General features: G+C 37.2%; 3 protein-coding genes across 4 annotated transcripts; 2 read left to right on the top strand and 1 right to left on the bottom strand.

Annotated features, from left to right (window-relative positions):
* Window positions 1-3,755: 3,755 nt before the first annotated feature.
* On the bottom strand, window positions 3,756-7,655 carry LOC149190962 (uncharacterized). Its single transcript, XM_089413480.1, has 8 exons — window positions 6,872-7,655; window positions 6,161-6,782; window positions 5,857-6,056; window positions 5,529-5,776; window positions 4,481-5,440; window positions 4,309-4,389; window positions 4,135-4,221; window positions 3,756-3,954 (listed from the first exon to the last, which is right to left on the bottom strand). The coding sequence occupies exons 1-7, from the start codon at window positions 7,135-7,137 to the stop codon at window positions 4,136-4,138; spliced, it is 2,463 nt and encodes an 820-aa protein (XP_089269606.1). The 5' UTR covers window positions 7,138-7,655; the 3' UTR covers window positions 3,756-3,954; window position 4,135.
* A 285-nt stretch (window positions 7,656-7,940) lies between these two features.
* On the top strand, window positions 7,941-9,594 carry LOC149190963 (glutamate dehydrogenase B-like). Of its 2 annotated transcripts, none has more exons than XM_089413481.1 (4): window positions 7,941-8,336; window positions 8,516-8,591; window positions 8,690-8,791; window positions 9,086-9,594. In XM_089413481.1, exons 1-4 carry the CDS (start codon window positions 8,095-8,097, stop codon window positions 9,269-9,271), a joined length of 606 nt encoding a protein of 201 aa, XP_089269607.1. In that variant the 5' UTR covers window positions 7,941-8,094; the 3' UTR covers window positions 9,272-9,594. The 2 variants fall into 2 exon arrangements, with proteins under 2 accessions (XP_089269607.1, XP_089269608.1); XM_089413482.1 differs by having other exon boundaries at window positions 7,960-8,336; window positions 8,705-8,791.
* Window positions 9,595-21,663: 12,069 nt separating this feature from the next.
* Window positions 21,664-24,147, top strand: LOC149190964 (putative pectinesterase 15). Its single transcript, XM_089410628.1, has 5 exons — window positions 21,664-22,025; window positions 22,135-22,306; window positions 23,300-23,503; window positions 23,598-23,848; window positions 23,961-24,147. The coding sequence occupies exons 1-5, from the start codon at window positions 21,664-21,666 to the stop codon at window positions 24,145-24,147; spliced, it is 1,176 nt and encodes a 391-aa protein (XP_089266754.1).
* Window positions 24,148-72,089: the final 47,942 nt, after the last annotated feature.

Here is a 72,089-nt window from a genome sequence, read left to right on the forward strand (position 1 = left end):
TAATTATGATTTTATGTACCATGTGGCAGATCTTTTTTTGTTATGCTCAAGATATGTAAATAGTGTTTCAAAAATTAATATGAAGGTCCAAGATGGCTGCAGAGAGCACCAGAGGGGCTACGAGTCCACTATTGGGAAGGAAAACAGGGGACCCATTCCATCTTTCCAAGCTCCTACCTTTCTTGATTTGTTATATAAACTTCACTCACCATCTTTGACTTAGAATCCAATCATTGACTGCATGGAGTGGTTGGTGAGGAAGTCTACCTCACATAGTTTTGAAAGCATGGGGCTGGGTACAACCATTAAGGAGAAGTACAAGAAACCCTATTGTCATGAAAATTTGAACCTTCTCCATTTCCATGCACAATCTTTCATTCTAATTCAGATGGACTCATTGATTCATTCTTCTCATGTTCCAGCATGATTGAAGTTCTGAAAAATGCATTCCCATGCTTATGGAACATGTCTAGCAGAGGGAGTGATATTATAATAAAAGTTCAAATAAAACATAAAGTTTGGGCATTAACATTTGAATCAATTTCATGTTGGTTGATGGTTGGCACAGCTTGGTTGCGTGCCATCTTGGGGTGATGGAGGTTGTGGGTTCAGATCCTGCTGCTCTGAAAGAGAATGGGAAATAGTCACATGCATTATCGGACAAAGAATACTGTCAATTTTTGTTTACGATGGGAAGAATCAGAGCAGCTAGATTCCAAACAATTGGTTTAGGCTTAACTGACTCTTTTCTTGGTTTATTAGTGAACCATCTCTCAAGGGATGGTGAGAAAGATTCTATTAGAAATATTCTTGTTATTGCTCTGACTCACATCCACCAAAAAGTAGAGCCAGCTCTAATAGCTCCAAATTAATTAGATAGATTGATCAGTATTCAAATACTTGTTATCCCACAAATACAAAAGGAATTTCCTATTCTTTTATGTAGCCAAGGGTTCTACTTGGAAAAAGAGTTGTCCTGTCCCGATGAATTTGGATCTAGAACCATACGTTCTGATGCAGGAGATCTAGCAGCACTGGCCAATGAAGCCTTAATAATTAGTATTACCTGAAAGAAATCGGTTATAGACACTAATACAATTCGATCAGCTAACTGCATTCCCATGCTTTAGATCGATATACAAATCTGTAAGTGACAAAATCCAGCAACAGAGAGCGCTTTGTGGACCTGTGAAAAGAGATGGATGGTTTTAGAGGAGCATAAAGGCTGGATAGCTAATGAAACACCAATTTTCCTTGTAAATTGCTGCTCTGTGGGTGCCATAGAGGCAAGGTGTAATGCTGCCAGAAGGTAGACAGCATGATGGGCTATTACTGCCAACACCGAGAGTACTAGAATGGAGAATACTCTCAAGGAGCTGTTTAGTAGAGAAGGGAGATGTCTTCCTTCTCCTTGCACTGTGGGAGAATATTCCCAAGGGACTGTTGAGTAGAAAAGGGAGATGCCTTCCTTGTGCTGCGTGGGAAGTGGATAAGAATGCCATGATTGTTTCATAGCTCAATGATTACTCGGAGTTTTTAGTTGTAAGTAGTTTCATTGATCCTAAGAGCAATTGAGATGGGGGAGTGACTTCTGAATCTGCAGGAGTTTCCTTCACTGAAGTGGCCTCTTAGCTCAGAATGGGGGTGGCATTTGCAGTGGAACATATGTTTGAGTGAAAAGTGCTCATACACAGCCAGTTTCTTATACCATCTCAGTGAAAAGTTAAGTGTTCATTCTCTATTTATAACTTGCAAATTAAGTTAATTTATGCTTATGAATGAAATTCAAAATGGAATCCATGATTTAAATGAGTTTCTGCATGCTTATGAGTTACTGCATACATAGCTTTGTTAATCTGTAATACAGTTCCATCCTCTACTGGTAATGTAATCAAAGTGCAATGGCTGAGACAGAACTAGTATGAAGTGACCATCATATATAACATGTTCTTCAATACAATATGCATGCTAAAAATCAAGTGTTTGGATAAACTCATGAGCAGTTTGGGTTACAAGGTTAATAGGAAAAGAAACAACTTGGCATGGTAAATCCTGGGCACTGCTTCTCAGTCATTTCCAACCACCTTGCCAATCACTTGCAGAATTCACACAAATTTTACAGTCAGATAGAATTTTCTTACTTCATTTAGGGTACATCACCCTTAAGCAAGTATGCCAACTTGTAGGAATGTTGGTGGAATTTGGTGGAATGTTGGTATTGGAAGTGAATCGACACAGCTTCCAATCCGTGATCTGTGATCATGTGGTGATCAATGTTTGGAATTAAGAGTTCTCATTATGAAATACATTTAGGCTTGGTTCAATTGAGATTGGCCATGTAAGAATTTAGGATTTGAAATAAAAGCAGCAAGCCTTTGAACTGATATGGATGTTGTTTCCATAAGACTGTTAACAAGTGTGTGTGTGTGTATTGATAATCAATGTTGATGTTTACTTGTGCGCTAAGAGTAGGACTTCTGCACATGGAGTAAGATTCTATGATGTTGCTTTCCAGTTAGTGAAAGGCTTTTTTATTTTTTGATGTTTAGATGGATGCCATATTTGTTTTATTGTTTCCATTATTTTGGCTGTGCATTCTGAGAAGCACCCCATAGCTGTATCTCTTGTATACCAGCAAGCCAACCAGATGATTACTTGCACGTGTGCCTTGTAGTCCATTGATTGCATTCTGTCTCATCTTACCTACCACAATCATCTGAGAAGATAGATGGTCTTTATCTCAAATTCAGAATATTTTTCAATCCACATTTGGTAACATATATTCCACATAAAGATGTTCTATGATGTTGCTTTCCAGTTAAAGGCTATTTTATTTTTTGATGTTTAAATGGACGCCATATTTGTTTTATTGTTTCCATTTATCTTGGCTGTGCAGTCTGAGAAGCACCCTACAGCTGTATCTTGTATGCCAGGATGCCAACCAGATGATTACTTGCCCATGTGCCTTGTAGTCCATTGATTACATTCTTCATGATCTTGGCACTTGACATTATCATATACTTCAATGCTAAGAGAAGAATTTAGTTCAATCATGATCTTGGCACTTGACCCAGTTCAATGTATATTCTAGTTTGGATCTTGTTAAGGCTAGTGCAAAGGATGATCAAGTTCAGTGCTCTGTGGGATCACAATTCAGAGTACCATTATGATTACAACAAAGCATGTTTTCTGAAGAAGCAAGACTACAAGCCGAGACTTTGTTTGAGCTACAGGACATGCCTGAATCGAGGCTAAGGTTGTATATATGAATCTGAACCGAGCCCTTATGCAAGCTACAATATGACTTGATAAAGGGCTTATATACATTACAGTGTAAAAGATTGTGGAACTGCTTCGCATAATATTAGCAGCTGAAGTTATGTTTGCATACAGTATATGCATATTGATGACACCTAGTGCTCAGAATAAGACATAATTGTCATCCTCACTGTTATCTATTTTATCTCAATTTTCTTTACAGTATATGCTTCTTTCTTAAATATGAACACCATAAATAAAATCAGATTTGTTTTGATCATATAACAGATCTAACATTTGAGAATATATTTGAAGAACAATTTAGATTGATGTCAAAAACAATAATTCATTCCCAAATTGTGGTGTGTATACATCATTGTTACAGCTTAGTCTGCAGTATTAGACCAATTACGTGAGAAAATACAGAAACATTGCAATAAAAAGAACCGACAATTGAATTTGTTGAACAATTACAGAGCCATGTGAATCAACTTGACATTCCATGTCAAAGTTCAAAATTTCATGAAACTTCAGGAGAGTAGTGGCATATAATTGAACTTTTACTTTTGCATTGATGAGAGCTCAAACATTCCTCGGTGCTCATCAGGCACCCATATTTTTAAAATTGCACTGATGAAGGCTCAAACTTTCCTCAAATTTTGCAGGCACCCATGTTCTCAATGTACCTAGAGCCTTCTGAAACAACACAACATTCCATGTCAAAACACAAAGTTTCATGAACTTTCAGAGAACAGATTATGAAAAAGGTATTTTTATAACAACATAACAACGGAAAAACATAAATATACTTATCATATGATAAAGGGCCACCTGACGACGCCATAATAACCTAGCTTATCTATTATTTGTGCATACCTCATTGATTCCCACTAGAGTTGAAGTCCTTCTGTAGATGATCAGTCATGGTTGAAGATGATGCTTCTCCACTTATTCTATAGTTACCTAGAAAAATGTCAAACGTTATCGCAAAGAAATTTTCTAGAGCATCAAGGTATATGTGCACACACAATGAAAGAGTGTCAAATGTACCTGGCATGGAAAGTAAGGTTGGATGGTCTTGCATCTCCCTTTGGTCTTGGGTTATCACCATGGTTGGGGATTGTTGCATTGCTGTAAAAATAAACATACCACATGTTAAAGAATAGTGATGATTAAATACTTAAATCTAAAATCATGACTCTATTCAACACATGAAACTAACCTGGAACCATAGAGACGGCATTATTTGATCGATGACGTCCTCGCTTATTGAGGTATCGAAACTCAAATGGTTCATATTCTGATGGATCAACATTTAAATCAATTTCCAAACCATTGTTTTTTCTGCTGCTTCTTCTTTTCTTTGTGGGGCTAAGGAAACTCTTCTTCCTCTTCAAAGATGGATCAAGAGATTCCAATCCAGGTGTGAAGTCAAAATCAGTAACGTGCAAATTATTGGCTTCATCCAACATTTTTTCAAGCATATCAGTCAATTGGATTGTCTTTGCCAAAGTAGTAGGAGGGTTATCTAAAATGAGATGGGTATAGCTAAACAACTTCTCCCTTGCCAAATGAAGTGCCTCGGCATCTGCGTCAACTTCATTTGTGGCCATAAGAGTAGCATCGACATCTTCATCATGGTTTTGAGGCTCTATATTGATCTCAGGTGGGTCATTGCATATGTTATCCTCTGCATGCTGATGAAGCAATGGATTTGAATTATCCGATTGGAAATACAACCAATTAACCTTTATGGCATGCTTGCAAATGTTTCCACGGATAGACCATGGACATTCACACGTTATAAAATCCTTACGATACCAGGTGACAAGGTATTTTTTATCTCGATCTGTCTGACTTCTCACCCAATAAGCATGTGTTATGTTCTCATGAGGACAACAATCAGTATCCATAATTTTTCTTGCTCGTTCCACTGATGATTCTAGCTGCTTTTCTCTCTTGTAGTTGTTTAGGAATCCTTCTTCTTTTAAGATTTCCTTGAACCGATAACAAGGTTCAACTGTTGTTAGTAGCATATGCAATAACCAATCCATCCTCCGGGCACATTTTTTCCTTCTATCAGATAGAAATGTTGTTTTTAGGTAACAATGGTATGACTCAACAGCATTATTGGTCTCCTGATTTGCATGAGGAAACTCCCGACAACCTTTCACCCACATACCTAATTGCAAATAGAACGATGTCAGTCTCACTCTATCACCTTTATAAAAGAAAAAAATACATATAATATGAAAAAAATGTTTACTTACGAATCTTATCTCCAGTGACCCAATTCTTGTTGAAATAGTCTAAGAACTTCTCTTCATCTGCAAACTTGATAAAAAATTGATTGATTGCATCTTCCACTTCATAATTGAGAGTGTGTTTCATGATGAAACCTAACTCACTGAACATCTCTTTGGCTTTTATGGAACTAGTGGCCAATCGATTGACATTTTTCAACCAAGCCCTCCGTACATGCCAAACGCATAAGATCACATCGCAACCTGTGATCCTCCTGCCATATTCAATGCATTTTAGTGTGATATTTTTAGAAAAAATGCATGTTTGGTTATATCATGACAATGTTAAAGTTACCTCAAGGCACTGATTTCAGCCAGTGCATCATCAACCATGAAAGCATTGACTTTCCAATCAGGACGGGTTTGGAAACACTTGCGCATGAGCTGCTCCAGCCATATTGCAATATCATCTGATGTGTTTCGTGATGCCACGACCCATGCAACAGGCACCCCGCTTTGTTGTTCATCAAATGCCACGAGTGTATACAATTGATACTGTCATTTTCAACATTACATAAATTCAAATACAAGTTATTAATCATTTTGAATGGATACAACTTAAATAAATATATTCAATAAATCATTGGCATCTGACTTACCCCATATTTGTTTGTGTTAAATGTTGAATCCATGGCTATTAAGCTATTGTGCGATAGCTTGACCATTGTCTCCAACATCCACTTTGTTTGAATCCCTATTATAAAAGGGACCTCCACACCATTGGGCTTTTGGTAAAAGAAAAAATCTTCCCGATGCTTTTGATACCAAAGGTTTACACTCATTTCATCCTTTTTGTGAAGTTGATAATTTCCCTTCGCCAACCTATTATAAATGTTTACAATATCTTTCCTGCATAAGAAGAAATCTCTATCTCGAGTTGCCACATCGATGTCAACATGTCTCTTAACGTGGGTTCTATACACTACATCAATAGGCACTCCCAAAAAGAAACAACTCTCTACATATGCAACAATGTCCCTCGAAAGCCTTGGCCTAAGCAAGGCCCTGGTCTCACCTGAAGTGTCACATTGACCATGACAAGCCCAACCTTCCCCATCTACATGTTCATACATATTGAAAGTTAATATTGCTCTATCAGGAATTTCATGCATAACTTTCACAATAAAGTGGCATTGGCAACCCCTCTTCTGCACAAATGAAGTCCTTCGTTTAGCTGAAAGATTTCCTCTTTTGTCCTCTGGGCCAAATGAACAATAATAGCTAAACCAAAAATTTAAATTGTTAGTACATACAAAGAAAGATAACCGTGGTTTCAAAAGATCTAAACAATATATATTTTAAATACTCACATATCATATTGCAATGCAGCAGTAGATCTTTCTTTTGGTTTACCCTTTATTTTTCGTACGAAATTACATGGAGCAATAGGATTTTCTTCCTCTCCTTTTATAAAGTCAGCAACCCGTCGTAACGGGATTACAGCAACACGATCAATACCATTGTTTTTTGTATTTATTTCTGTCCAAACCAAGTCTTTATTAGAGAAAGTCATTTTTCCTTTGAGGTCTTGCACCTCAAGATCCATGATATATTGCCATTTCTTTCGCTTGCCCATTTTGAACTAATCTGGTCAAAGAATATGCAAGGACATCAAAACCAAAATTTCGATCTTAGCAAGTTATTCAACATATATATAAATATAAAACCTCTTTTATGCTTTTTTTGAGGTCTAAAATATCAATCACTCAATGATGACAAAAACAAATAGCACAAAAGGATGCAAAAAATTTGGGATGCAAGCATTTCCTTTAAGATGTTGCTTTTTGCCTCATTCATTTTCAACAAGGCATTCCTTAAAGGAAAGATTCCTTTGACAACATGAACAGATGCAAAGATTTAGTTACAAAACCGTGTTTTCTGCTTACCTAACTCTGAAGCAAAAAAACATAACATAAATATTAAGCAAATGTGAAACAGCAACTCCCGTCTACCAATTTTCAAATATTAAGCAAATGTGAAACAGCAGGACATACTATAACACAGAGACAGAGGAGAAGCGTGGTCTGCAATGAAATTGAAGCTTCCCACCGCAATATTCACGCGAAATTGTTTGAACAACAGAGTGTATGTTTCTCTATTTGAAGGCTGTGCTCTTCTTTTGCCACAAAAATCCTTACATGGCTGTCAGTGAGCCGTCGGTTGCACGATTATTTTTGTTTTATAATATTCAGTTTTCGATATTCTTGGCCAATTGTCCACAAATTCGTGTTTCTTGACCTTATATCCTTTTGCAGAGGACTCTGAAAATATTCCATGAATTAAATTTTAAAAATCTTGGAATAACTTCCGTGATTTGAGCTCATTTTCTAGCGGAAAACTAGTTGAAATTTTGAGATTGAGCCCAATTTATAGTCACTACAATCTTCTTTTCAATAAATTCTGTTTGGATTGGCATCAGGAATGGATCCTATTTGTAGCCATTGTACTTGAAGATTGATAAAGGTGGACCATTGTACCTTTGGACAACAGCCCGGATGGCAATTGTGAGGATACCCCTGATCTCATTGAGGAAATGCGAATGGAAAAGATTTTGTACTCAGAGTTTGAGAAAGGTGGAAAGGTCGTGGCTATAAGTGATATCACAGGTGCATTAAAGAACACCAGTGGTCTTGATATTCCTAGCATAATAAGATATTCAAAGGAAAATGGTAATATTAAGGACTTCACAGAAGCAGAGGCGATTGACCCAGAATGCTTGTTACATGAAGAATGTGATGTACTAATTCCAGCTGCTCTGGGAGGTGTTCTTAACAGGTTAATTTTTATTTAAATTTTGCCTTAAATATAGCAAATATGGAAGACGAGGAAAGACACTTCTATGCCAAATACTTTTGACTGAGTTACTGTTTTAGATGCATGACTGTTGAAGTATATACTATTGCTGCAAGATAGATTTGAAACAGATGTTGAATGAAAGTGGATGTTCATCGCAGGGAAAATGCTAGTGAATTGAGAGCTAAATTCATAGTTGAAGCAGCAAATCATCCCACAGATCCAGAGGCTGATGAGGTAGGCTGGATTCTTATCAAGATGAATTATTTATTTTTTCCTTTTACTATTTCAAAGATACTTAAATTTAGTGTTAGATTAAAATTAAAGGATTTTAGGCTTTTAATGTACAGATTTTATCAAAGAAAGGAGTTGTTATACTGCCAGACATATATGCAAATGCTGGCGGTGTAATTGTCAGCTATTTTGAGTGGGTTCAGGTAACTAAAGATGGGAACAACTTTCTGTTTTCTGACAGTTAATTAGAAGATGATAAAATATTATGTGACTTGGAATAGTTTGGCAGCCTGCATGGTGTTTTTCTTACTCTCCCCACTCAAGGTGAATCTTGGGATAGGTCTTTCTAGGATGAGAAGTATTGCATTCATTCTCTTGCAGTCCTGTTTGATGTAATTCCAAGGACAATTCTGTTTATTTATACTGGTCACACCTCTCTGCTGATGTCACACACAAGAATGTTATTGTGAATTTACTCTGTGTCTCTTTCATTGCAGAATATCCAAGGTTTTAGGTGGGATGAACCTCAAATTAATAATGAACTATGGACATATATGATGAGGGCTTTCACAGACATCAAGGATATGTGTAAAAAACTTGATTGTGATCTACGAATGGGGGCATTCTCACTTGGACTGGAACGTGTGGCTCGTGCAACCAACTTAAGAGGTTGGGAGGTATAAATATTACTCTTCAGAAGTTGATGCCCTTTGTCAAAGGGTGCATGCTATTGAGTTCCTGACAGCAGTCCTTTGGGGAATGCATTTCCTTCATTCATTTGATAGTTGATGCTGTTGAGTTCTTTAGGGTGGTTGGCACTGTAATAATAGAACTTATTTCTTTATTCATTTAAATATGATGTCAACAATTCAGGACTGGCTGCCATTCTAGTGCAGAAAAATTTCCCTCTATTTATATCAATTTCATGCAATTGAGTATGGATGACTGGTTGCCACTGTAGCGGGGAATTTATTTATTTCATTCATTTGAATCCTGTCCATGATTATATTCTGCAAGGTTTTGTCCTTCCACTTTGATTTTGAAGTTATTAAAATCTGTCTGACACTATAACTATCAAAACACAAGCTAGTTCCTCTTTAGGGCGTGATATTTATGGCTGTCCCTGTACTGCAACTTCTATCTTATTGTACAATCTGCGAGCAATTTTGCTTTGTCTGTTTGTTTTATTGTTCACCCATCTTATCATGCTTATGCTTGCTTTCTTGTTTGGAGTTGTGTAATTTTACTAGTATAGCTACCCTTCAGCTTGTCTGCTGTCTACAAAATCGTTCTCTCTATTTTATAGGCCTTATAATTCATTGTTCTTGGATTTAGGCTTTAAGCACAATGCTTAGAAAATGAAGTTTATGTTTGTAGTCAGGAACAAAAATTCCACACAAGGGCTCTCCTATGGACTTACAATGTTGGTTTAGGCGCCTTTAATGAGATTAAGAATGATTTCTTAGAAGGTTAAAATATATCGAATTTGAATCCGTTGATTTCTAATATGTTGGTCAAGGCCCACGCGTAGGCTAAGAGGATCTATGATGCTACTTAAATGTTCAAAGTTATAAACAATTGAATTAGTCCCCTGTATCATTTCCTCAATGATTTGGTGGAACCCAATTGTACTTATCTATATTAAGAAACCATCAGGAAATCTATATTTGGATTGGCATCAGGAATGGATCCTATTTGTAGCCAAGCATTTGGTTCTAAGAATTGGAATCTCATAGGCCTTTCTCTGCAAAGGACCAGTAAAGTCATCCACCATAAGGCTCAGAATCCTATGATAAGCTGGCTACTTTCTGGATGGAAAATCAAATTCCTAGATACAATGAGAAACTTCAGAAATTCAATGTTAACAGATTTTCTCCTTCCAAATTTCCCAAACCACATTTTTAAAAACCTCATCAGGGACTGCGTTTTGGTGGGAGACTCTGAATACCAAAACAAGTTATGAATTAATTTTCCAATGGCAAGATATTTGAAGACTCTTTCAAAAGACAAAATACAAAGGGCTACTGGCAATAAAGTGCATTTCAGCAAACCTCTCTCTACAGAGGAGATCTAAACCCCAAAATCAAAAAAGACCATGAAATATAGCGAGTTTGGCTTAATTAGATGGCTTCCTATATAAAAAGAAAAAAGACCATGAAATATATCCAATTTCGCTAACTTACATGACTCCCACAAATACACGAGCATATATCCTGCTATACAAAGATGACAAGTTGACTGCTTTCTGGATGAAAATTCGAAGACCTAAATACAAAGAGAAACTTCAGAAATTCAATGCCAACAGATTCTCCTTCGTATTTCTAAAACCTTCTCTCAGATTGTGCTCTGCTGGGAGGCTCTGAATACCAAAACAGGTTATGAATTGAGACTCTTGAACCGCTCACTCGGGAGGAGATCTAAACCCCAAATCAAAAAAAGAGCATGAAATGTATATCCAGTTTGGCTAACAAACATGCGATCATTAACGCAAGTTTGACTGAATTAACATGTCGCAGAAATTGGTGGAGATGCTCACTTAAAAGCATTAAAATGACTAATACTCTGATTTTATAACCACAAAAGCCGAAGTTCAAATCACAACAGGGGTATGGGCTTCACAAAAGTAAGAATAACAGAGGGATTGTAATGGTTTTAATTTCATTTTTTAACCAGGATTCGAAAACCTGCGGATTTTGGAAAGAAATTCTGCGGGAGAAAAATCGAACCACAGAAAATAGTCTTAAAGGGATTACCTGCGAGGAGTACGTGGCCGAAGGAGTTCGCAGAGGATCGAAACCACAATGGCGGCAGTAGAATGGCTCCAGAGTAAGGGTAGGGGAGCACAGCGCGCGGGTGTTGAATTCGAATGGAGGGAAAGGAGTAGTCTATGGAAAGATCGCGCATGAAGGAATTACTCCCCGAGCCAGCGCATTCCCTTGTGCAGGAAGGATGTCAGGCGATCGGCGATCTGTCAGGGCGATCGGTCAGGGAATGTCAGGGCGGACCGGGAGGTTGGCGGAGAACGGGAGGAGCGATGGTGGCGGAAGAGGGGGAGATTTCCGGCAGCCGGAGCCGGACGATTTTCCGGCCGGTGCCGGAAAAGGGTCCATTCTACTGCCTCCGTAGACTACTCCATTAATTGGGTTTCACTTTGTTATTTTCGTTAGTGTTCCCCTCCACGCTTAAAAGGATTGTCAAATGAACTCGTTGAAAAGATGTAGATAAAGTAATTTTTGTAGATCAAATTAATTATTAATTTTAGAATTGCTCAAATCAATTCTATTAATTGAGAATGTGAACAAGTGCACATGAATATGATTTTTTATATTAAAATATATATGTAATTTATAATATTTAAATTAGTTTTAATGATGGTAAATAATAATTAGATGGGAAATATTTATTTTGCCATCATGAATTAAATAAATTTTTTATAATGCAATTATTTATTTATTTTTAAAATAAATTTATTTAATGTAATTGTCTTTTGGAAAATATAAGTAACTAAAGTAGTCATATAAATTAAATAGTTGGTAAATGCTTATAAATTTCAATCCTTCATAATTGTCAAAACACTTATTTTATAATATATCTCATATCACTAAAATTAAAAATCATAAAGATTAATTAAATTATAACTGTATTTTAACTTATTATTATTATTAATTATAAAAAGAATTAATATATGAATTAAACATATATACATTTAAAAAAAACAGCTAACAAGATACTTCAATTTTACCATGGAAATTCTTAACCTACAAATAGTCTTTGTTACAATACCATGGTTGATCAATACTAGAAGCTAAATCCCTACTATCCACCTAATAATTTTGAGAGTAATATTAAAATTCTGGAAGCCCTATACCAAAATAGCCATGCCTATTGGTTTAAATATATATAATTAAAAAAATGGAAAAAAAAACTATATATACAAAAAAATTATACTTTCTTTGCTAGAGCAACTAAAGCAATTATAAAAACTAAATAAGAATTTGGATCTAACATTTTGGCATTTGTTCTCCGGTCGAGGTGACACCTATTCGCATTGACAAGGGCATGGATCCCGACCACAACCCCTCCCATGTGTGGCAATAATTGCATAATATTAATTCTCGCATAGGTGAAGTGCCCGCCAACCTACATGCCACTCCATAATGAATACGTTCATGCAGGGGAGCCTTCAAATTATTCACAATGATCTCAATATTTTGGGTTGAGGTCAATGTCACATGGTTCGGGTTCAAGTTCAAGTTCGACAATGATTAAGTTCGGTTTGAGTTCGAATTTTTTGATTAGGTTCGAATGAAGTTCGCCTTTAGGTTCGTCTATATATATATATATCTATAAATTTAAAATGAATTATAGGATAAAAATTAAAATAGTAAGAAATCAACATTAGTAAACATAAAAAATGTTATCACAAACATGGAAACTGCAAGGATAAATTACAAGCTTGAGTTGTGATATGAAGTTATGAGTTTTGATCTATGGACTTGGTCAATGGCTATGAGGTTCGATGAAGTTCGCGAAACCTCAAAAAAAAAAATTAAGGTTCACCAAAATTCGAACCTCAAGGTTAAAGTTCGACGAACCTTGTGACATAGGTTGAGGTTATGCTTTCTATGTTCGCTTTGGGTTTCATCACAATGTTGTTTCCTCTGGTTACTGTGACTTTAGGTTGCAATTTCTCCTTGCTTTGATCCCTATTTGGTGTATTTTTGTTTGAATTTCTTCTCGCCCTCGTCAGAGTTGAGAGTGGGAAGGGCACATGCTTGGGTGGTCTCAAATTCAACCTTCATTATACCAAAACACATCAAAATTTTCTTTGTCTTGCACTTCATTCGTCCTTTGGCATTGGGGATTCTCTATCCAACTCGCTTCTTTCTCTCTTGGCCACCATGACTTGACATAGAACCAAAAGTTGCAAAGGAGATGCAGACACAATAATGCAGGGGGTTTGAGAGATCATTTTAGGGAAGAGGCCTCTACATGAAATTATAAATCCCATATGCCCCATGTGATTTAGTTTGAAATTAACACAGTTGAGGAGGAGGTTAGGCAGGAGAGACATGGTATTCTGGATTTCAAGGTGATAGATGATTTGGCCACCTGGATTCTTGACAATGGGAATATAAGAGGTAGAAAAAATCACTATCTTTTTACTATGGTTTTATATTGGCATGTCGAGATGCTCTTGGGAAAAGTGTTGGTTGACCAACAAGAGATTAGAGACAATATTCTACATAAGTTCGATGAATTGAAGCTGCTATTGATAGATGTTGAAGGAAGGCTTCCTCTCCTCAAGATGGGTTCACCTCTAGGCCCAACAATAATGCCTCACTACAAGGGATAACATTGTCCTATTGACCTACCTCTTTGTCTTCAAAATTACCAAGTTTATTTTATTTTTAGTTATATTTAGGATACTTAGGCTCTTGCTATTTTAGTTCCTGCTTGCTTGATTGGTTTTTCCCATATGCCAGGCAATCACCTTTTTGTTGATACATTGTTGATAAATTCTAGACTCTCACACTCTCAACTGGTTCTCCCATTGTTGGGACAATTCTTATCTTTCTCAGTTGTTTGCTAATACACTTAGTTTATTTTTGGAAGTTACTTGATAAAAAATTACAATGTAGTTTATTTTTGGAAGTTACTTGATAAACAATTACACTATCTTTGGTTTGGTTTCCATAGTGGCAGGACAAATACAAATAACCTTTCAAGGATTTTGTAATTTTGTTACAAAGTAATGGAAACTTTAACCCTTTTTTTTTGCACTTTTAATCAATAATGTTCTTTTGTCTATAATGTTAGGCATGAGACCAAATCAAAGTCAAAGTTGTTAGTGTCCACAGTATTCACAACCCATGGTATTGTGGCCATGGCATTATAATGAATTTTTTTTTATATAGGGGTGTGAGTAAAAAGGAATATTGGTGAGAAGGAAATATTAAGTGAGTGAAATGTAATACGATTTTCATTGTTATAATAAAAATCTACTAAATCCCTTCCCCTTGGTTTTTCCCCAAGTGGGGTTATCACATAAATCTGGTGTTGTGAGCCTAAGTTAAATTTTTTGGTTAATTCTTATTTGAGTGAGTGAAAAAAATAATTTTCAATTTTTTTTTTTTTTTGTCTTTTATTAATAACTGGTATCAAAGTGATATTGTTCTTTTTAATCTTTGGTGTATGCCACGTTATTGTTGGGGAGAGTTATGAGCATGGAGATAACCACATTAAGTGATATGGAGAAATTAAATGAGGCTAATTTTTCCCTATGGAAGGCGTAGATGGAGGACATATTGATTTTAAAGGATCATATTTGCCGATTGAGGGAGTAGCGAAGAAGCCCTCATTGATGATGGACAAATATTGGAATAAGCCTGATAGAAAGGCCATCGCCACAATTCATCCTTGTTTGGCAAATAACATATATTTTAACGTCTCTAGAGAGAAGATGAAAGAAGGGATATGGAAAAGGCAACATGATTTATATGAGAAAAACATGACATCGAACAAAATTTTATTGATGAAGTTGTACAAGATGAGGGAAGGTGCTTTAGTGGCAGAGCATTGGAACGATTTTAATATAATTACAAGTCATTGTATCAAAATTATTTTGGATGATGAGATTAGAGTCATCTTATTATTATGCTATATGCCAGATAGATGGGGGAATTTGATAGTAACTATCAACACTTCAACACCTACAAGGACCCTGAAGTTTGATGATGTTAGTAGTAGTTTAATGAATGAGGAGTTGCGTCACAAATCAATTACAGAAAACCAGGGAGGAGAAGCTCTAACCTTAGCTAATCGTGGAAGGAAAATTGAATGCAATAGACATGGGCATTCAAAATCAAGAACATGAAGACTTACTTGTTTTCATTGTGGAAGGGCAAAACACAAGAAAAATGATTGCTAGTTTTGGAAGAAGGAACAAAAATAGCAAAAGGAACAAAAATCAATAAGGTGAGACCACTATTATAGCTTCTGAAAGTGACGTTTTATTTATAATTTTAGAGAAGAAGCCTATCTATCTACTTATAGAAATATCATTGATTGGGTATTTGACTCTGGGGAATCTTACAGTGTGACCCCACACAATTTTTTTTTTTTTTTGAAGAAGTTGGTCATGTTAGAGTACATTTAGGAAATAATCATTTTTTATAATATTGTTGGAGTGGGAGATGTCTAAATCAAGACAAAGGATGGATAAGGTATCTTGCTGACACATGTTAGGCATGTACTAGAGATGCACATGAGTTTGATCTCTATGGGACGATTGGATGATGAAGGTTGCTCCACAACCTTTGGGAAAGGTGGCTGGAAAATTAATAAAGGTTCATTGGTGTTGGCTAAAAAATGTGAGATAAGAACCTTGTATACAATTAGGAAAACAATAGAGATTTCAGATGTAGCTGCTGTTGCAAAAGAAGAAAACTTAGTGGAGTTATGGCATAAGCGTTTGGGACACATGAGTGAAAAGGGCCTAAAATTTCTTGTTGGTAAAAATCTACTTCCAGGTTTGAAATCCTATGAACTTGATCTTTGTGAGCATTGTATTTATGGTAGGAAAAAAATAGTTTATTTTATGAGAGGTGGCCATGAAAGAAAAACAAATTTGTTAGAATTAATACACTCTGATGTGTTTGGGTTGGTGAATGTTAAGTATTTAGGAGGAGCCTCATATTTTGTTACATTCATAGATGATGCATCCATGACGGTGTGGGCAATGCCCAATGAAAATTAAAGATGAGGTGTTTGAGATATTTCAAAAATTTCATGTTGTTATTGAAAGGGAGACTAATAAATTTCTCAAGTGTTTGAGGATAGATAATGGTGGAGAATATTGCTCCAATGCATTCAAGAATTATTGTAATAAGTTTGGCATTAAACATGAGAAGACTGTGCTTGGTACTCCCCAACAAAATGGTACTGCAGAAAGAATCACACTATTATGGAGAAGGTGAGGAGTATGTTGTCAAATTTTGGATTGGAAAAGCATTTCTGGGCAGAAGCAGTAAGGACAACTTGTTATCTCATCAATCGCTCACCTTCTACAACCCTAGATGGTGGTATTTTTGAAGAAGTTTGGATTGGTAAAAAGGTAAATTATTCTCACCTTAAAATATTTGGATGTGAAGAATTTATGCATATTCCTAAAGAACATAGAACCAAATTAGATGATAAATCAAAGAAATGTGTTTTTCTTGTATATGAATATGGTGAGTTTGGTTACTATCTATGCGATCCAACTAATTACAAAATTGTTAGAAGCACGGGTGCAATATTTAATGAATTTGAGATGTATAAAAGGCCTACAGGTGATATGGAGGCCAAGAAAATTGTTGACAAGGTTGCGAAACAACAACATAATATCCCACCATTAGAAGAATCTAGGCAACAAAAACAAGAACAGGATGGATAACAAGAAGAAGAAAACTTTCAACAATCATTACAATTGATTCAAGTCGAAAACACACCAACACAGTTGGTTCATAGGTCTACTAAGCCTCATAAGCCCTCACAAAGGCATCCACTCTCAAATTATATTTTTGTTAACTGATGAATATGAACCTCATTGTTTCAGGAAGCTTGTGAAGTGAAACTAGTAAAAGGTGACAGAAAGCAATGAAAGAAGAAATGGGCTCTTTGTTTGAAAATAAAACTTAGGAGTCAGTGAAGCTTCCAGAAAGAAGAAATGCTCTACAAAACAAATGAGTATACAAGAATACAAATGAGGGTGAGGAGAAGAAGGAAAGATATAAAGAAAGGTTGGCTGCGAAGGGATTTGCCCAAAAAAAAAAGGTATTGACTTTATATAATTTTTTTCACTTGTTGTTAAAATTTCATCCATAAGAGTTATCCTTGGTCTTGTTGTTTCTTTAGACTTGGAATGTGAACAATTAGATGTGAAGACAACTTTTCTTCATGGAGAATTGAAGGAGGAAATTTATATGGAACAACTGAAAGGATTCAAGGTAAAAGGTAAAGAGAACCTTGTCTGCAGGTTGAAGAAGAGCCTTTATGGGCTAAAATAAGCACCTCACCAATGGTACAAGAAATTTGATTCATTTATGTTGAAGCATGGCTTCAAAAGACTAGGGGCTAATCATTTTGTCTACATAAAGAGGTATATCCAATAAAGGTATATTATACTATTTTTGTATGTGGATGATATGCTAATTGTTGGACATGATAAGAATATGATTAATAAGTTGAAGAAATATTTGGGAAGTCAATTTGCAATGAAATATTTAGGTCCAACACAACAAATATTGGGCATGAGGATTATATGCCACAAACAGAGCAAAAAGTTGTGGCTATCACAAGAAAAATATATTGAGAAGTTGTTAGATAGGTTCAATATGAAGGATACCAAACCAGTTGGTACACCCCTAGCATCACATTTCAAACATAGTGCTAAATTGTGCCCTTGTGGTGACAAGGAGGAGGAAATGAGTAGAATCCCTTATGCTTAAGTGGTTGGTAGCTTGATGTATGCCACGATATGTAACCGTCAAGATATTTCACATTCACTGGGAGTATTAATAAGGTTCCTTGCAAATTCAAACAAATAACTTTGACAAGCAATAAAGTGGATTTTGAGGTATCTCAAGGGTACTAGTAATTATTGTTTATGTTTTGGTAATAACAATGTTGTTCTGGAAGGTCACACAAATGCAAACATGGCTGGAGATGTGGATACTAGAATGTCCACCACTGGTTATTTATATACTTTTGTAGGTGCAACAATATCTTGGATGTCTAGATTGCACAAAGTAGTGGCCCTCTCTACAACAAAGGCAAAATACATAGCTGCGACAAACGCTTGCAAAGATATGTTGTGGATGTAACGATTTTTAGGTGAGTCGGGAATAAAACAAGATAAATATTTGTTGTATTCAGTGAAGTGTTAAATGATGGGTTTCTACAATTGGATAAAATACACAATGATATGTTAAAAAACAATTTGCCGACGGATAAACAAGAACTTTGTAGAACCTCACTTTGTAAAATCTTGGTTGGAGCAATGCAAATATGATAAAAAGGCATCTTGGGAAATCGTTAGTAGCAAGAACATAAAACAATGTAAAAAACGTTCACTCAAGCTTTTATTTGGTCTCAAGTGGGAGATTGTTAAGCACAAGACCAAATCAAAGTCAAAGTTGTTAGTGCCCATGATATTCATAACCCATGGTATTGTAATGAAATATTTTTTATATAGGGATGTGAGTAAAATGAAAAGTTGGTGAGAAATAAATATGAAGTGAGTGAAATGTAACAATATTTTCATTGTTGTAATAAAAATCTACTAAACCCTTTCGCCATGTTTTTTCCCAAAATGGGGTTTTCACCTAAAATTTTTGGTCAATTCTTGTTTTAGTGAGTGAAAATTTTAATTTTCAACTAATTATTTATGTTGTATTTTATTGACATAGAAGTTGCATGTACCTCATCACACATTATTGACAAAAAGCACTCGGAGAACTACCATCATTATAAAAAAAAAACATGCTTGTATTAGACTTTCCAAAGAGTATATAAATTTGATGCTCTCAAACGATGCCAAATACTAGATAAGGAGTCTTTAATCACAATGCAAATACTAGACAAAGAGTACCTAATCATTGATTTCAATGCTCCTAATAAAATTGCCCACTAATATAAATAGCCATAGAGAATGTTAACAAACTCAAATTGAACCCAAACAAGATCTTACAAAGGAACATTCCTATAAATATATTTAGTTGTTTCTAGTCTTGAGCAGAAAAGACATAGTCCATTATTTAAGTCACTTTTGGCCAACCAAGCTTTGGAGTTGAGGCCTTGATAAATAATCTTTTGGCTAACCAAGCTTTGGAGCGTGAGACCTTGATAAAGCATTAACCAAGCAAACTCTAATAGACTAGACACCATGCAGTAGATGAACATGAAGACTTTCTTTCCACTCCCAATCTCTCTAAGATGGACCATGTATATTAATATTATAAAATTGATGTAAAATAAAATAAAGTTTATGAGAATAATATTAAGTCAAAGGGCACCTAAAACTGAGTATCAATCTCTCCAAAAAAAACCATCCATATCACTATTATAAAACCAATACATTAAACCAATACATTTTGTTTTTGAGTAAATACATATTTTTAACTATTAAATTTACTTAAATTATATATAAATCATAAATCAATACATCATTTAAAATATAATTTTATAAATTATAAATGGTAAACCTAATAGTCATTATTATAATTTTAAATTATTAAATATAAATATTTCAAAAAAATTTAAATTTATTTTTATATTAAAAATATAAATAAAACCATAATCATATCACCAAAAATTCCAAAAGCTAGGCCATTAGTCATGGCATCGGGACATGAAAAACTGCCAGTCCGATGTCTCACCCGCTATAATTGGTCAAGGATTTCTTAGAGAAAATTTAGAATGAAAAGATGCTTAGACCTTTACATTTGTGGAGTGCCATGTAGCAATAGTCACGGTATAAAACGTTCAACGGAAACTCCCGATCTTTTATTCCTGTGTTTGAAAGTAAATCCGAAGCTAAGCGTATCAACTACCTACAGCACAATCAGATTTTGTATAGGTAACTGTAGCATCCAGTTGCAGAATTCAAACGTCACAGAGGTCGAGAGGCTCACCATGGAGATGATTTTTTCAGGTAAAATCGTCGACCATATTACAAAGCATTAAAATTTTATAGAGCAGATCTAAAATTTACAGTCCGCTATTTGATTGAGAACGGATAGGCGACACATCTTAATTGAAGCCTTCTTTCGAACTTTTATTGGCATTTGCATCTAAACTGAACTTACTTTTATTGGCACGGCTAATTCTTTTCATCTAAACTTGAAAGCGGAAATACAAGAAGTTTAAAGAACCATTTTGTTTGGAAAATAGTGGAAATCTTATCATAAAAATTTGGTAAAATTTTTGGGTAATTTAGGGTAGGGTTCCCAAGTTACGAGATTTTGGATGTTCAAATTTTTTAATGGTGTTGAATCCATTTCCACTCCACTGTGAATTATAAATTATATAATATTAAAAATAAAAACATCATGTTCTTTCTAACCTGGTTGTAGAAAAACAGAAGAAGAAACATACGTTAGAAAGTTCAACCTGGTTGCAGAAAGAAAAAGAAGAAGCAACTTTCTTTAGGTCATGAAGTCTCTGGCCCTTTGAAAGGTTCTAGAGCGCACCACTCCATTACAGTTTGAAGCCGTTTTATCCTATGCAGAGGGGAAAGTTTCCCTTCCACTGCGCACATGGTGGACTGTTCCCTGCGGACTCCACAACCACGCCTTTGGCATATAGTTCCGTTAATAAATCCAATGCGACCAGTACAATGAGGGAGCAACAAACTACTACTTCTCCCAGGTATTCAACGGCGAAATCAATAGATGTAAATTTACGGTGGTTAATGCTAAGTGGGCCTACAGTTAAACAAGAAGAAAAGGTGGAGCTCTAATTGGGCCTACAGTTAAACAAGAAGAAAAGGTGGAGCTTGGCATGGGCAGAGCCCTTTTCATGGCAGCTTATTAGGAGGATAAATAGAAAGAAGTGCAGGTAAGTGACGGGTGGTTGTGATATGGTGATTTTTTTGAAATGGTTCGTATAAATTGGAGAAAACCTATTTTAATATATGCCTTTTATCCTGATTCAAGTTTGATAAACCTGATAAAAATTGACAAATCTCTATGCTTGTGCACTCTCAGAACTCACAGTCGAAATGGTGGGATTCACAAAAATGGGTTGAAATGAATTTATGGAACCGTGGGTGGAAAATCTAAAACAATGAGCGTGTGATCCAGAAAGGAAGATGGAAATACGTGTCATGATCACGGTGTGCAATTTGTTAACTGTAACTCGGATATTTTAATATTTTAACCAGTAATCTATGACTACATCAATTTATTCTTTTGGTCATACAATATCCATGCCCGAAAATTTCTGTAGTTTCGTTGAATTATGTCAGACTACACATAAGAATTTATTATTTATCTGTTGCACATTGCGTTGGATTCTGCGGTGCAACTTTGTCATGAAGGGTACTGCTTATGCAGTCGTTATTATAGCAGCATCCATGTGGATATTAATACCAGTGATACAGTTAAATTCCAGGGCGTACTCTCCATTCAAACCCTCCTTAGGCAAAGTGCAGCTATATTCAAATGATATTTTGAGAACATTGGCAGAAAATGTTAATTCATCAAGCGAATTAGAGTGCAAAAGCACTGGAGCTTCGGCAGAACTGGTTGTATTGGATGTCTGTGATGAAACGATTGATATTGTAGTGGACAAGTTTGGATTTGGTAACTTTACAACTGTACAGAAGGCAATAGATTACGTTACTGAGAACAGTGACCGAAGGATTGTTATACAGATCAAGTCAGGAGTATATTTGTGAGTGGAATGTGTTTATAAATCAAATAGGAATTGCTTTATTATTGTTTTGGATATGGTTTCTTGGGAATAGTTCTTACAGCCTTAATTCATGTAATGTTGACCATAGAGAAAAGGTTTTTATTGGAGCAACGAAGACAAACATCACATTACATGGAGATGGCGCTGAGTCTACACACATCTCGTGGAATGACTCAGCTGCTACTGCTGGGAACACCAGGCTCAGTGCATCAGTCATAGTAGATGCTCCCAACTTCATAGCAAGAGACATCAGCTTCCATGTAAGGTTACTTTAATGTAGGATCAGTAGGAGAATGTGAAGAGCATAAAATATAAACATAATTTACAAGACAAAGGGGACACAAATTTTTTTTTGTTCAAAGTCTCAATCTATATATATTTCAAAGATGTTTTTAAGTCAATCTTATCGCAAGTGCTTTATTATCTGTTTTTTCATAAAATCAATGTTTAATGAACTGTTTAATCAATGTTTAACTTTTTATTTTTAAATCTATTTTATTTCATTAAAATACAAATTTTTATTTTGAATTATATTTTTCTTATTAGAATGGTTTATCAAATCACTTGAGCTAAGATTTTTTCAAATGACTTGAGCTAAGATTTTTTCATTTTTAAGAAAATAAGATATGTGGTAGGTTTTGATTTAATAAATGTGTATGGATGACAAAACCATTTAATATAGTCTCTTATATGCAACCACAAGTTTCACTACTACTTCAAGATGTCCCATAGGAATTGAACCTTGCCCATTGGTGAGAACTCTCCATATCCCACCATTAGATCCAACCCTTTTGAGCAACATACAAAAAAATAAAAATTAACTTTAATACTTTTATATGTATATAAGTCATGAAACCATTTAATATATTCTCTATATTTTAATTTTTTTTACTAATTAAAAAATTGTAATTTTATGTATATTCTAATTTAGACTATAATCATAACAACTATACCTAAAGTAATTTTATTCTCTAAAAAGGTTTAGACTTTAAACTACATGGGTATACAAAACTACTTTGTGCAAAGCCAATTTTAACACCAAATCCCAATTGCAAATTTTCAATATTTCGAAGAGCAAAATTAGAACTGCTGACTTCAGATTTTCAGAGTATTTCAAAATCTACCAGATTAGCAATTCCTTCAACAACACAAACAATCATTTACCTTTCCATGTTTGTGAATTGAATTTGTTATTGCATTGGGCATCTTATCCTTATGCAGCACTTTAAATTCAAATTTCATTTCATGACCAGAATTTTGCTGATCCACCTGTGGGGAGCTTGGGATCCCAAGCAGTAGCAGTCAGAGTATCTGGGGACAGGGCTGCATTTTACAGATGTCGATTTTATGGGAATCAAGACACTTTGTTAGACGAGTATGGGCGCCATTATTTCAAACAATGTTTTATCGAAGGAACAGTGGACTTCATATTTGGATTTGGCCAATCACTCTATGAGGTATTCAACAAATTCAATAATGATTTATCGCCATAATTTGTTTGTATAGATAAAAAAACTCACTCCGACAAAATATTTATGACGAACCATACAGCAATGCCAGATCCATTCGGTGGCAGACTGTAGTACTGAGGCCGTGACGGGCTCCATTACAGCACACGGCCGTCAGTCTGCAGACCAAGCAACAGGGTTTTCTTTTGTGAATTGTTCAATTACAGGCACAGGGCGTATATACCTAGGGAGAGCATGGGGAAACTATTCTCGTGTTGTTTTTGCCTACACAGAAATTGCAGATATAATTGCTCCAGAAGGATGGTCGGACTGGGAGTTTCCTTCTAGAGATCAGTATATGATATGCCCAATCCCTTTCATGAAAATTCGCAGTTCTTGTACAGTTGTACTTTCATTAATGCTCCAAATATGATATAAGTTTTGTATTTGTGCGCGTTTGTGTTAGGCTTGCGTACTTTGGAGAATACAAATGCACAGGACCGGGAGCAGATGAGTCCAGAAGAGTACATTGGTCTCGTCAACTCAGCGACGATGAGGCTGCGCCATTTCTGAACGCCACATTTATAGATGGCGACGAATGGCTAAGCTCAAGTGGATATTGCCGAAGTACTGTTGGCAATTCAAGCTCCTAGCAGTCATCCCAGCTATTGATAATGGTCTGCTCCATTGCAAAGCATTTGTATTAACTTAAGCGAAGATAGATATTTTACGGGGATATCTTTCATTTATGTCGCTGCTGAGTCTGTTTATCAACGAGAACACAGAGTATTTCAAAATAAATATTGTAAAAAATCAAATTACAGAGGAGACAAAGTATTAATTTTCTAATTATTTAAATAGTTTTATTTTTAATTATATATTTTAATCAAATTTTTATTCTTATTTTTATATGTATTAAATTTTAGATGATTACTACTATTCATTGAGTGGATGTAGTTTATCTTAAATTAAGCATTAAGTTGAATGTGGCTTATTTGAAATTAAGAAAGTGAAAGATTATTAGTCATTTTTATATTTCTAGCCAGTTCTAAAAGATTCCAAAATCATTATAAATTTTTTAATTAAAAATTCAAGAAAAAGTTATATATAGATTTATTTTTCTTATAAATTAAATAATATAAATAAAAGTATTTGAAAATAAATATTGTAAAAAATCAAATTACAGAGGAGACAAAGTATTAATTTTTTAATTATTTAAATAGTTTTATTTTTAATTATATATTTTGATAATCAAACCTTTCTTCTTATTTTTATATATATTAAATTTTAGATGATTACTACTATTCGTTAGGTGGATGTAGTTTATCTTAAATTAAGCATTAAGTTGAATGTGGCTTATTTTGAAATTAAGAAAGTGAAAGATTATTAGCCATTTTTATATTTCTAGCCAGTGCTAAAAGATTCCAAAATCACTATGAATTTTTTAATTAAAAATTCAAGAAAAAGTTGTATATATATATTTAAAGATTTATTTTTCTTATAAATTGAATAATATAAATAAAAATATTTTTCATCTTTAAATTTTTAGTGTTATAAAAGTGAGAAACTCTTTTATCCTATGGTATGTATTTTTCATCTTTAATTTTTTTAGTGTTATAAAAGTGAGAAACTCTTTTATCCTATGGTATTTTGGGAATTGGTCAATTTCCAATTTCATTATGAAACTTATTAAAATTTGTTTTTATTTTAACCATGCTCATTTCCTTTTGTTTATTTTAGTAAAAGACAAAGAGATATTTGACTTGATGACCTCCTTATAATATCTTAGTTTTTTTTTGCTTTATCACAGTAAATTTATTATCATTCTTATTTTGCAAAATGATCTCTTTCTTATCTTGTTGAGCTTCCTTATACTGTCTCCTTTTGAGTTGAAGGTGGTTTTGATTAGAGTTGGAAACCTCTTCTCTTCTATGTTGTTTAACCTCTTTTTATACATAAGATACCTAGTCATAGTGACAGGCTTTCAATGAGAAAAATGTTTGATTGGATGAAAAGGATATGATAAGCTGTCAACTATTTTCAAGTCCATATTGAACTTTTCAAGCTTATGTTTTCTTAGCATTTGAAATATATATTGATTTAAAAATATTTATGTGAAGAAAGTATCCTAAATTTTAAATTGTTATTATTACTAATCCTTCTTGACTCTGGATCTACCAAAGCATTGAGAGGGATCAAATTTCTTTTCACTCCAAAAGAGGTTTGCACCTCAAGAGATTTCATCGTCTAGACTCTTGATAGATCCAGAGTTAAGATGGATCCAAGCTAGTTTAATTATTAATTATAATTATTTTTAATTATAATTTTTATGTAATTTGATTAAGTCAAAATATTTTAATTAATAATTATAATTATATTATTTTATTTTTATTTTTGTGTAATTTGATGGAGTCAAAATGTTTACATAACATACAGGGCTTTCATATTCTGCTGGAGAACTCTTGTTGGCACAATTATATAGCCTTTTTTCAAGGGAATAAGAAGATACAATTTCAAGCAAGATTGTAATTTTTTATTGTCCCTTTAAAATTCCCAGGGCATTAGAATTACACACAAATATATATCTGTGTGTGTGTGAGCTTGGTAGGACTACATCTTCATCATGTCTAGCTTCTCACCCCAATCAGGGGGATAACACAAGATTTGAACCCAAGACTTCCATTGCCAATCGAGCTACCCCAAGTGGACCACTTAAACTCAAGCTTTTAAAACTCTCTACTAGAATTTAGTTAAAATTAACCAAAAAAATGCCTTGAATTTCGTACGCCCTCTCTATAATTAAAATTTTATTCACTTTATTAATGTGCAAAAAAGATTACAAATTAAAATATATATTTGGATTTAGAGTAGACTTTGTTAAATTTCCATAAGGAAATCAATATCTCATTAATCAAATATGATATGACATATATATAGGAAGTGTTGTCTCAAGATAAGAAAACTATCTTGGACACATAATCTGTTGGTTGAGAGAATATCTTAACCACACACAAATCTTAGAAACAAAATATGAACAAACTACTCTAGATAGAAAGAATCACAACTGAGACAAGTAGGAATTACATATTCCAACACACCCCCTTAATGAGTACTTGTCTCGATATCAATCTGCAAAGTCTAGTTGTGGTCAAACATAACAAAAGAATATGTTGATGTCCATATAAAGGAGCAACCATCCACCGGAATGCATGGGTGCCAACTGCTGCAACCACCAGTGTACTAGGATGCCCTTTGCATACATGGTTCTGTCAACCATTATAACTGCATAAATGTACCTGTACCTGCAAATCCCTCTCCAACATCATCATCATGGGTTTTATTGGATTACTCGTAACCATGCTCTAGGCTTTATCGGTTCACCCCAAGGGCTCTCAGCCACCACGGCTCAACTCAGCCACCAAGGCTCAACACAGCCACCAAGGCTCAACTTAGCCACGAAGGCTCAACTAGTCAGTTACTATCACGCTTCTCGCCGGATGATCTCGCAGCGGTCTCGAGCTTTAAATGGAACTATCCTGACCTCAAAATAAAATACAAAGCCACCACAACTTTCTTCTAGCCTCGTGCAACGAAAAACATAAAGAAAATGCACCAACATGCATTATTTCACAACAGACACTCTGCTCGGCCTGCTCTCTCCACTCACCATTGAATAATACACTCCCTTGACTTTCAGAACAAGAGTGGAACCTTGCTTGATGGAAAAACTTAAAAGAAAAACTAAAATAAAATATACTCTCTCTTATTTCCCTCAGCCCAGGATGGGCCAAGCCCAGGAGGGGCCAAGCCCTTAGGGGCTCTGATACCATGTTAAATTTCCATAAAGAATTCAATATCTCATTAATCAAATATGATATTACATATATACAAGAAGTGTTGTCTCAAGATAGGAAAACTATTTTGGACACATAATCTGTTGGTTGAGAGAATATCACAACCACACACAAATCTAGGAAACAAACTAGGAACACACTCTTATAGATAGAAAGAATCACAACTGAGACAAGTAGGAATTACATATTACAAACAAAGAAATGAAGAGAAATGAAAAAAATGTTGGAGATTGAGCTATGCTTTAAATTAATATTATTTATTTATATATTTCATTTCTAGATTTATTATAATATTATTTTATATTAGTTTTTTAAACAAAAAAATTTTTTATAAAATATTAATAACTCTTTGAATTTAAATTTTTATTTTTATTTTTTTATTTTTTTTATGATTAGTTATAATGGTTTGAAATGTTTTTTTCTTCAAAAAAATTATAAATTATAGAAATATTTCTTCTTTTATGTGTTTGACTTAGTCTTTACTTTTATTTTTTTATAATAATTGTATGTATCTATATCTATATATATATATATATATATATATATATATATATATATATATATATAAATAAAAGTTTGACTTAGTTTTTTTATTTTTTATAATAAGTATAATATATATATATATATAAAAAATAATAAAATTAATTTAAGACATAATAAGGTTTGATATCTAGATCCCACCTATGGTTAAATGACGACAAAAGTGATAAGTTAAGTGAGATGTGCCACTATGTGCTTTACCAAATATGGGTGAGACACCAACACACATAGGTTAGGTAGTAACATGATTCATGGAGATACAAGGTAGGCTAGATGATGATAATTCTACATCAATGTACATTCTACTTCATAGAGAAGACACCATAAATGTAAAAAGGATATTAAGATGTGCCACTATGTGCTTTACCAAATATGGGTGAGACACCAAATTTGAGATCATCTCTACTTGCTTTTCTAGTAAAATTGTCATGAGGACTTGAGATTCCTCTTCCATTATTTTAGATTGGGAATATGCTAAATAGTGTTAATGGTACATCGACATTGAATCCTAATATTTTCCTTTATTTAGTGTTCTAATCCCTATATACAATGATTCCATTATAGGTTCAAATATGTCACATTTTCATTTGTTTTTGTCATATCTTTATCACATTGCTTTAGCCTTTTTGCAAATCATTGAAATAACAGAGAAGACGACAATGGTTTTGGAAATTGATTTGGATTGGACCATTACATCATTTTTCATCCATCTCGATGCTTTAAGAGTGAAAAAAGTGGAGGAATTAGCTCACATGACCTTCTTATATTGGCAGGACCCAATTTGGCAAATTGGAGTTTGAAAAATTTCAGGAATAGTTTGAGGCATTAAACGATATTTTTTAGAAGTAAAAATTTGTTTTTTTAGTGCCACACCTTTTTTTCTTATTCTACATAGACACCTTCTCAACAAGGCAAAAATCACATGAATCAGGGTATGTACGCAAAAATTATTCCATTTGGAAGTTGACCTTCTTGTTTTGACCACCACAATTCGAAAGGATGCCACATTAGCCCCCATATTCATGGAAAAGATGCTATCCACATGATCATGATGAAGAAGACTCTAGAAGAGTTAATATTCATAAATCTAGTTAAGAGTTGAAGGAGTCAAACCTAACCACTAGTAGGCTATCAAGTTGTATTATAACCAATCCACTAGGAGGAAAAGGGGTTCCATTCTTTTTTAGCATGTTCTGTTCCATCAATGAGCAAAGTATCAAAGAGGGAGAGGGTGAGAGCACACATAGAGGATTTGTGCATTGTAATAACACATGAGCCACATGCATTACTTATTTGTACTTGCAACCATTTTCTATTCAAATAAAGAGAGCAGAGTGACCTCACCTTTCAGCTGGGTTCTTTCCCGAAAGGGTTTCCTAGGTTACATCTTATGCAATTATGGTTTGTGAGTGTTTATTTTGCCTCTATCTATTTTCTGCATAATTGTAATTTGCATGCATATGCAATAATAATAACAATTTTATAGATACAAAAATCTAAAGAGAAATAAACCTTGAGATTTGGAGTGAGAAATTGTCCAATGAAATATTCATGATGGTTTATAGATCATATTGGTATCATAGTAGGTTTCCTTGTGTATATTGTGGATATTTACTGGGGCTCTAGATTAATTAATCCAAAAGTCATAAAACCCTAGTCATGGCCGACGAATATGTGAATAACCTTCCTGATCCTACAGAGGAGAGATTTTCACAGCCCAAAGCACAAAGTTGCATATAAAAACTATAAAGTGAACCTCATCATGACAACCGTGAATAATAATCTTGGGATATTTGGAGATGATCCGTAAACTATTGTGGATATTCTGCTAAACAATTCCTCATAACAGATTTGATAAAATTATACTTAAAATTCCAAAAATTATACACTAATATAGTTTTATATCTCTTTAGATTTATAGATGTGTAGATTGCTGTTTTTTGAACTGTGGTTCACAGTCACTGAGTGGTCGCTACATCCACAGGTAATAATATGAGCAGATCTATTGGCTTATCTGGTCGGGCATAACCCCAAGGATGTCGAGGAGATTTGACCCTATGACCTCCCAATTGGAAAGGTACTTAGAATCGAGAACTCAACCAATTGAGCTATCCCTTGGGGCTTGATATGTATATTGTCTTTAATAACATATGCATGTGAATTAAAATTATTCAAAAAATAGAGAATGGAAAAATAAATGCTCACAAACACATTCGACACTTCATATGACTTGGGAAACGCTTTCGGGAGAAAACCTAACTGAAAGGTGAGGTTTCTCCACTCTCTTTCTCTGAATGGAAATATGGCTGCAAGTATAAAGAAGTATGGCTTGTGACCTGTGGGCTACTACAATGCACAAATCCTCTCAGTGTGTTCTATATCCTATTTCTCTTGGATATTTTTTCTCAGTTATGGAAAAAATGCACTCAAAAGAATGGAATTCCTTTTCCTCTTAGTGGCTTGATTATAACATAACCCGATAACCTACTAGTGGTTAGATCTTACTACCTTAAATATTAACCAAAGTTACAATATAGAATCTTCTAGAGTCTTATTCATCATAACCACATGGTTAGCCATTTTTTTGTAAATAATGGGGGTTAACGCGACATTCTCTCAAATTATGGTAGTGAAAACATGAAGGTTAACTTCTTAGTGGAATAACTTTCATAGAAAGACTCTGATTGACATGATTCTTGTGCCATTGGAAAGACATCTATGTGTAGAATAAGAAAAAAATGTGTTGCACTAAAGAAAAAAATTTTCACACTCCAAAAACCATCGTTTTATGCCTCAAAACACTCCCGGAAGGTTTTAAACCCCAATTTCCCAAACTGGGTCTCGACGATAATAATGATCCTGTGAGTTGATTCCTCCACTTTTTCCACTCTAAAATAATCGATAAGGATGAAAAATAATACAATGATCCAATATAGATAAGGAGAGGATGGGGATTCTAATGCAAATATTTGATAAGAGGGGAGATCAAGAGATCAAGAAGAAACAAAAGAGTTGAATAAAGAACATGAAAAAAATCAACCCAGTTTGAGTGTCGTGTACTATTGATAGTCCGTGTTCAAAATAGAATGAAAAGTCGATATCAAGCCATATCAACGTGAGATCGATGCTTTGAATCTAAATCACTAGTTGCAACAACTAGAAGTTTATTTTAGTGTTCACCATATAGAGGAAGAATAAAATATTTCATTTACACGATTCAAATTATAGGGCCATGTCCTGCACTAGTGGGAAAGCCACACAAAGACCTTAAGTTTAGAGGGATATCCTTTAGTGACTAAGTAGGAGGACTTTAAAACCTTCATAAATTCATAATTTTACCCTATCAAGTATGTATAGATCTAGTGGATCTAGTGGTACAACTTCAGGAAGAAGAAGAGGTAGAGTGTATAGATACCACAAAATTTAGAAAGATGGCCATAATGTTGGGTATCTCCCATAGGATCCTAGATGCACTCCTCAAGTATTTGGGGGGTATACATAGCCATATATGGAAGTAAGTGATGTTGTTCAAGCCCAATTGGTGGATGAGGCTTGTATACATGCACGGTGCCTGGAGAACATAGGCCAGAAGAAAGGGAAATCAGGTGGATAAAAAAAGAAAGATCATCATGATGATTATAAGGAGGGGAAAAATAATTGGAAAGGGGGAAGATAAAAAAAAATGATAGCCACAACACACTAGTGCAAAGATCACAGTAATTAGTGAAACCATTGTAACATGGAAGGTCATATAGAGGAAAAGTGTTGGAATTTTCATCTACAACTTAACTCAAAGAACAAAAAGAGAAATGCAAAGAAGAAGAATCTCATAGCCACTGATTTGAGTAGCCAAGTTGAAAGTAGCTCAGATGTGGTTGAGAATAACATTTGTACATGAGTGCAGAAGGAGGTGAATCTAAGTAGTCTTCAACAACATGAAGAGAAAGAAATGACAAACTCTTTTACATAAAGATGCGGGTCAAGAAGACAAAGATTGGTTTCTTTTTTAACTCAATATCACAAGCGAATCTGATTGTAGCAAATTTGGTCAAAAAATTGAGATTGGAATTTCATGATAATCCAAGCCCATAGCCATTGGGATGGGTCATTAAGGATGCAAAGATAAAAGTAAAAAAACTGTGCAAAATTAAATTTGTTATAAGTGCTAATTTTATTGATGAAGTAGAACTAGATGTAGTTCCCCTTGATGTATGTGGAGTGGTGTTTGGAATTCCCTACATGTATACATGAGATACAATATTCATGTAGAGAGCCAACCAGTAATGGCTTGTCAAGGATGTGTTGATGGTGCTGGATACCACCAACATACAAGGGGGTCTCCCTGATGTGAAGTCCCAATTAGAGCTCACACTGTTTGGAATAGGAGCCCCATTTGGAGTATCTTCCCGACGACCATAACATAAAGGTTCACCTCAGTTTAAATAGATAACATAAGAGATTATATACATAAACCTTTAACAAGAAAGCAAGTTGACATTGTGAAACACTGATTGCAATGTGTAAAAGGAGACCTTCACGAGTGAGAGATGAGAGTGAGTCTCTGGAAGGAAGTAATAGTAATAACCCAAGAGAGAAACACTAGAGCATGAAAATATGCATTAGAAAAATAGTTTACATAACGATTATTAAAGCAGATACAACACACATTCAACAAGATGAGCACCAAAGCCACCAAAATACTTCAATTTCTCAAGTACATATGAACACAACATATACTGTAAAAATTCCAAGAATAGTTTTAAAACATTTGTGATACATGCATGAAAATGTGTTGGCTCAGTGAGTTTCAATTAGGTGAATGATCTGGGTGGCTCTAGAAATGGAAGTGACCTTGAAAAAACTAAAAAATCAAAGTCCTCAGATTGAAGTGAAACTAGGACCAGATCGTAGTGCTTGTCATCTTGATTCTAACGGTGTGAGCAACACTCAAATTCAAGTTTGTATGATAAAGTTATAGCTAGTCAAAGTTCTAGTAAAACTAGGCCAAGTAGCAGTCACTAATGAGGAAACAATTTGGAAAAGGGTCGACGGACAAAATCCGACAGTCAGAACGGGCGAATTTGTTGTCTCTTTAATTTTCCCAGTGACCCTTAAAAGATGACAACAAAATTTTAACCATTATTGTAATAATAATAATAAAAAAATGTATGTGTGGGGTGGTAGGCCGCCACCCACGCCACCCCCTCCACCCCTCCAACGATTATATTAAAAAAATAGCAAGTGGTTGGTGGGTGGTCAAACCACGCCAAGCCACATATGTTAACCGTAATATATATAATGAGCCACAAACTTGCAACAACCAATGGACTGTCAAAAAGTGTGAGACTGGCGGGATTAAAACCCGTTTGGCCAGGTAGGCCAGCCCGCCAAAATGGGCGGTCTCATAACCGCTACCAAACAAAACCACAAACATGCCATAACAAGGGTTCCGTGGGGTTGGACCCTGAAACCTCCCACTACTTGCGTGCCTTAACATAGTACCACCAACCAATGGGCCGTTGGCCCAACGTTGGTACCCCTGCCCACACTTTGTAATATAAACTTTCACATTTACTCATTTGATGGGAAGAGAGTGGAGTAGAGGTTCATGCAGCAGAACCAGGAGCGGTCCAAGAGGGTGGAACCCTGAGAGGGCTATCTTTTTTGATGCTGAGAAGATTCCTTTGGGGTCTAGAAGTGCCAGTGTCAGAAAGTGGTCAAGTTTATAGTTGTTTGACATGATTTCATGCCACAAATCCAATGGTGATGTCTGTTTCTGCATCTGAGCTTTGCATTTTTTGTCCATGAAAAAAATTGGAGGTATAAGGGTCATTTATGTAAAGTTGATTGTAATTCATTTTTTCTTCCATTTAATGAAAAAGGCCTCCCCACTTTGAGCAGGGCCCGAAGACATAGCCCACATTAGGTGAACTCTGTAATCAAATCATTTGTGTTCCTTTGATCTCATGGTTGCTTTATGATTTCCACTTCTTTTTCATGTGTTTAAGTTACTTGGTTACATGCTCTTTTATATGCAATTCTGTATGCATCCATGAAGTTAAAATATCTAGATCAGTGAAAGATCCAAGTACACAATTACAATGATGAGTCACTAGTTCTAGTAGTGAACATTAAGTCACTTCTTTCTTCTCCAAAGAATTATTTTCTCTCCTATGCCAAGTAGAGAAGCTAAGACTAGCTCTCCAAAGCCCTCTTCTTGAGTTATGATTTTGATTTTATAACAAGAAGAATGATCTTTCATGTCCTCATGACTCTTCGATTACCCTCATGACTCTTAGACTTCTAGTGTGTCCTTTGGACTTCTAAACAAATCTTGAAATTCTAAATGGATTTTGGACTTGTATACAATATTTTTCCATATATGACTATGTGACTCTTCATGTTACACATATGACTCTTGGAATTTCACACATCACATTTTATCCTTTTCCTTGAATATACATCATTACATTCCACATGATGATGTGCCATGACACATGGACACACATTGAACATTATGATGGCACTTGTACAATTTACAACTTGACAATAATGACATGGAGTTCATGATGAGGTGGCAATGACAAGATGTATTCCTTGTTGCTTCATCTTGTATTCTTGATGATAAATCTGATCCATGCTTCATCTTCATGGAAGATATGCTTTGTTTCTTATCTTCACCCTCCAAAAGGTCTTTGATCAATATCAAAATCCTATGATTCATCATGCAATGTCTTCTTTCTTTCTTGGTCCATGATCTGCTTCATGACTTCATCATTGTTCTTCTTTATGCTTCTTCTATGCAAGTGTTTTTTTTTCATCCTCTTTACTATCTTCCTTGGGAATCACCTTATCATGCTGAGATAATACTCCTGATAATGAATATCATTCGTGGAAAGGAAAAATCAATCTTAAAACATATATTCTATCACTACCTAGCTCATGGAATGATCAACTCATGATAGGCCTATGAGAGGATTGAAAGAATGAGGCTTGATTAGGAGGGCGCATGCTGAAGCAACAATGAAAGGTTAAGTCTCACATGAGGCCTTCAAGGTGCTCTTTTGCGCTCAAGCAAAAGAGAGAGATAACTCAAGGGCATAGGGCACAAGTTCGAAGCATGAAGGGAAAGCATTTGTGGTTTTAGAGTGTGCTCAAGGGACAAAGGAGGGTGGAATGGTTCATAATGAAGGAATGAAGGGGTCAAAATTCAATCCTTCCCAATGCATTTGTGCACTCAAGAGGAACTAGGATGGCATAGTTCTTTGAGTCGAAGGAGTGCGCTCAAATGAAGGCTTCAAGCTTCATGATTGCACCATGTTCCCTAAAGGAAGAGGGAAGGATGAAGGCTTCGTTCTTTGTGAGTGAACCATGTGCTCTAAGGTTTCGTGCTTCATGAGTGCACCATGCACCTTAAGGCTTCGTGCTTCGTGAGTGTGCCATGTGCCTTAAGGCTTCGTGAGTGTGCCATGCGCTTTTTAAGAGAGATGATCCTTCGTTGTTCTGAAGTGTGATTTTTTGTTTTGGAGTGCACTTCGTTGTTTTGAAGTGAGCTCAAGCTTGGAAGGGTGCAATTCTCTGCTTGTTCATCTAGAATGCGATTTTAACTGAGGGAGGAAACAAAAGGCTAGGCTATCATAAGAAGTGCTACTGCACTATGAGAGGGAGGAGACCTTAGAAAAGACTTAATGCATAAGTATGGGAGGAAAATATGCATCAATGAGGATCATGAATAAATTGCACTCATCACCTGGTAAGAGGGAAAATGCCTTTACAACTTGCACTGAGCTAAAGGACCAAGAAAGGTTCTGAAATGGCTAAGTGTGAGATCAATATAGTGAAAGAGAGAAATGCATCTGAACATGAATCAAACATGGATCACACACATAAATTCCATCAACCAAGCCAAAATGATACACAAGACTCATGGATAATAATCACACCTCAAAATGACAACAAAGAGACACTTATTTCTAAGTGCGACAATTGAAACAACACATTATGACACTTAGAACACAAGTTACGACAACTGTGACGATTGTGATCCAAAAGGTGCGCTAGGCCATAGGAATGTGTTTAGCACATATTCTAATGATATGTAGGACCATGTAATGTAGAAGAGTGCGCCATAACTAGCTTTGGTGGTGTGAAAAGGTGTGACACATGTAGGCATGAAAACAACAAAAGTGATAGCTGCGACAGGAGGAAAACATGAAGATGACAATTGAAAAATGTGAATGACCTTGAAAGTGGCACATGCCAGAGTGAAGATAACATGAAAATGCCACATTACGGTGAAAATGAGAAAAAGCGATAGTCATGAGTGTGAAATCAACATTTGTCAAAGCGATGGGGCACAAAAGAGACAATTAAGAAAACTCACTAAAATAAAAATACAAACGCAACCGAAGTGAGGGAGATTTTCAACGAAAGTGCACACTGAATGTTGACATGAATTGGACATAGCCTAGGCATTTTATTGACAGACAATGTTGTGCCTGCTCAACCTAGCATAAATGAAGTGTGCTCATGAACTCATCAAAGACTGAGCATGTGTGTGCAAGTGACTTGATAGTTTAAAACTAGGAAGAAGACTTAAATGCTTTATGAAACATCAAAAGACCATGAAGTAACCATAGGAAAATAGATCGTAAGATTGTCAGTAGGCTCCAAAATTCAAGGGTAGGCAAAATTTTGAAGGGTGTTGATCAAAACATCAACAAGATGGAAAATTATTCATTATCAATGCACATAAAGACAAGTCAAAATTTTTGATGGCAAGTGCCAACCAAGCCAAGAAACTGATCATTTATAGCAAGAAGTATGTTTTACTATTTTTTGGAGAAAGTCAGTTTGTAGAAGAGTTGGTGAGAGAAAATGCATCCCTAGAGGGGTGTACTAAGAAACAAAAAAAATAGCCAGAAGAGTTGCTACATGCATATAGGTATGTGTTTGAGAAGCCTAAAGGGATACCACTAAAGAGGTAAGTGGAGCATGAGATCCATCTATTACCAGACTCCCAATTGCCAAACATTGGCATGCATAGAAGCAAGTAAGGTAACAACTACTAGAATAGGTCATCATTCGATCAAGTACATACCATGTGGATCACAAATCATTATTGTGCTAAAGAAGGATGGGACTTGGCGAATGCGTATAAATTACAAGGCACTACAGAAAATTAGACCCAAGAATAGGTAACCCCTACTAAGGATAGACGATTTTCTAAATCAATTGTAGCAAGTGAAGTAATTCACGAATTTGGACTTAAAGTCTGGATATCACCAAGTTTGAGTCAGAGAAGAATATACTTGGATGATCGCCTTCAAAACCAAGCAAGGTTTGTATGAGGAGTCAATCATGCCATTTGGCATATGTAATGCACCTGTTGAAAATAGCAACAAGAAATGCTAAAAATAGAAATGCTATAAGTAGCATTTCAGGTATCGGTATTGGAAATAGCAACAAGGAATGATAAAATAGAAATGCTAAAAATAGAATTGCTATAAATAGAATTTCGGGATACATTCCAGTTTTAGTTAGTACATGAACTAAAATTGAGAATTAAAATTCGTATTTGATCTTAGCAACTGTTTGAAAAATAAATAATTAATTCATCTTGAGTTAATTAGTTGGAAAAAATCAAACTTGAAGTCTATGTGAAGACATGCAACAGTTTTACCTTTGATTGAGGAAGTTATCCCTTAATTAAAGTGATCAAGATGAGTTGTACTTTGAGTTGTAATTAGTTAGCTCAGTTAACTATGTTAAGTCCAGTTAGATTAGTTCCAACAGTTTGTGGAATTGATTGTGAGTTCAGTTAGTTAATGCATGCATGCATGTAACTAGTGTACTTCAGATAACTGAATATTCTCTCATAAATAACTCATGCATCTCAGTTTAGTCAGAGACCCAGTTGAGATCAGAGGAAGGGACAATGTATCATCAGTTGGAGGATTTTTCCTATATAGGAAACTCATCCATGTAGAAGGAATTATATCCTTTAGGATTGTGCAATTATTTAAGAGGTCAATGAGTAGTGTGTGAGGTAATTACACATAGGTGGCAGATTGAGGACCCAGGAGAAACTGTGCAAGGAAATAGAAGGCCTGGAGGGTAGAGGAGAAGGTTTGTGAGAAGCCTTTGACTGTCTATGAGCAGTAGTGAGGGATTGTACTGAGAGCTGGATAGCTTGTGAGCTAAAGCTTTGTGTAATCCTGAGATATTTCCACTTGTATGATAATACAGATAGCAGGGTTTTTAGCTGAGGCTTTCCCCAAAGTATTCTTCTGTGTTTCATGTGTATGATTTCTTCTTCTTTGTTATATGTGTTCTATTTTATCTTTCTCAAAATCGATTAAGCTTTCGCAAGTTTGTTTGTAGAAGTAGATCAAGTACTTTGCTTTAGTATATTGCATTATCAGGTGATCTACAGTGAAATTTCTACATGGTATCAGAGCTAGCTAATCTATAGAGAAATTTCTACATGGTATCATAACAAAGGTGATCAAAGCGGAGAATAGTATACAAAGAAGTTTGAAGTTTGAAGGTTGAAGTTCTTTATTATAGAAATCGAATTCTTATCACATCTCAAATTTCACCAATGGCGTTCAACGGTTTGAGACTCGAGTATGACCTGGATGGCAGCTTGAATTATATAGCCTGGAAGGATCGCATGGAAGCAGTATCAGAGGACAACGGTTTGAAGGACTTCATTGATCAAGAAGTCCCCAAGCCAGCAGCAGCGAATACCTAAGAATTGGCGGAATGGAAGAAATGTGTGGCTAGAGGGAGGAGGATTCTTCTGGAGGGAGTTCGAGACCACATTGTCTCGAGTCTCCATGGGAAGGAGACACCATTTTCAATGTGGAAAACATTGAAGGATCTATATTGGAACAATAATGATTAGAGGAAGCTGGCGCTGAAAGACAAGCTTTGGAAAATCAAGTGTGAAAAGGGCGACACGATCTCTACATATCTGAACAAGCTCACCACCTACAAGGATGAGCTTGGAAGTGTAGGAATCACGACAGCTGATGATGACATGGTGAGTCTTGCTCTCCTCGATCTTCCTAAGAGCTAACATAGCTACCAAGACTCAGTTAATGGAAGAGAGAAACTGCCAGATTGGGAACGACTGTGGTCAGATCTGATACAGGAGGAGATTAGGAGAAGCACCAGATATCGTTCTTCATCCAAGGAGGATGAAGAAAATTGAGACTTAGCGAGTAAGGCAAATAAAGGGAAGGAGAAGGATTCTCATCCCAAATCAAGTTCTTCTCATGGTGGGAAGAAGATTGACAAATCTAAAGTGCGATGCTTTAATTGTCATGAGGTGGGCCATTATTTGACTAATTGTCCATTGAAGAAATCCAAGAAGGGATCTAAGGAAAGATATGAAGGTGAGACATTGGCCTTTCAGTTCGAATTGGATTTTACCCTCATTGCATGCATGGTTTCATCGATGATGGGTTGTGGGTGGTTTCTTGACAGTGGAGCCTCATTCCACATGACTAGTGATAAGAGTCTGTTTAGTACCTTGGAGGAGAAAGACCTCAAGATACTCATAACGATGGGTGATGATGAAAAGTATAATGTTTCAGGTGTGGGCACAGTTTCTTTTCAGAGGGAGCATGGAGCTCGCATTACCTTGACAGATGTGAAGTATGTGACAGGAATGAAGAAGAACTTGGTATCTATTGCAATGCTGGAAGACAAAGGCTATGATGTAGTCTTCAGTAAGGGAAAGGTTTTACTTATACACATCACCACGAGACAAGTGAAGCAGATCGATTCATGAGTCAAAAACCTGTATGCTCTTGAGGTTCAAGATGCATGCAAAGCCTTGAGGAGCAAGGCAACTATTGGAGACTTGGTGGTTGAGAGGGAGAGTACATTACCTCTCAACATGCAGCACTAGAAGAAGTCCTAGACAATTGTGGAGGAGCCATAATTAGTGAAGCAGCTTCAGGAGGTTGTGGAGCAGCCACAACTAGAGAAGCCGAGAGGAGACCGAGTGGAGGCATCCACTCATGCAGAGACCTATAGTAGGGGGAATTTCGAGCCAAGTGGGCAGAGGGATCACATGCATCCATACCTCTAGGTGGGAGGTGGCGCGATGTGAAGTGATAGTCCAAAGAAGGCTGAAATTGGGGTAGGATCCTTGAGGTACCCAGCCTCTTTGATTAGACCTTGCTACAGGAGCCCCAACAAGGAGTAGCAGGACTGGCTGAGTGGGTAGAGACAGATGCAGATGGAGCGACAGAGGAAGCTTCAACATCAGAGGATGTTTCTCGCCGAACTGGGAGATTAGTTACTTACTTCTCAGTAACTGAGTTGCAGTGCAGTAATGGGCAGCACGATGCAACATGATGAAAGGAGGTGCAGTGTAGATGCAGTGCTGGGAGACAGGACCAACAGTAGCATGAATGCAGCTGGAGGAATCAGCGTGATTGATGCAGTCAAAGATCAAAGTGATAGAGGATAGAGTAGTCAGATACTGAAGAGAATAGAGGTGCAGAGTTTTTTAGTCGACAGAGGCAATAGCAGTCAGAGACTTTGATGACAGAGGCATCATTCTGATTCAGGTTGGATATTTTTTTGTTTCTAGAGTTGCTGGAGCAACAACACTAGGGAGAAGTGTTGCATGCAAAACATTCCAAAGGTTCAGGATTGGGTTCGAGTTGAATGCCTTTCTTGTTGAGAGGGAGTGTTGAAAATAGCAACAAGAAATGCTAAAAATAGAAATGCTATAAATAGCATTTCAGGTACCAGTGTTGGAAATAGAAATAAGGAATGATAAAATAGAAATGCTAAAAATAACATTGCTATAAATAGCATTTCAGGATACATTCCAATTTTAGTTAGTCCCTGAACTAAAATTGAGAATTAAAATTCGAATTTGATCTTAGTAGTTGTTTGAAAAATAATTAATTAATTCATCTTGAGTTAATTAGTTGGAGAAAATCAAACATGAAGTCTATGTGAAGACATGCAACAGTTTTCCCTTTGATTGAGGAAGTTATCCCTTAATTAAAGTGATCAGGATGAGTTGTATTTTGAGTTGTAATTAGTTAGCTTAGTTAACTGAGTTAAGTCCAGTTAGATTAGTTCCAACAGTTTGTGGAACTGATTGTGAGTTCAGTTAGTTAATGCATGCATGCATGTAACTAGTGTACTTCAGATAACTGAATATTCTCTCATAAATAACTCATGCATGTCAGTTTAGTCAGAGACCCAGTTGAGATCAGAGGAAGGGACAATGTACTATCAGTTGGAGGATTTTTCCTATATAGGAAACTCATCCATGCAGAAGGAATTATCTCCTTTAGGATTGCGCAGTTATTTCAGAGGTTAGTGAGCAGTGTGTGAGGTAATCACACACAGGTGACAACTTGAGGAGCCCAGGAGAAATTGTGCAAGGAAATAGGAGGCTTGGAGGGCAGAGGAGAAGGTTTGTGAGAAACCTTTGAATGTCTATGAGCAGTAGTGAGGGATTGTACTGAGAGCTGGATAACTTGTAGCTAAAGCTTTGTGTAATCCTGAGATATTTCCACTTGTATGATAATACAGATAGCGGGGTTTTTAGCTGAGGCTTTCCCTAGAGTATTCTTTTGTGTTTAATGTGTATGATTTCTTCTTCTCTGTTATATGTGTTCTATTTGATCTTGCTCAAAATCAATTAAGCTTCCGCAAGTTTGTTTGGTGAAGTAGATCAAGTACTTTGCTTTAGTATATTGCATTATCAGGTGATCTACAATGAAATTTCTACATGGTATCAGAACTAGTTGATCTATAGAGAAATTTCTACTGCACCAACTATGTTTATGAGGTTAATGACTAATATATTGCACCCTTTTATAGATTCATTTGTTATTTTCTATTTAGATGATATACTGGTATACAATGTTACATGGGAGAAGCACATCTTACATTTAATACAAGTGTTGGAGACATTAAATAAGAATCAACTGTTAACAAATATCAAGAGGTGTGAGTTTGAAAAATGATCTTTGGTATATCTGGAGTATGTGATATGTGAAAGAGAGGTAAAAATATATCCTGCCAAGATGGACTCCCATCATGAAACGGTTAATGCCTACTAATGTTTCTGAGGTTAGGAGTTTCATTGGGGCAACATAATACCTTAAGAAATTTGCAACCTCATTTTTAGCAGTAGAAACACTACTCCATGCCATAACAACAAGCAGAAAGTGTTTCTAGTGGGGAAAGGGTCAATAGAGGGCCTTTGAGGAGCTAAAGAAGAAGACTGGTTAAGCACTAATTTTGGCATTACCAAACTTGCAACAACCCTTTAAAATGGAGATATATGTGAGCGTGTAGGATATGGGAGTGGTCTTGATGCAGGGAGGAAGGCCTGTAGGCTACCATTATCTAAGTATTTTATGCGATAATTCTTAATGACCCTACGTAAACAAGGATCTCTATGCTTTCGTGCAAACCATGAAGAAGTGGGAACACTATCTAATGGGAAAAGAGATAGTAATCCACATAGATCACCAACCACTATAGTATTTGTAGGCCCTAAGTAAGCTACAATAGACCAATCATTACAAGTGAATGGGGTGTTTATAACATTTTCATTTAGTGATCAAGCATAAGAATGATCCATAAAATTTCGTGGATGTTCCACTAGACAATTCTTCACAACATATTTAATAAAATTATATTTAAAAATCCGAACTCTATACTATGAGGGTTTATTTCTCTTTAGATTTCTGGATCTGTAAATTATTATTTGTTGTGTATGCATGAAAATTGTAATTATGCAAAAAATAGAGAACAATGAAATAAAAAATCACAAACCATGATTGACACAAGATATAACCTAAGAAACCATTTCAGAGAAAATCTAACTCAAAGGTGAGGCCACTTTGCTCTCTCTCTCTCTCTCTTTCTCTAAATAGAAAATAACTACGAGTATAAAGAAGTAAGCCTTGTGGCCCGTGGGCTACTACTGTACACAATTCCTCTGTTTTCTCTCTCCCTATCTCTCTCAGCTACTCAACTTTTCTATGGAATAAATGCACTCGAAAATAATGGAAACCCTTTTCCTCCTAGTGGCCTAGTTATAACAGAGTCTGATATCCCGCTAGTGGTTATACTTGATTCCCTCAACTCTTAAATAACATTAAAATATGGGCTCTTCTAGAGTATTATTCATCATAATCACGTGGATATCCAATTTTTCATGAATAATAGGGTCTAAAGTGAATTATGGTTGTCAAATTAGGAAGGTCAACTTCAAATTGACATAAATTTTGCATACAGATTGAGATTGAGGTGATTCTTGTGCCATTGGAAAGGACTTTGCATGTAGAATAGGAAAAAAAGGCACAACACTAAGATAACAATTTTTACTCCCAAAAAATGTCATTTTATGCCTCAAAATGCTCCCAGAAGGTTCACACCCCAATTTGCCAAACCAGACCCATTGGTAAAAATGGCCTTGTGAGCTAATTCCTCCACTTTTTTCCACTTTGAAAGCATTAAGATGGATGAAAAATAATATAATTATCCAATCCAAATCACACCTCCCCATTTTGGGAGGCTTTTGGTCCCTGAAATATTCTACTGATGAGGTCATGCTACTCCTATCTTATAGTTTTAGACCTCTTATGCAAAACATTATCTTTTATCAACTCTTTGTAAGAATCTGGTACCAAATTCTCCACGGAAGGTAGGACCTACACCTCTTCTTGGTCTATCATGGAAGGGTCATAGATTTCCATATTCTCTGCATTCACCACTGAGTAAAAGCATATGTAAGGGGGTATATTGAGTCTATAGGTGTTATCTTCCACCTTTTCCAGTATCTCAAAGAGACCATACCTTAGAGCCTCAATTTTATTACTAGAACCCTATAACCTCTCCTTATTCAACTATAACCATATTATGTATCCCACCTTGAATGATTTATCTATTATATATTGATCATACCCAACCTTATATTTTTAATGTGACTTATGCAATGTCTCCTATACATTTTATGGATTTTATTGATCTTATCAACAATTTTTTCCACCCTTAAGGCATCCCCTGTAATATCCTCCCTCACTCCTTGTTTCCCATATGTAATATCCAAAGATGAAGGTAGAAAATATCCAAAAAAAGTTTCAAATGGGGACTTACCAATATAAGTGTGGGCTGCTATGTTATAATAGTGTTTTATATATACTAGATTTTCATCTTAGGTCTTTAGATGCTTATGATTTTAACCCCTCAAAAGCTGCAACAAAGTCTTGTTGTATACTTCTGTCTACTTATCTATCTAAGGATGGATAGTTGTAGACCTCTTTAACTTTGAGTTCATCTTCTCCCATAATGTAGTTCAAAATGCATCGAGAAATATTGTGTCCCTGTTTGAAATGATGTTCCTTGGTACAAGTTCTGCCATAATGTACTACAAAATGCATTGAGAAATCTTGAGCCCCTATATGAAAAAATGCTTCTTGGTATCCCAAAGGGAACCTAGATCTGTCCAAAGAACAAGTTTGTTGCTTCTTTCCCATTGATGGTATTTTTACGGAGCAATAGAACACGCATCTTGCTAAACCTATCAACTACCATAAATAGCTAGCCATGTCCCTTCCTGGTTATTGGTAAACCTCCCACAAAGTCCATGGAAATGCTTTCTTGGGGACGAATAGGTATAGTTAAAGGATGATATAGACCCTATTTCCTATTACTAGGCTTGATGGTACAACAAAGCATGCATCCTCTAATGAACCTAGCTACCTGTTCTGGCCTCTTGGGCTAATACACAAGCCTTTGCAAGTTGGCCACTGTCTCCCCTACACAAAAGTTCCCTAAAATCTTGGAGGTGTGAGCCTCTCTAATCGGTTGCAACTTATCACCATTAGGAAGACATAACTTATCCAGCCTGTAGAGTAGCCCATCTTGGAGATGGTAGTCAATGATGTTATCACCATCGTGCACATGAATATGACTCCGCAATTGCTGAAACACCTCCTTGAAGTCCCCATCCTCTAAATATTCCTCTCTATATGCATCATGGGTGAATGGTTCCATGTGCATAAATGTTCCCAAATCTGTTATATTTGATGTGGTTGGCCTTAAATGCATGATGGCCAACTTGTTTGTGCAACCCTTCATTGATACAGATTGGATTATTAAATTGTTTGTCATCTATCTTGATGCTTTCAAAGTGGAAACCTTTTGGAGAATTTCAAGAGACCAGGGTGCCTTCTATGGATGTAGATTCTATGGTGAACAAGATAACCTTCACGATGAAAATGGGAGACACTACTTCAAAGAATGTTTCATTCAAGGATCCATAGACTTCATATTTGGCAATGCAAGATCGCTCTACTGGATTCCCAAAATAATTCCCCTTTGTAAAAAATGTATGGAGACTCTCTCTATGGTCTCCAAGGTGTGACACATGTGTCAAGAAACAAGTTAATTATTAGTACATTGTACCGACCAGAACATCTAAAAAGTTGAAAAATACATTAAAAAAAAAAAACATAAAAATCGTCATACACTCACCTAGATCACCCCATTGTTCATCCGGGAACAAGGATAACTTTGGATCATGGTGGAAGTTGGTCCCTGCATATGCATAGTCATCTATAAAAATCAATTTCTCATCAAATAATCGAATTAGTCTAAGTCATATTCCCATGTTTTAGCTTCACTTCCCATTCTCACCACAAGAACTGTCCATTAGTTCATTTGTGGCTTAAACCTCAGATGTGGTGCTGGAATATAGGGTTTTAATGATGACACTCACTTAAAGAAGAATTCTACAATGATTCTAAAGTACCTATACTTTTTCTACTTCCTTGTTTTACACATGGTCAACTGATCCTTTAGGTTTTCCAAAAGAGGACTGCACTAGTTGAGCACCATAGGGGACATACACTACACTATAACATCAACTTGGATTTTACAAGCCAAGTGTGGACTTGTGGAACCCACCACTTAGGTTGTAGTGAACAAGATAATATGAAGGGGGAGATTGACAATATTTTGAATCGGGATCTTGCCACCCACTTTCTATATGGTGGGAACAAAATACTCAATAATGAGGTCATTTGACGATTTTTCCCTAGTCAATATCCCTATGGACAAAACTATTGGGGCTCCTCACCTCAAAAGCCCATTAGGAAGTAGTTATCCTCCATATCTATGTTAAACCATGGGACGATTCTCTCCAATAGCATGAGTGGAGCCTTCATACTTTGTGTCTTGAAAAAATTTAAGAGGCCACAATTGCACAAATCCTCAAGTATCCCTCATAAATGCCACATCATTGGACTCATGTTCTCTCACTCTCCACTCAATCATGATGACAGGCCTACACAATCAACAAGTATAAATCAATGATTCGTGATACATCAACTTTCAGAAGCAAAATCCTACATCCAAGAGGCTAGATGTAACTTTTTAAAGGTTCAACTCTCTACCTAGGCCTACAAGGAGAGTTGAAAACTTTGCCTCTCATACAACGGGGTATTGAACACTACTTCAATGCCTTGGTTGTCCTATGACAGAGCGTTGGATATTTTCGACCTAAAGAAAGGCCTCCGCTAAAATCGATCTTAGTGATATTTAAGAAAAAAGTACTCGAATGAGAGAGCATGACAAGAGCTCTTACCAAGTGGTGACATAATCATGGTTGGTGGCCTAATGCTCCTGGAATATCAAAAGAAAATTCTAGGAAGGATTGGGTTTTCCACTTTTTTTTTGGGCAAATAATGCATACAATGGTCACAAATTTCTCCTTTCATAAGGGGGAAAGCGGTTCAAAAATATCCCTTTCCACACTAGCAATATATTTTCTTGCTAGATACTTCATTTTCTATGCTATTATTATTATTTTTCATTATTTTTTCATGCTATTGACGCATTTGTAAGGATTTTTTGATATGTTTTGGGCAAGATAATGACAATTCCACCTTTACATGTTTGGCTTGAAGTATATTTTTGAAACTAGCATATATGGTTAGGATCCATATGAATTTTGGCAATGCATTTTGGCCTTCTATATATTATTTCATTGAGACTAGGTCCCACCCATTAGTTTCTGACATTAATCATTCTTTTTTGCATGTGGCAGAGCCTATCCTTCATGGACACCCTAAAGTAGCAATCAATTGTAATCTTGGTGCTGATGTTGTTTCCTTTGTAGGCACGAGAACCCTCTTTATATCCCACAATGATGTTGGGTATGTGTTATATCCATGATTATTACAAGATGCAAACCCAATAATAGTTGGGAAGACCCAAGGATGGGGGGTGGACCCTAAGATGGTGGGAGGACCTACCCATCGTTTTGCACATGGTTTTCACGCATGGTGTTTTGGGCGTGATGGTTTTTCCCATGGTATTTTGTAGATTCGGGAAATGGAACTATGCTTATGTTCTAATCCAGGGTTAATGGATTTGGGTTTATGACTGCTTCAACATGTATATATTGTAACAATGAAAGGAAGATAATGAAAAATCAATCTGGTTTTCCCAGTTTTGGGTTCCAGGAGAAAATATTTGTGTATTTTTTTAAGTTCTCTCCATTGTATATTTTTTGTTTTTAAGAATTAGTTTGTAGGTAATTTTTGTAGAGGGTTAAAACCTACAAATGACATTGGAATTGAGCCTCATTTCCCTCTTTTTCTACTATTTCTAGCCCAATGTAGCCCATAGAGGGGCTTCCTATTTTTTTTTTCACATTATGTTTTAGTTTTGTATGCCTATGGACATCAATGTCTTTCCCCATGCTATTTGTTGTTGTTTGGCCTCATATCGCTCACTGCCTTTGCAATCCTAGTTTACCTCTTACTTTTGCATCAACATTACCTCTACCTTCCACCCCGATTAATCCTCTTATTTAGATTGTTGTGATGAGTGGATTTTTATTGCCAAACACTTTGCCACTACTTCTTTCTTTTCTTAGGTAAGTTCCATCAAATTTGGAACTAGATGCATACTATCATTCCACTCATCACTTTGGAACAATATTTCTTTTGGTCCTCTTTTCATGTGAAATAATTAATATAAATTATGAGCCTCTTTTACTATTATTTTCAAGCTTGTTAAACCTTTGAAAATGTCGTGTTATTTCCATCCTTTCTTGCTCATTAGTTAATATGAAAGTTGATCAACAATCTCTTTTCATTTCTCACACTCGTTAAACCATGAGGACACAAGTACACTTTTACCATTTTTTCAGACTCGTTAAAAACTATCATGAAAAACACACATTTGAGTACACTTCAACTCTTTTTTAGGCTCGTGTCTTCTCTTTCATGCTCGTTAAACTATGAAGGGGATAATTTATAAAAAAAATGGGAGAGGGAAGTACATCTTCATTCTACAAATGCAACTTCCAATTTCCCTTGAACATGGAATTTGTTTGGGTTATCCTCTTATAGTTGGTCATAGCTTGGATTTAGAGCCAAAACATCATCATGATTCATGTCACTCATTTAGCAAGTTAGTATCTCACCTGGTTGGTTTCCCTTCTAGTCCCATTCACTATGGTGATGCCTCCTTTATCACCACTATTTCTAAACGGTGTTCTTTAGTCCAAGCTACCAAGTTTATGTTTGTGTTGTGCCATTATATGTTCAAGGGAAGTCTCAATCAGAGTTGGCCATCTACAATCTTGTTTGACCTCTTCTATTGGCCATCCCCATGTTATTTGTGCCTCATTCTTTCATTAGATTTTATGTTGAACTAATATTGGTTTCATTTTTGTGTTGAATGATGGGGGATACATCAAGGCCCTTCTTTGATGGATCTATTCCCATCGACGTTAACACCTTATCTGGTCTAGAAATATATTAGTACCTTGCAGTTTACAATCCTCAGTGGTAGGTTTCCTCATCGTCGATAATGTATTTTCCTCATGGGACCATGTGTTGGGTATGTGTTATATTATTTCCATGACTAGCCCTAGGCACATGGTTTTGGGCATGATGGTTTTCTGGCCATAGTATTTTGCAGATCCGGTCAAGGGAACTATGATTATGTTTTAATCTAGGGTTAATGGATTGGGTTTATGAATGCTTCAACATGTATATATATGTAATGCAACATTGAAAGGAATGTAATGAAAAATCAATCTAGTATTCTCGATTTTGGGATCCAGGGGAAAATCTCTGTGTATATTTGTTTTCTGTTCTTGCCATTGTGTATTTTTTCTTTTTTAAGAATTTTTTTGTGGGTAATTTTTGTACAAGGTTAAAAACTACATTTCGTACTAGAGTTGTTTTGACTTCAAGGGGACACCTTTGCAGTTGAGGGGTTTTTCTCGGGCTTGTGGTAGACCCTATTATAGTGGGAAATGGAGAATTATGGAAAGATAAAGATCAAGAAATTCAATGGAAAAAGTTTTGAGCAATGGAAGCTCAAGATGGAGGATCTGTTAGTGGGAAGAGATTAGTGGATCACTGTAGATCTAGGTACGACACCGATAGGAATGTCAATAGAAGTCTGAGAAAATTTAGATCGGAAGGCGAAGAGCATAATATGATTGTGTCTCTCAGATTTTGTATTGTTAAATGTATCAGGGTAAGCTACAATAAAGGCTTTGTGGGAAAAGTTAGGAACTTTGTATCAATATAAGTCTCTAGTGAACAAACTGTTCCTACAGAAAAAGATGTATAACCTGAGGATGAAGGATTACGACTTGGTGACAGAGCATCTGAATGCCTTTAATACTGTGGTAATTCAGTTGTCATATGTTGATATTAAAATTTTAAATGAAGATAATTGTATCTGTCTATTGTGTTATCTACCAGATTCGTGGAATAGTCTAGTTGTTGCTATAGGTAGCAATCCAACTACCTTGAAATTTGATGAAATAGTCTCATCCTTATTGTCGGAGGAGATGAGAAGGAAAAATATGGAGAGCGATAATGGATATGCCTTGTCTGTAAGAGGATGGCCCAAAACAAAAACATAAATAAGTCCTCAAGTGGGAGATTTAAATCTAGAGGGAGATCTAAATCTCCAAGAAAACTTGTAAAGGTATGTTGGAAATGCGAAAAATAAGGGCACTACACAAAGGATTGAAAATCTAAAACTCATGAGAAAGGAAAGAGATCTGATGATGCTTCTTCTACAGAGGTAAAAACCACCTCAGATGAAGGTGGGGATGTGTACTTGGCTTCTTCTTCAAGTACACATGTAGATCATGAAGCATGATTGATTGACTTAGATGCATCCTTTAACTTCACTTCCCATAGGGAGTAGTTTGGCGAGTATGATAAATATGATGGTGGTGATGTCTTCTTAGACGATGATAAGAAGGCCAGAATCATAGGACGCAGAAAAGTCAAGCTGGAGTTACAAGGTGGAAGCATTAGAACACTTCATGGTGTTTTGTACATTCCTGCTTTGGCCATAAATTTAATTTATGTAAGCAAGATGGATGATGCAGGTGTAAAAGTAGTGTCCGAGAAGGATAATTGCAAGATGGTTCAGGGAGCACTAGTATTGATGCAGGGAGTTCAGATTGGAACTCTATACAAGTTTATGGGTAGCACTATTATTGATGGGTGCAACAGTTCTGTGGTACTTGAAAGTGGAGCAGAAAGTCTAGTAGTCTCTAGAGAAACGATTATGCTATGGCATCAAATACTTTGACATATTGGAGAGAATGGAATTCAAATACTGCATGGTAATGGTATGGTGGAAGGTATGTTTAATTTTTCTCTGGATTGATTTTTATGAACATTATGTATATGGGAAGTAGAATTGGGTGAGTTTCCCTTCTGGTGCTAAGAGGGAAAAAGGGATATTGGAGCTGGTGCACAATGATGTGTTTGGACTTGTGTCAGTTCCTTTATTGGATAAATCTGAGTACTATGTCTCATTTAAATATGATTTCTCAAAGAATATATGGATATATTTCCTCATGAGGAAATTTGAAGTCTTTGACAAGTTTAAAGAATTTATGACTATGGTGGAAAATTAGACATAGAAGAAGATCAAGGTGTTGAGGACAAATAATGGCGGAGAGTTCCAAAGGAAGGAATTTGAAGAGTTCTGGAAGAAGTGTGGTATAACATGACAAAATATTACTCCTATACACCTCAATAGAATGGAGTTACAGAAAGGACGAATAATAGGTTGATGGAAAAGGAAGGATGCATGCTCAGTGGTGCCGGGTTAGTGTAGAAATTCCCATTGTAGATCAACAGATTATGCAATATACTAAAGAAAAATACAAGATCTACTTCTACAACAAACTTTGCGGAAGCTTAATCGAATATGAGAAAGATCAATGAGAACACATATAACTGAGAATGAGAAATCAATCACACATAACACAGAAGAAATAACCCAGGGAAAGCCTCAACCTAAAACCCCAATCTCTGTATTATCATACAAGTGGAAATATGTTCAAGTTACAAAAAGAATCAGCTCTCAAGCTATCCTGCTCTTTATGCAATCAAACAATACAGCTCACAGACTGAATAGACACTAGATATGCCTTCCCTCAGCCCTCCAAGCCTCCTATTTCCTTGTGCATTTTTTCTTGGGGTCCAATGATGTCACATGTGTGAATTGGCCTCATCACACTCACTAAACTGAAGAAGTAACTGCGCAATCTCCAAGGAATGAATTCCTTTTGCATGCAAGAGATATTCACAATGGAATATTCTTGCAACTGATAGTACACTGTCCCTCCATCTGATCTCAACTGGGTCTCTGTCTGAACTAACACACATGAGTTATTTATGAGAGAATATTTAGTTATCTGAAGTGCAATAGTTACATGCATGCATGCATTAACTAACTAAACTCATAATTAATTCAACAAACTGTTTGAATTAATCTAACTGGACTTGATTCAGTTAACTGAGACAACTAATTACAACTCAATATTAAAACTCATCCTTATCTCTTTAACTGATGGATAAATTCCTCAACCAATGGAGAAACTGTTGCATGTCCTCACATAGACTTCATGTTTGATTTTCTACAACTAATTAACTCATGGTGAATTAATTAATTATTTTACAAACAACTGCTAAGATCAAATTCAAATTTTTACTTCTCTATTTTAGTTGAGGGACTAACTAAAATAGAAAGGTATCCCGAAATGCTATTTACAGCAGTACTAAATTTAGCACTTCTTGTATTTAGCATTCTCTTGTTGCTATTTTCAACACTCCCTCTCAACAAGAAAGGGATTATTAGTAACCCCAATCCTGTCTCTGTGGAACTCGAACTTGCATTTGACAATGCCTTAGTCAAAATATCTGCATCTTGTTCCTCGGTCGAAACATACAACAACAACATGATCCTCTTGACCACACAGTCTCAAAGATGGGGATAACGGATATCAATGTGCTTGGACCTGTGATGAAAAATTGGATTCTCAGAGAGTTTGATACAACTCCGATTATCGCAGTAGATCACGGTTGGATCCATCCTCTGACCAAACAATCCCACTAGAATCTTCCGCATCCAAATGGCCTCACATGCAGCCTAACTAGAAACCATGTATTCAACCTCTGCTGAGCTAAGTGCAACTGACCTCTGCTTCCTGCTGTACTAGGAAACTATAGCTGAACCAAGGTTGAATATTCCTCCAGAAATTCTCTTCTGGTCTGATGGACTCCTTGCCCAATCTGCATCTATGAAGCCCTGAACTTCACTCCCTCTCTCCGTCTGTACCACAACCCAAACTGAGATGTGCCTCTGAGGTATCTCAGCACATGCTTCACTGCCTTCCAAAACATCTTGGTAGGCTGAACCATAGCTTGACTCAGCTGGTTCACCACAAAGCATAAGTCAGGTCGTGTGTTCACCAGATACATAAGTGAACCCACCAGCTGCCGATAAACAGTAGCAGCTACTACCTCACCTGAAGTAGCATCCTCCTTCCTCCAGTTCCAAGCTAGAGGAGTCTGCATGGGCTTGCACTTCTCCATGTGAAAGCGCCTGCGTATCTCATTGGCATACTTGCCTTGAGACATAAATACTTCACCATCTTTTTGCCACACCTCCATGTCTAGAAAGTAGTGCATAAGACCCATGTCTTTCATTTCGAACTCTCTTGCAAGGTCCTCCTTGAAAGACTGTATCAACTGATCATCACCTGTCAAAATCAGATCATTGAAATAAAGAACAATGATCAATGGCTTACCTTCTACCATGATGTGGTAAAGGTTCGCATCTGCTTCACTCTTGGTGAAGCCCAACTCGGTGAAATAACTGTCGATATTGGTGTGCCAAGCACGGGGTGCTTGCTTCAGCCCATACAAAGCCCTCTTGAGTCGGCACACAAGCGACTCACGATCAAAGGCCTCGAAACCCTCTGGCTGCTCAATGTACACCTCCTCCTCAATCTTCCCATTGAGGAATGCTGTCTTGACGTCCATCTGATGGATCTTCCAACCCATCTGAGATGATAGTGCCAACATCGATCTGATAGATGAGGACCTTGCTACGGGAGCAAAGGTCTCATCGTAGTCGATCCCCTCGACCTGTGAGAAACCTCGGGCAACAAACCTTGCCTTATGTTTCTCAACACTGCCATCAACTGCCTGCTTTACCTTGTAAATCCATTTGGAACTCACCACTGACTTGCCCTGAGGTCTTGGGACAACATCCCACACACTGTTCTGAATGATTGAGTTGTACTTCTCAACCATTGCATCAACCCAGATTGGTTGCTCCACTGCTTCCTCGAATGAAGAAGGTTCGGTATCTACACACTCCCCAACCAAGGCCACGTACCCAGTGTACCGCTCAGGCGACCTCCTCTGTCTACGTTGAGAAGATGGCTGCCCCACATTCTTCTGCGCATCTAGCATCAACTTGTCAACTTCCCTTGAGCGTTTCCGCCCATCTCTGGAAGTCTCAACATGAGTGGATGTCTCCACTCCTAGATCCTCTGCATGCGGCTGCTCCGCATCAATTTGAGGCTCCTCCTCCTTAGGAACTAAAAGTTCCTCCTTTTCATGCAACTTGAGCTCTCTCTCAAGTGATAATCGCATGGCTTTCTGCTCGTCGAACTTCAGATCTCTGTGTACCACTGTCCTCTAACTGGTAGGCAGGTACACTCGATAGTTGTCGGGTGTATTAGTGTACCCCACAAGTATTCCCAACTCAGCTGTTGGATCCAGCTTCTTCTGGGAATCTTTGGTCACATGATAGTAAACTGATGATCCAAAGATTCGGAAGTGACTCACATCTGGTCGCTTCCCGAAAAAGGCCTCCATAGGTGTCTTCATCCCTAGTATACGGTGCAAGCTTCTGTTTTGCAAGTATACTGCTGTATTGCATGCCTTAGCCCACAAATGCGGTGGTAGGCTTTGGTCATGCAACATTGCTCGAGATGCTTCCACAATCGATTTGTTCTTCCTTTCGGCCACCCCATTCTGTTGTGGGTTATGGGGTGCCGTCAACTCCCGTTTAATTCCTTCTGCAGCGCAGAAGTCCTTAAACTGTTGGGAGACATACTCTCCACCATTTTCGCTACGCAAGGCTTTTATTTTCTTTCTAGATTCTTTCTCTGCCAAGGCTTTAAACTCACAAAACCTTAAGAAGGTTTGATCCTTCTTTTGCATAAAGTAGATCCAACATCTACGAGAAAAATCATCAATAAAAATAACATAGTACCTTTGTTTAGTGGTGGAGGCTGTAGAGAAAGGTCCACAAACATCTGAGTGAACTCGCTCCAGGATTGCTCCAGCTCTACTGTCTCGATCCAGAAAGGAAGATTTCGCATACTTACCCAAGGTACAACCTTTGCATGTATTCATCTGCTCCAGTTTTCCCTTGGGTAGTCCTGGTAGAAATTTGCTACATGATATTAAGGGCTCCATGGTACAAGTGGCCCAATATTTTATGCCATAGCTCGCCAACATCTTGGCTCTGCACCATCTCAGATTTGGAACCCAATGCAGCACAGTCGTCTATCTCCAGCTTGTAGAGATTATTTACTTGAATCCCGATTCGCTTGGTCTATCCAGTGCCGATATGCCTCAGGAATACCTTTCCTTTACTAAAGACCACATCATAGCCTTTATCTTCTAGCATAGCAACGGACACAAGATTCTTCTTCAGACCTGATACATACTTTACATCAGTCAGGGTGAGAGGAGCTCCATGCTCCCTCTCAAACACAACCGTACCTTCACCTGAAACATAGTACTTTCCATAATCGCCCATCTCAATCCGCATCTGTAGATCCTTCTCCTCCAAGGTACTGAAAAGATTCTTGTCACCTGACATGTGGAATGAAGCTCCACTGTCCAGGTACCACACACATCCCACCATGGATGAAACCATGCATGCGATAAGCGAGAAATCCAACTCAAATTATGAGGCCAGTGCCTCACCATCGGATCCCTTTGAGGAACCCTTCTTGGATTTCTTCTGTTGACAATTCGTAGCATAATGGCCCACTTCATGACAATGAAAGCATCGCACTTTTGATTTGTCAAACTTCTTCCCACCATGTGAAGAACTAGATTTGGGATGGTATGCCTTCCCTTTCCCCTTCCTCGCCTTACTTGCTAAGGCTAGATTTTCCTCATCATTTTGCTTTGATGAGGATCCATCTCTGGTGCTCCTTCTTATCTCCTCCTGCATCAGATCTGACCAAAGTCATTCCCAATTTGGAAGTTTTTCTCTTCCATTAACTGAGTCTTGGTAGCTATGCTAGCTCTTAGGAAGACTGAGGAGTGCAAGACTCACCATGTCATCATCGGCTGTCGTGATCCCTACACTTACAGGTTCATCCCTGCAGGTGGGGAGCTTGTTCAGATATGTAGAGATCGTGTCGCCCTTTTCACACTTGATTTTCCAAAGCTTGTCTTTCAGCGCCAGCTTCCTCTGATCACTGCTGTTCTGATATAGATCTTTCAATGTTTTCCACATCGAAAATGGTGTCTCCTTCCCATGAAGGCTTGAGACAATGTGGGCTCGAATTCCCTCCAAGAGGATTCTCCTTGCTCTAGCCACACATTTCTTCCATTTCGCCAATTCTGTAGCATCAGTTGACTTGGGGACTTCTTGATAAATGAAGTCCTTCACACTGTTATCCTCTAATATTGCTTCCATGCGATCCTTCTAGGCTCTATAATTCAAGCTGCCATCAAGGGCATACTCGAGTCTTAAACCATTGAATGCCATTGGTGAAATTGAGATGTGATAAGAACTCGATTTCTATATTCAGGAACTTTAACCTTTGAACTTCTCCCTCCTTGTATACTTTTCTTCACTTTGATCACCTTTGCTTCGATACCATGTAGAAATTCCCACTGTAGATCAACAGATTATGCAATATACTAAAGCAAAATACAAGATCTACTTCTACAACAAACTTTGCGGAAGCTTAATCGAATATGAGCAAGATCAATGAGAACAAATATATCTGAGAATGAGAAATCAATCACACATAACACAGAATAAATAACTCAGGGAAAGCCTTAGCCTAAAACCCCAATCTCTGTATTATCATACAAGTGGAAATATGTTCAAGTTACAAAAAGAATCAGCTCTCAAGCTATCCTGCTCTCTCTGCAATCAAACAATACAACTCACAAACTGAACAGACACTAGATATGCCTTCCCTTAGCCCTCCAAGCCTCCTATTTCCTTGCGCATTTTTTCTTGGGGTCCAATGATGTCACATGTGTGAATTGGCCTCATTACACTCACTAAACTGAAGAAGTAACTGCGTAATCTCCAAGGAATAAATTCCTTCTGCATGCAAGAGATATTCACAATGGAATATTCCTGCAACTGATAGTACATTGTCCCTCCATCTGATCTCAACTAGGTCTCTGTCTAAACTGACATGCATGAGTTATTTATGAGAGAATATTCAGTTATCTGAAGTGCTGTAGTTACATGCATGCATGCATTAACTAACTGAACTCACAATTAATTCAACAAAATGTTTGAATTAATCTAACTGGACTTGACTCAGTTAACTGAGCCAACTAATTACAACTCAATATTACAACTCATCCTTATCTCTTTAACTAATGGATAAATTCCTCAATCAATGGAGAAACTATTGCGTGTCCTCACATAGACTTCATGTTTGATTTTCTACAAATAATTAACTCATGGTGAATTAATTAATTATTTTACAAACAACTGTTAAGATCAAATTCGAATTTTTACTTCTCTATTTTAGTTCAGAGACTAACTAAAATAGGAAGGTATCCCGAAATGCTATTTATAGCAGTACTAAATTTAACACTTCTATATTTAGCATTTCTTGTTGCTATTTTCAACAGTTAGGACAAGAATTCTGGGCAGAGGCAGTGGATATTGCATGTTACCTGTTTAACATATCACCTTCATCAACGTTGGAGGATAAGACTCCACATGAGGTATGGATTGGTAAGAAACTCTCTCTCTTATATCTTAGGGTATTTGGTTGTGATGCATATGTACATGTTCCAAGGGAGAAAAGAAGCAAGTTGGATAGTAAATATGAAAGATGCATCTTTATTGGGTATAAGGATGGTTTAAAAATGTTAGAAGATTTAGAACCCAAAAATAAGGAAGGTTGTGTACAACTGAGATTTGGTGTTTAGAGACGTGAAATATGTTATTAAAAATGAACTCCTACCAAAGGAACCCAAGAAGATAGAGTTTGAACCAAAGGAGGAAGAATCAGAATCTATAGTAGAACAAGGATAAGAAGTAGAAGAGCCACACACTCCAATTTTGAGGAGACTAGTTCGAGACAAAAGGCAGCCAAAGAGGTATGGTCCATCTGCTTTCTGTTCAAATTTTGCTTTATATATTACTAATGATGATTCGAAAATTTTCAGAGAGGTAGTGGATTCAGAGGATGGAAAACTCTGGAAGGAGGCCATTATGGAAGAAATGACATCTCTAGACAAAAATGAGGCTTGAGATTTGGTGGAGTTGCCGGTTGGAAGGAAACCATTGGAAGAAAATGGGTGTTTATGAAGAAGATGAACACATAAGGCAAGGTGGAGAAACACAAATCTCAGTTGGTAGAAAAAGGTTATTCCCAGGTGTCGGGAATTGATTTTGGTGATATTTTTTCTCCTACTGCAAAGTTAGCTTCTATTAGATTACTTTAATCTATTGCTGCTACTTTTGATTTAGAGGTAGAATAGATGGATGTGAAGACAAAAATTCTTCACGAGGATCTTGAAGAAGATATCTACATGAAGCAACCAGGAGGATTTATAGTGAAGGGAAAGAAAGAGCTCGTATGCATGTTAAAAAAGTCATTGTATGGGTTAAAATAGTCACCAAGGACCTGGTATCAGAAATTTGACACAAATATACAAGGACTTGGCTTCATAAGGAGAAAAGTAGATCATTGTGCTTATTTTAAAATAATTGGTGACCATGTTATTTATTTGGTTTTGTATGTGGATGATATGTTGCTGATTGGAAATGACAAAGAAATCATCCAGGATTTAAAGACCCAATTGTCCTCCAAATTCGACATGAAGGATCTTGGTGCCACATACTATATTTTGGGCATGGAAATTAAACGAGATCAGACACAAAGGAAGCTTTGGTTAAACCAGAGGAAGTATGTTGAGACAATATTGTAGAGGTTTAATATGTAGGATATTAAACCAATGAAGGTTCCTATTCTTGTAGGTGTAAACTTATCTTCTAAACAATGTCCCAAGACATAAGAAGAGGAAGAGAACATGTCTCGTGTTCCTTATGCGAATGTGGTTGGTAGCCTGATGTATGTAATGGTTTGTACCAGACCACACATTGCACATATAATGGGAATATTGAGCAAGTTTATGTCAAAACTAGGGAAGGAGCATTGGATAACAGTGAAACATGTTTTTAGGCATTTGCACGGCACTAGTGATTATGGTTTATGCTGCCAAGGAGGATCGAGATTGGACAAAGTTTGGGACATACATAGCTTTGTTGATGCATACTTGGATGGAGATCTAGATCAAAGAAGGTCTACAAGGGGGTATGTGTTTAACCTATTTGGAGGAGCAAAAGACAGTTTGTAAGGCACTTTCAACTACATAGGATGAATACAAGGCAACCACTCATGCAAGCAAGGAAGCATTTTGTTTGCAGAGATTGTGTTCAAGTATGGGGTTGGTACAACGAGCTATAAACATAGATTGTGACAGCCAAAGTGAAATTTTCTTAGCAAAGAACCCTTCTTATCATTTTAAGTCAAAGAACATTGATGTTCAATATCACTTTGTGAGGGATATGGTTGAAGACAAAAAGGTGTTGCTGGTAAAAGTGGACACTTTGAAGAATGTTGTAGATGCATTGACAAAGTCTATGAGCACTAAGAAGTTTTCTTGGTGTAGAGAAACAATGGGAATTATAGCTCGGGACCAATGACTTGTGCACTCCTACGACCCCCTATGTGGAAAGAAAACAAGAAGTGGGAGAATGTTGGGTATGTGTTATATTCTTTCCACGATTAGCCATAGGCGGCTCAAGATTTTTTTATGTGGACCTAATAATAGTTGGGTGGACCCTAGGATGGGGGGTAGACCCAAGAATGGTGGACGAACCTACCTGTGGTTTTACACATGGTTTTTGCACATGGTTTTGGGCATTATGGTTTTATGCCCATGGTATTTTGTAGATCTGTTAAGGGAACTATATTTATGTTGTAATCCAAGGTTAATGGAGTGGGGTTTGTGAATGCTTCGACATGTATATATATGTATTATAACATTTAAAGGAATATAATGAAAAAATAATCTGGTATTACCAGTTTTGGGATCTAGGGGAAAATCCCTGTGTATATTTATTTTATGTTCTCGCCATTGTGTATTTTTCCGTTTTAAGAATTCATTTGCAGGTAATTTCTATACAGGGTTAAAACCTACACCATGTTGATTGATTCTATATGTGTTTGACGTTAGATCATTCATTCACACTCATTATATTGTATTAGGTACCTTGAAAACCATTTACACCATTGGTGGTATCCCTTGCATCTATTAATAGGATCCTCAATGCTTGGTAATTAGATGGTCCCACTACATGCTCACATCAACCCATTCATTCACATCAGGTTGCACCATGGGGACATCTCAAAGACCTTGGGTATCGAGCCTACCTCACTCATGCATATTACCTCATCTGAGTTGTAATAGAGAATGTATTATGTACTTTGAGGACCACATCCAAGCGCTCTCATTCGTGTCCACAATCTTGATATATATTTTGGCAGAGATCCATATTATGTCATTATGGTCAGTCCTTGGTGATATGATTTTGCATTTTATTGTGATGGTAACCATGATCTCTTCATTTATATTGAGTATGGGTAAGCCTACCTGAGGATTGTGTATCATGTATATTTGATTGTGACTTTTTCAGATCTTTACAATTTCCATGTCCTTAGATCCCTCTATCTTCCAAACTTACTATAATATTGTAATGAATTTTTTGGCCATCAATTTCTCTTCTAACTTGATACATTAGGGGGGCATCTATTATAGCTCAAAATGACACTTCCTTGAGTATATTAGACAAACAACATATAAATAAGGCTAGACTACAACAAAAGCTTTATGGAAACCATAGAAAAACCAAGTTTTCCCTCTTTAATGCCCCCTGAACATTGGCAAGAGATTTTCAATACCCACAGATGACATAATAGGGAGATTTGAATTCTCTAAAATATCAAGCACAAAGTATTGAAGTAGCTAATGTTGCTAAAACACATGAATAATGGTTGACAAGGTCAAAAAGTAATAAAAAAATTAGGATAACGAAGAAAGGACAGAATCAAACTCAAACAAAAGGATGTCCAGATTCATTTACTCACTTTATTAACTCATATGTAAAATAAAATATCCCCATGAGGAAAAGAGAGAAAAGTGAACATAGGTAAATGTTGTTGTATTGAGAACTTAGCACCACCTTGAGATAAGGCAACACTAGTAGTGTGCCTGATTATGAATTTTGGGGAGAGGAGGAGCTGAGGACAAGGACCTCAAGGAGCTCTACTTTTGTAATCATTTTGTTATAATAAGAAACACTATTCCCTCAAAAACCCCTAGTTATGTGTTATTCATATTATTTGAGTATAAACATGTTTGGTTTTGGTTTTACTAACATTAATATTACAACATGTTACAGAGTTTGGTGGAATCTAGTTACTTGTTTTGCAGGTTACAAGTGCAAGGAGCAAAGATACAGGTCTCGAGAGTTCCAACCACCAGGAGCCATCAATCATCCAAATTCCATAATAAGGTATGTCATCCATCCATCTACTTGTCTATTTCAACTTTGTTTACATTCATGTCAAGATAGATAAGTAGGTCATAGAAAATTTTGTACCATAGGTCTTAGGTAGGCCTATGGGAGTTAATATTCTATAAATAGAGGAAATTCTGGCTAAACACAAAGGAAATCTCCTATAATGAGTGGAATAAAGTGTTGATGTTTTTTCAAAATTGGACATACATTCTCCCATGGGGTCATGTAGATTTGACTAGGGGAGAATGATACATTCACCCATGGGGACATGCTAATTCGGCTATGGGTGAATGGCCCAAGGAAATATTTATCCTATGGGTCCATATTGATTTTACTAGGGGATATTGACCCATGGTGCTTACATTATGCTTTAGGATGGAGTGATCTATTTTTTATAGAGCAAGTTTGAATTATTTAGTGATTGGGTTTTACACCCAACAACAGGGTAAACAATTCTAGTCTAATGTTGAGTTGTGACGTAGGCTCCATAAGTGAGGGGAGTTCTTGTGTTGAGGTGCCCCTTCATGGGTCTTCACTACACATTAGAGCTCTATATAAATAGAAAAGTATGTGAGAGGCAAATTATACAAACTCATTCAATCTTTTCTAGTGCAGGAGAAATATGACCAAGGAGAAATCTGTTGTCGAGGATCATATTTTCATCTCTCTTCACCATTTTATCATTCTTTTGGAGGCTACAAGTGTGATTGAGTTGACAGAGATATTTGACCAAGTTTGACTAAGACTTAATGAGCTTTGACTAGGATGCATGTGGAGATTTGACCACAGGATTGCATGTGTGGGTTGATTGCAGTCTATTGACCCTAGGGCCGAGTTTGACTAGGCTTAAGTTTGACTACATAATTGAATTTTGACTGGTTTGACCAACATTGACTAAATAACTATTTGATCAGGTTTGATTGGTATTTGAATTGTATTATTGTCACATATTTCTATACAAATTTCTGATTTGTAAACCTTGCTGAAAAGAAAATTTGTCGTTAAGAAAAGATTGTTGGGTTTCCCAGGGTAAAAAAAAATTGTGTCTTCTGTGCATGGTTGTCTTTTTATGATCTTTATTGTTTCCACTACATTTACTATTGCAATTTTCTATGTGTAATTATTCAATGATATTAGTGGAATGAGAAAAATTGTTTGAAAATCATTAGGAAGTAATTATCAGAGCATAAAATTGTATTCTACTCCACTTGCTTTAGAGTTTCAACATGGTATCAGAGCTTTTTTGAAGATCAACCAGTTATTTCAGCCTCAAATACTAGTATTTAGAAGTTTGTTTAGATCTTTTATCTCCTTTGAAGATGGTTCAAGTTCTCAAAGTAGTACCTAAAGGAGTTGTGACAACATCGTTTTATCTAGAGTCTAAATATTCTCTACACATGAGAGATGTATTGTTTGTACCAAGATTGAAGAAGAACCTACTTTATATTTTAGCATTGGAGGATAAAGTTTACAAAGTTACATTTGTGGATGGTCAGGTTCTTATATGGCCTAAGGGATCGAGCATAGACTCGACATGAGTGATTGGTGCTCGAGAGGGAGGTTATACAGATTGCTAGGATGTCCAACCTAGGCATTGGTACATGAAAATATCAATTTATGTGAGTTATGGCATTGGGTATTTTCTCACCTGCATTAAATGGCTTTGCTAGCATTGAGGAGGATGGTTACAAGTCTTCTTGAGCTCTAGGCAGAGAGTGAGGGTTTTTGTATGGGTTGTGCACTTGGAAATAATGCCAAGGGATCTTTTTCATGCAATGATAGTAGATCCAAGGGGATTTTAGATCTAGTACATTCTAATGTATGAATACTGATGAAAATATCATCTTTGGGTGGATACTTGTACTACATGACATTTGTTGATTATTTCTCTCGGAAGACATGGATTTACTTCATGAATACCAAGGATTGGGCCTTCAACAGCTTCAGGATTTCAGACCTCAGCTAGAGAACTTGACAAAAAACAAGATCAAACTTTTGAGGTTAGATAATGGAGGAGAGTATACTTCCAGAGACTTCAGTGCCTTCTACAAGGAGGTAGGGATCAAGAGGGAGTGGATAGTTCCTTACAATTCTTAGCAAACATGGTCGTGGAAAGGAAGAATAAGTCCATTGTGGAGGCTTTCAAGGTGATGATTTATGATTAGGAATCCAGATCTATTATTTTGCACCAAAATTTTTATATCTGATCTGCAAACTCGCCGCCTAAAAAAATTCTTGCAAAAAAATGAAAAAAGAAAAATTCTTCCCGTTTGGCCCAAGAAAATGCTCTGTGGAGGACGTAGCACATGCTTGATGTTTGTTGAATATTGCTGCAAAATTTGAAATTGAAATATGCATAAAACCCTCATTCCCATGGAATCATAACCTGCTCTGATACCACTGATCCAGATCTTGGGGGGAGGCCCCAAAGATCTATAAGATTGAAATGGATTTTGGGGGACAAGCCCCCAAGATCTGAAAAATTGAAATGTTAGAAGAAAAAGAGGAGAATGCCCAATAAATGAAACCACAATTTTTTTTTTTTTATTGAAATAGAGAATAATTGTAAAAGCTACATTGTGGCGGACCAAGTTCATCATAAGTTTCCTCATCTCATGGAGGAACTCAATGCAATGGGGACCATTGCTTCCTAAGGGGGGAGGAATGATCCAGGTGGATATTGGTGGCCACCTACCAAGTCCAATTGGACTCCCACCATTGTTTCTTTCAGCTTTTCAGTTTCCTTAATTGGAGCACAATTTACTATTTTTAGCAGTTTTTCGGGTCCTGAACTTCCGGAGCCATTTTGAGGCCCTAAACGACGTTTTTTTGGGAAAACTAGGAGCAACATGGGTCCCAAAGTTGTAGTTCTTGGATAGGTCTTTCTAACGAGATATTGTGCACGTCAAACGAAGATCCTATGCCATAGTTACGACCCCGGGAAGTTGATGTACCAATTTACCCAAACGGGGTCCACAGTTTGGCATTTCATCTTCTAGGGTTAGGTTTTTGGATGTTTAGGGTTTTCCATTGTTTCTGAACAATAAATAGGCCTTTGAGTCTCATTGTAACAAAGTTTAGAGGCATGCAGTCACCACATCTCTTCTCAGAGATAAGCTACCATCGTCCTAGCTGGTTTATTTCTATTGTTGTTTGTAAGCATATTTCAGTATTTTACATCAATGAAATGAAGTATTATTTCCGCTGCATCTCTGTCTTTATGGTTATCTCTGTAATTTGTTGCGTTCCTATTTAAATCTGGATCAAATGATCCAGGTGGATATTGGTGGCCACCTGCCAAGTCCACTTGGACCCCCACCATTGTTTCTTTCAGCTTTTCAGTTTCCTTAATTGTAGCACAGTTTACTATTTTTAGCAGTTTTTTGGGTCCTGAACTTCCGGAGCCATTTTGAGTACCTAAACGACGTTTTTTGGGAAAATTGGTAGCAACATGGGTCCATGGACTGATGTTGCTCTTCCCAAAGTTCTAGTTCTCGGATAGATCTTTCTAACGAGATATTGTGCACGTCAAACGAAGATCATATGCCAAAGTTACAACCCTGGGAAGTTGATGTACCAATTTACTCAAACGGGGCCCATAGTTTGGCGTTTCATCTTCTAGGGTTAGGTTTTTGGATGTTTAGGGTTTTTCATTGTTACTCAACAATAAATAGGCCTTCGAGCCTCATTGTAACATAGTTCAGAGGCATGTAGCCACCACATCTCTTCTCAGAGATAAGCTACCATCGCCCTAGCTGGTTTATTTCCATTACTATTTGTAAGCATATTTCCGTATTTTACATTAATGAAATGAAGTATTATTTCAGTCGCATCTATGTGTTTATGGTTATCTCTGTAATTTTTTGCGTTCCTATTTAAATCCGAATCAGTGGTATTAGAGGCCTCTGTTTTTTCTCTGTTTTTCTTTGCATGTCCCCAACGAGATCGGGATATAAGGAATTAGGGCTTGAACTGGTCAAACCTTTGCAAGACCAGCCTCACAAATTTTGACGGCCTCCCATGGTGGATGAAAAGAAAGACGAGGGGGCAGGAGATCCTATCAAAATCTTGCTCGAAGAAGCCCTCGAGCGATAAAGGAACACAATGATGGACAACTTTGCCTAGATTCTTCAGCGGCTACCCAGGGGCGACACATCGGCTTCTAACAGCTACTCTGGAAACGCCACACCGTTTAAGGCACAAGTTAATTTTGAAATCCCCATATTCCAGGGTTAGATAGACGCAGATGCTGTCGATAAATGGTTAAATCTGCTAGAGGGTTATTTTCCTGTTCATGATTTTTCCAGTCGGGAAAAGGTTATTTTCGTTCTTCTCAAAGCAACTCCCCACATCGCGGACTGGTGGGAAACCTACTGCGAGCAAAAGGATGAAAGTACAGGCTCACTCTTTTCAACCGCACCCACTTGGGATTCATTCTGGGATGCCATCAAGGAGTAGTACTACCCTGTCGAAAGCTATGAGGATCAACACATAAAGTGGACCACGCTGCAGCAGGGGAGGGACCAAGACGTGACGGAGTTTACCAATATTTTCCATACCCTTCGCACCAAGTTGGGTATCAAGGATTCGGAGCAGCATTTGGTACTCAAATACCGTGGTTGCCTGCACAAGTACATCTAGGAAGAAATAGAATTCCTGAACATCCCCTTGCTCGGCATGGAATACCGATATGTCGCCAAGGTCGAGCAAAAGTTTAAATAGAAGAAGCGAGACTTTGGATTTGCGAATCTGAAGCAAGGGAAAGTTGCCCCCAAACCGCAGAACAAAGGAGAAAGCCAAGGCGGGGTGGCCCAAGTCAACCCGCCAAAGCTGCAAGCAAAGAACAACGCCATGAAGCCGAAAAAGGACATGGGAAAGTGGTGTGAGTTCCATAAGAGCTCCACTCACAACAAAAGTGTGTGTTAGGCCAAGTAGTTATTGGTGGTTGAGATAAAGGTTTCAGAATTAGATGCATGTTCCACCTTTGAGTCAGAACCCGACGAGGGGAATGACAAAGGGAAGCAGAGTATCGATGCGGAGCCCAACACCACTGTTGCCACCACAGAGATACAAAAGGAGGAACTCAGAGATCTAGAGGAGGAGGAGCATTTCTTCCACTCCTAGATGTGGGTAAAGGGCTCCCCGCTACAGTTCATTGTCGACAATGGGAGCCAAAAGAACCTCATTTCGACAAAGTTCGTGAAGTGGTTGGGCTTACCAACCACAACACATCCACAACTGTACACCATCGGGTGGCTTCACCAAGGACGGGATCTTCGCATGAGCTAGCAGTGTTTCCTTCCATACAACATCAATCCCTTCACGGATGAAGTATTGTGTGACATTTCTCCCCTTGAAGTTTGTGATGTATTATTAGGACAACCATACTTGTGGAAGCGACATGCTCTGTATGAATCAAGGCCTCGTGCTGTTATTGTTACTTTGGGAAATAAGTTGTACATGATACCGGAGGTAGCACTGCCTACCACCATCTCTTTGGTTACTGCAAAACAATGTAGTAAGCTCATTTCCAAAACCGGGAAATTTGTTTTCATGATGATATGCTCTCAAGGAAAGAAGAAGACAGTGGCCACGACCTCCAGATAGGGCCCCTCCGCACGACAACTACATATGGACAAGGTCGTGGATGAGTACGAGGACAACTTCACGTCCCCCGTAGGGGTTCCTCTACACTGTCAGGTCAAGCAATCCATCGATCTGACCCCAGGTGCGCCACTGCCCAATGGACTAATCTATCAGCGCTTCGTTCTGGAGAACGATGAAACCAAGAGGTAGATTCAGGAAATGTTGCAGAAAGGTCACATCCATCTGAGTTCATCGCCCTGTGGGAGCTCGATCGTGGTGGTACAAAAGAAGGATGGGACTTCGAGACTCTGTATTGACTATTAGGCGCTGAACAAGATCACTGTCTGTAATAGGTACCCGATCCCATGGATTGATGACCTACTGGACCAATTAAGGGGGGGAAAATATTTTAGCAAGATCGATTTGAAGTTAGGATATCACCTAGTACCAATCAAACCCTCTGATGTGTGGAAGATTGCCTCCAAAGCCAAGGAGGGCCTTTTCGAATGGTTGGTTATGCCTTTCAGATTGACGAATGCTCCTGCAACCTTCATGAGGCTAATGGATGACATCTTGCGACTATTCACCAACTCATGTTCTTATCGGGAAATCTAGTGTCTATGCAGAGCTGCTAGTCCCACTAAGGCTGGTAGCTACCTTAGAAACAAACAAACTAAAAACTACTTTCATTTTCCTTTATGAGAAATAGACAAGAGGGGAATAAGGAGACCAACCTCTGTCTTGCGCTTGGTTCCTTGCTCGATTCCTCTCCCTTCTGATAGATCTTTGCTACTCGCTTCCTTGTCTACCCAGCTTCACAGAGCACCTGTAGAATCAAGGCAGCATAACACTATCCAATAACATAGATCTATTATCATAAACAATATAGGACCAGATATATATTGACCACACAAATGCATAAATCATCAATCATACAAGAATGTGGAGGAAAACTTAAATAGCTTTATTGATAATCAAGAAAGAGCAAAGAGGATTACAACCAATTGTTCTGACCCAGCATCATCCTCTCAGCAAGAAAGCCCTTCTTCACCTCATGAAAAGCTTAGATCACCCAACACTATGATATTGCACCAAGAAACCAACAACACTTCCTTGCAAGATACAAAATTCCAGCCTCTGGATCTCTGGGATGAAGGATCCATATATAGATGTTTGCAAGGGAGGTGAGTTAGCTTTTGAGATTTGATTAGTGTCCTCTCTCTGATAGTTCTTGATTCCACTTGGAGATTGATGATCTCTTACTCATCCTTGGGCGAATGCAAAGAGGCAAGTGTCATAGGAGAAGTTTTTGGAAGATTCCATGCTCCTCCACCTTACGGATTGACCCTGCCATTTGTCCACTCTCGCCCATCGCACCCCATAGAAGGGTTTTTCAACATGCATCGCACCTACTGTGTGTATTTAGGTGGGATGCAATGCACTTTGACCATGGAGCAGGTGAAATGGTCCAGTTTTGACCAGTTCTGAGTAGTTTTTCATGGAGAACTTCTGGGAGATGTTGTAATCAGTTGACCTTGTTCTTTTAGGGGTTGGAACAACACCTTTAGGGACTTAGGAGCCCTTGGTTTATGGACATTTATGATTGGGGTTGCAGTGCCCAAAAATGTCTATAACAGTTTCCCCCTAAAGCATGAGGTCGTTAGTCTTTTGATGTCGGGTGAAATGCTTTATCATGAGGATCCGAAGTTTTTTCAAGCTGGAAGGTGACCTGTAATAAGATACAACACAATACATTATCTTCATAATATTTTCATGATCTAGCTGAGGCGGGCATTGCCATGCTCAACTTTATAAATTCATTTTCATGTACATGAGACAGACAATCGTCGGAGTGTAGACTGATGATTCTGGTAGAGCCATCATCCCTTAGATTGGATGATTATCTATGCAACAATGATGTACATTTTATGTCTTTATTTTCCTGAATATATATCGCAGCCTGGATGGATGAAACTAGATCCGGGGTCTTCAATCTCGTTCGATCTTCACTCAAAGTACAAGTCGATCCATGTGAGAGATGTTCTGGAGTCGAACATGGAAAGACATCGCCTGATTACCGACCAATGATGTAAGCTGTTAACAGGCGCGAGAGGAGTCACCGATAATGATGATGACCCTCAAGGTACTACAGTACAATTCACGTGGTGTGAATAAGGGACTTGGCGTCAAACACCACGCAAAATCTTTTTGTCGAAGGCCATTGATGTAAACCTATTGCCAGAAGTGAGAAACTTTCCATTGAGGCATGCAAGCTTCAAAGTACTGAAAGGGTTTTTCCTAGATCGACTTCTTGGATAATGAGCTGATGTCGACAAGAAGCGATCCGTCATAGGAGGGCCTTAGTGAATCCCACATCAATGATACAGAACGGTGCAAATGATTTTAATGGAGGTGAAAACGATCTGGTGATATAAGGTTCAGGGTGGCGGTCATGAAAGAATGGAGCGTAAATGTATTGCAGTGGGTGAGACATAGGTGAATTCTCTGAGCAACTTCTCTTGAACATATCGGCGACACTGACATGATGGATTGGTAGCATTAACCCCAAATATGGATGGTGTGACGGAACCATGGTGATGTGACCAGTGAATGGAACAACCCAACCCGACTCGGATGTGGAGTGAAAGTGTCATGTTCAAGAGCGACTTGCTACCAACAAAGTTTCTTCAAGTTTTCTTTCAAATTTTTCCCCAGTCATTGCTGACCAGTACCTCTTTATTTTTGTCAAGCTTGAGGAGGATAACATATGCTTGTTCTATAATTTTCCCTTCGGGCAAACCCATCACTATGTTTTAACGAGCCTAGTGATAGTGAAACTTGTTCTTGTCTGTTATGGACAAGTTTGTCGCTATTCGGTTTTAACGATTTTAACGACAAAGATAACTCGGTCCTTTTCAATTTTAGAGAGTCTGAAAAGGGACGTAAAGGAAACTCCAAAAATCCTTTTTCGTCACATAATCCCTTGAGTCCGAAAAAGTATAAAACAATACAAAAGGGATGAATTTTCGGTAATTTTAACGAGCGACAAAACAAGCGCTCGATCTTTTTGTGTAATAATCCCTCAGGTCCAAAAAGATTAAAATATAAAGGAGGGATAGCACTTCCGGTCACTTTAACGAGCTGGAGAGGCCAATGGCTCGACAATCTTTTCATATTTTACGAGTCAGTTGAAAAGAGCTTAAACGAGACTCGTTTTTTGAGGAACGAGTGATAGATTCGGGTAGCAGCTGATTCCAGGTAAGGTTTGGAATTTTCCAATCACGGCAGTGTCACAAGGATGGCTAACAGGATCACTCTTCGCAGCTGTTCCTCAAAAAGGGTAAACAATCAAGTGGAGGTGAATGATCGGCCAATACAGAGTGGAGGTGATGATGAGAACACGACCAAGGCTTCAAAGGCTGATGATAATACATTCACGATGGTTATTTACCAGAAAATGGTTCATTTTTTAATGAGCTTAAACGCCGGGGGAACACTTGCTCATTGCTTATGTTTATTTTTTAACGAGCTTGAATTCCGTGTTAAAACTGCTCGATATAATGGTCATTGATTTTCTTGATTTTACCATTAATAACTTTGTTCCTTCAAAATTTGTACTACCTGCTCAATTGTTTCATCAAAATAGTTAGAAATGAGCAATATATGTTTGAAAAATGAGTCAAAACACTAATATTTTACTTGAATTACGTGAAAACTAATTTAAAAGTGGTTTTTTACCTCTCATTTTACCATTTCATTGGAACTTTGGTTGGTTGGAGCTTTGGAGGTGCTTTCCCCCTTGATTTTCACTAGCTGATTTCGGGAGATTCTTTGGACGATTCTTGGCGCTGTCTGGACCAGGTAGGAGCTAAACCTGTGCTCTTCAGTTTCATTCTTTCCTTTTTGAATTCTGAGCATGTTTTCTGGTTTTTCTGAGCCTCTGGGGTTTGAAAAACTCGCCCTGGCTCCATCGCACCCTTTCTATATCGAAAGGTGCATTGCATGTTGGCCTGGACATTAGCCAGTTAGTATGCAATGCACCCAAAACACTGCTGGGGGTGCGATGGGCGCAAGGAGGGAAATTTGTGCACAGTTTTTTCATGGAATTTTTTGCATGTTTTTCACCAAATCAGGATCTGACTCTTCTCTTGTTTTTTTTCAGAGATTCATTGGAGCAAAATGCCTGTTACATGGCGAGAACGTGAGCATGAAGAAGAGGACATGCTTGCTTTACATGATCCGGTTACGGTAAATGCACTGCGGAACTGTGGCCTGTTCAAGTTTTTCCGCATCTCTAGCATGAGGCAACAAATCAACTTGTTGCAGTATTTGCTCGATGCCTGGGATCCTACCAGTCAGGTGTTCCAGATTAGGGGCAAATCTATCCCCTTGACTGTCGTGGACATCTATTTTTTGACCGGCTTATCGAGGCGGGGTGCCCCTATCTCATTATCAGGTTCAGCCCATGGGGGTGAATCTGTGAGAGATTACATTCGTAGGTATTGCAGAGAGGGATCTCAGCCGAGTAAGGACGACAAGATCAATATCCAAGATGTCACTGATAGGCCCTTGAGGACCATTCTGTTCAATTTTTCTAGAATGGCTGGTAGTGCGGCTCTTCATGTGGCCAACCGATCTTATATGCAATATGCCTTAGAATGCCTTGAACCAAAGGTGTTCAACTGGTGTGATGCAATACTCTTTGTGATGAAAGAACAATTGACCAAGGTGAAAAATGGAAGATTGAAGAACTTTGGATATGGTTCTATTTTGACCGCTTTTGCCTTGGAAAAGATCCCGCTGATGCAGCCGCAGTATATTTCACTTGGTTTACCTCCACCGACTGAGCCACGGATGCAGAGATGGGTCGACCATATGTCTAGACATGCTGGTCAATCTCAGGTTTCCTTTTTTGATACCTTCTTCGGGTGGTTCGATCATCAGGAGATGGTTTTTTCCGAGTATCCATATGCTGGTATGGATTTCTGGGGTGACCCGGATTTGGTACTGCCAGCTGGCGAGCAGTGGGGTGCCATTGGTAAATTCTTTGACCATATCTTTGTTTATCGTTTCTCTTTATAATGTCCTTGTGCTTTATTCTATCAAGACTAATCAAAACTCATGTGCTCATGCAGATGTTGGACCAGTTCGGCCAGTAGTACGCCTGAGAGTGCCAGCTGCCGCTCCAGCAGGAGAGGCTGTGGGAAGGGCTATCCTTCGCGACCTCGATGTGGCCGAGACTCATTCAGCATTACAGGATCAGGTTGAAGGCCTCACTCTTGGCATTCCATATGTTAGGACTGACGAGCTGTCTCTGAGGTTGCAGCGACATACTACTGGCGTGCTGAGTCGATGGACTAGGCTTTTACGCATGATTGCACAGGCGGTGACTT

Source organism: Pinus tabuliformis, chromosome 3_1 (genome assembly GCF_031772625.1).
Source record: "Pinus tabuliformis cultivar Carrire ecotype Pingquan chromosome 3_1, CPIR1, whole genome shotgun sequence".
NCBI lineage: Eukaryota > Viridiplantae > Streptophyta > Pinopsida > Pinales > Pinaceae > Pinus > Pinus tabuliformis.

Bases quoted from the DNA above. Each gene is read 5' to 3' on its own strand.
- LOC149190964 (XM_089410628.1), top strand. From the start codon at position 21,664: ATGAAGGGTACTGCTTATGCAGTCGTTATTATAGCAGCATCCATGTGG. The intron at 22,026-22,134 runs GTGAGTGGAATG...TGTTGACCATAG, and splicing joins ATCAAGTCAGGAGTATATTT to AGAAAAGGTTTTTATTGGAG. The intron at 23,849-23,960 runs GTATATGATATG...CGTTTGTGTTAG, and splicing joins GAGTTTCCTTCTAGAGATCA to GCTTGCGTACTTTGGAGAAT.
- LOC149190962 (XM_089413480.1), bottom strand. From the start codon at position 7,137: ATGGGCAAGCGAAAGAAATGGCAATATATCATGGATCTTGAGGTGCAA. The intron at 5,777-5,856 runs GTAACTTTAACA...TGAATATGGCAG, and splicing joins GCTGAAATCAGTGCCTTGAG to GAGGATCACAGGTTGCGATG. The intron at 4,390-4,480 runs GTTAGTTTCATG...TTATTTTTACAG, and splicing joins TGCCGTCTCTATGGTTCCAG to CAATGCAACAATCCCCAACC.
- LOC149190963 (XM_089413481.1), top strand. From the start codon at position 8,095: ATGCGAATGGAAAAGATTTTGTACTCAGAGTTTGAGAAAGGTGGAAAG. The intron at 8,337-8,515 runs GTTAATTTTTAT...TGTTCATCGCAG, and splicing joins CTGGGAGGTGTTCTTAACAG to GGAAAATGCTAGTGAATTGA. The intron at 8,592-8,689 runs GTAGGCTGGATT...AAAGGATTTTAG, and splicing joins CAGATCCAGAGGCTGATGAG to GCTTTTAATGTACAGATTTT.